This window comes from Pinus tabuliformis, chromosome J (assembly GCF_031772625.1).
Source record: "Pinus tabuliformis cultivar Carrire ecotype Pingquan chromosome J, CPIR1, whole genome shotgun sequence".
NCBI classification, from domain to species: domain Eukaryota; kingdom Viridiplantae; phylum Streptophyta; class Pinopsida; order Pinales; family Pinaceae; genus Pinus; species Pinus tabuliformis.
In genome coordinates, this window is record NC_142295.1 from 1,235,659,345 (window position 1) to 1,235,731,433 (window position 72,089).

The 72,089-nt window shown below is 39.1% G+C and overlaps 1 protein-coding gene across 1 annotated transcript; it reads right to left on the reverse strand.

Moving 5' to 3' along the window:
* Window positions 1-23,262: 23,262 nt before the first annotated feature.
* Window positions 23,263-37,759, reverse strand: LOC149231633 (putative L-type lectin-domain containing receptor kinase S.5). The gene is made up of 4 exons (XM_089381702.1): window positions 35,760-37,759; window positions 29,238-29,355; window positions 23,809-24,045; window positions 23,263-23,715 (listed from the first exon to the last, which is right to left on the reverse strand). Exons 1-4 carry the CDS (start codon window positions 37,757-37,759, stop codon window positions 23,263-23,265), a joined length of 2,808 nt encoding a protein of 935 aa, XP_089237828.1.
* Between the last annotated feature and the right edge of the window lie 34,330 nt (window positions 37,760-72,089).

The window sequence follows — 72,089 nt, forward strand, 5'->3', positions numbered from 1 at the left end:
ATTGTGATTAACAATCCCACCAATGAAACCTTACCCTTTTTCCTTGGTTTTACTACCACACTTACTAATAGGAAACCTTCCGTAGCCTACTATCCTCTTTTCTTTTGGGACTATGCTATCCCTCTATTAATTTATCAATTTTTCTATAAGTACCTTGGATATTCTGCAAAGGAGATGTACACCTAGTTTAGACATATGCAAGGTGTTGTGGTGCTCTCACTATGTAAACACATTTTAGAGACCCTTGTCATTCTCAGGTTTTCCCCTATGATTTTTCTACTCTCTAATGTGTTTGGAAACTGTTGTTACTACTATACCTTTGGTGCAGTCATTTCTCATAGGTAGTGCAATTTCACTGCCATATTTTTTGAGTAATCTTAGAAGTCTTAAAGATAAAGTAGGATAGGCTCAAGCCTTTCCTATAGGTATTCAAATCTAGAAGAGCAATGCAAGCTTCTAGGAATTTTCATAGTCCAAGTTAAGCTTGCAGTTGGGCCACATTCATTTCACTAACAACTATGTGAATGCAAAGATGATGTGATAAAAGTTAATAGAAAATATAATGGCAACTTCGTTCATCTTAACATGACAATATATTCAATCTTGGTTTGCATGACACTTAGCCATATCATTCTTGAGACCCTAGAAACCTTCATAAGCTCTCAAAACTAGATGTGAGCTCAAATAACTTAAATATTGTGATGTAGTTGGAGGGTGGAAGGATTTTTCCCTCTAGAGACCAAGATCTAGCCAAGCTATACATCAACAAGTCCCTCATCACTACTATGGAATCCATCTCAAGGGTGCCTGGGATGCAAGAGAGACCACCGTGTAGCCCAATTTATGGTTGGGTGGAGAGATAGTATCCGAAACTTAGTTGCCCATATCAAATAGAGATAAGAATTTATCATTTTTTCTTTGTATATTGAATTTCATGCACACCTTATTTGAGGTAAGGCGGTGTTGGTATCACACTAGATATATTATGAGTTGTGATTGTTTATAGGTATCTAGAAATATGGTTGTTAGAATTATGCTTCAGCTTTATCTATAGAATTTGTGTGCCATGAAAAGTGTAAACTAACTAGGATTCAAAAGATGGGCCTCAAGGCTAGATGCAATACTGTAAGAATGGTTCTGCCATAATTCACTAGATTTTCAACCAACATGTTGAGTTAAGTATAAGTTAATATACATTTTATATGTGAAAAAATGTATGGTCCTACACAAAGAAAGCACATGCCATAAATCTGAGATTAATTATAACCTCAAGCAATTGGAGTGTTGAACCCAACCATGCTATTGTTAAGTGAAATTGTATTCCATTCCCCTCCCAAGTATCAAGAATTCCTTGTATTTAATTTACATGTACATGTCATTCTCATATTTTGTGGGTTGGAAAGACCAAGAAATATGGAAGTTGTTATGGGTGACCATAACATTCATTTTCATTAAAATAATTTAGAGTTCAAAGTCGGTGTTAATCCCCCATTGTCAATCTCTACATATATTTTTTCTTTTTGGCATTGGATTTTGGTATTAATCCACCAAAGACAATTCTACTCATATGATTTTTTTCTTTTGTGGAAACCTAGAAGGAAATAAACCCTCGATGACGTCAAGTTTGGCATGTATTCATTGAGAAGGTCTCCATCTACTATGGATTGGATTAGAACATGGGCACATCATATTTATTTTCAACGAGAGGAAATGGGTTTGGTTGATAATCCCTAGTGTCCTAAATTTTTGTTTTCGTTTGTGTGAATGTAAATACAAATTAAGTTGACATATTCCATTGGAAATCCCATGTTAGGGCTTTGAGCCTACATGGGTACCAGTGGATATCAATCAGAAGGGAGGTTTGATAGTGTTGGATAAGTGGTTTATATTTCTATTCAAAGGATCTCATGTGTGTGATATAAGCAAATTCAAAGTCGTGACTTTATCCATGACTTTATGAATGGTTTTTTTTTAAAGATTGTTGCTTCTTATCACTCAATTCACATCCAATAAGGACTTGAAGATATTGTTGCAATGATCTGTCTGGGCGGGACAGCCATTGTTTCGTTCCTCGTTCAAAGCATTACAATGGCATCAAAGGATGGTAATTATCATTATCTCGATGCAATTTTGAGGGAGAAGGATGGTGGAATGTCAAGAACATAATTAAATGACAAATTCCTTACACTTGTAACACTTGGCATATTCTTAGCATCATCTATCTGTGGTCAGCATAAGGTTCTGATAGTTATGATAGATTTCTCCTACACATAATTCCATATTTATGTAGGGACTTACACATGCTAAGTAGGGTGCATACCTTGAGGGGTTCATTATTAAATGTGGTAAATGTTTTTTTTGGTATGAGCCTCAGTATTGCAACAAGAATTCTGCAACTCTCAAGGCTACCAACTTTAATTATCAACCCGGGGTTTGTACAAACTTAAGAGGTGTCGGCACCATATGTGCAACATACAATGTGTCCTTCCTTTGATGTTATAATGTGATGGAGTGTATGTAATGAATTCAAATCCTAAACTAATTGAAGAAAATGAAATGTTAGAAATGGAACCTTAACCTATTGCAAGAAAGAAAGTACAAAGAAAGAGAATAAAATCAAATGCCAAAACACTACATTTTCTAACTAACTCCTAGGAGGCTTTGCTTCAAAACAATGCTAAGTTAACATGTATACAATCCTACTATCCTAAGCATGTAGATTCAAACCATAAAACCTTCTACTGTTGTGCATGTAAATCAATAAAATAAATTTGTTTCTCTTTTTGTCTTTTTCATGTGAGAGTGTGAAATCTAATCTCTTTTGGTGATACAACAGGTGGCTTGGATATGATGGTGAATGGTTAGAAGGCTTGGGAGACAAGTAGGTACCCTTTGCTAGCTTCCTAGAATATTTTTCCTCAATTCGGCCTCAAAACAAGCTTTCCTACAAGATCCTACAGTGATTTCCTATAGGATGCCCTGATTTCCTACATGATGTATATATTTACAATAATTTATGGAATGACCAAGAAAATCAACTCCAAATTGGATGGGTCAAATTTTTGTATTAACTAGGATGTCTTAGGTCTCAATTCCAAGTAGAATAACTCAAAAAGACATCTATTAACCCATTCAAAAAAGTAAAAAATAAAAAAATAAAAAAATAAAAAAATTACTAGTCAAAAATCTAGAAATTCAAGAACTAGTGAGCTAGTAAATCTGAAAAATGCCTAACCAAATCAATTGTAAATGCAATGGGGTAAATTTTGTTATGAAATAGAATGTTTTTTTAATCTAATTAAAGTGGAATCAATTTTATTGAATCTCGTTAGCATGCTCTAAAAAATATCATAAATTTACTGTTCTTTGCTAAAAAGGAGGTCCAGCAATCTAGATTTGGGAATGAGAAGAATAATCCAAGAAACTCAATGATTATTATGAACATCCAAAGATTTTCCAAGGATGAAATAATGATTTTGATCCTACAAAAGAACTTACATCAACCATTTAACTCAATCCTACAACAAGAAATCATTAATACTAAATGCAGAAATAGAAAGAAATGAAAACTAGTGATGCATGTAAATAAGCAATGAAAAGAAGGAAAGAAAATGATGCAAAAGGGAACTGAAGTTCCTGGGATGGCCAAGCCCAAGGAAACTCAGAGACCTATGGATGAAAACAGGATTTAGAAGCTTAACATGACACCAATTTTCATTATTTTCATCAATAAAATTACATCGTTGCAAGAAAATACAATGGAGCTGCAAAAATACAAGCTCTCTCCACAATAACACTAATGAAAAACTCACCCTAGAGGAAAATTCGACTTGGTACTTATACAAAATGACTAGGAATCATTCCCCATAAATGGAGGAAGCTTTCCCCACCAAAATCTGTTGATTAGTGGATCTAGTCCGTAATACTAAGAATTTGCATTAAATGGCAAGGAACACATTCCTAGATTTTCTCAATCATTCCCTAGAGGAAAATTTGACTTGCTACTTATATAAAATGATTAAGAAGCATTCCACGTGGATGGAGAAAGCTTTCCCCACCGAAATCCCTTGATTAGTGGATCTTCTCCCTTGATTAGTGTAACACAGTCCTAGATTTTCTCAATCATTGGAGTCCCACAATTTGTGCCATAATTCCATAATATATTGTTGAATTAGTATTTATTATTGATCCTTTAGTAGTAGGGAACAAGTCCCTAAATTATCTCCTCCTCCAACTCTTCATAATCTGCCCAATATTCTCATAATATTCCACAAAAATAAATAATATTAAGCACAAATGTTCAATTATTCATAAACCTTCATAATGAATATATTAAAGTTAAAAGTAAATTATCTAATGCAAAAGGGGAGATTTAATGTGCTACAGGATGGTCATAGGCCTTAATTTATGTTTTAAAGTAGAAGCATGGGCCTTGATTTATGTCTAATTTAGAGGCCCATCATACCCCCCTACTAAAAGTGTTGCTCATCCTTTGAGAAAATTAGTGACCTCATTGTGACTCATCCATGGCCCTCATGGCCTCTCTCTTGTGCATTAAGAATCTTGGTTGTAAGCTCTACAAGGACAAGCCAAAAAAACATATTTGTGCAAAGAAAAATCCTTGCTTCTTGAGACCATTAGTTTACCTTCTTCCCCTTGTTTAAGATATCTCTTGATTATTTTTTTAGTTTGGCAAGGTCTTCCACACCCTTATCAACATTCTGCTACCTTGTTGTACAATTTATTTGCCTTGGGACTGCCTCATGTAGGATTTATGGGTCACTGTAATTGCTACAGGATGATCCTGTAGAAAACATAGTCCCTTTGTAAACTGAAGTGAAGGAGTGGAAAAAATGACATAAATGGTGGAGCAATGAATGGTAATGAGTGGTAAAATAAAAATGTGAGTGACAGGGATCTCTTTGTGGTCCTCCTTTTCTCTTTGACTGTCCTTCTTGCTGACCTGCAAATGGAAATTTCATGAAAATGGAGAAGATGCTCTCTTTGTTTTTTTTTCAAGAATGAAATGGGATGGATGAATGATGAATAGATAGTGAATATGAAGTGGATGGAGGGCTTGGAGTGCTGTAGTGACCTTGGCCTTTGCAAAAATTTCTTCTTTTAACCGTTGTCCTCATTCCTTGAAATCGTCACTCTTCATAATTTGATTTTCCAACATTGCATGAGTGAAGGAGTGAGTTGCAATTAACTAGCTGAAGGTGGCTGAGACTGCTGACCAATTCTTAGCTTATAAAACCTCATCTCTCATTCATTGAAAACAAATTTCTAAGTATAATATGCTCAAGAGAATAGGTCAAGAATATTGCGTACCTATACCTACTTGATGGTTGTTGGAGAGACATGCATGCTGCTATTGAGTTGATATTGATGTGTAGGTGTTGAATGGTGATGCTTATGATCTTGACACTACTGCTAAGCTCTGGAGGAGCTTCTTTGACCTTTGGATTGCCTTTAAAACTGGTCACTGTCAATCCTGTAGGTGTTGTTCTTTATCTTGTAGATTTACATGAGAACGACTTGTTTTGTCCATATCTCCCAAACAGTAGACTAGATTGAACCGAAATTTTTTTATCATGTTTCCATCATCATTATGCACCTCCCCAGAGAAAAAATTTGGTCAATGGATGCACAAATCTTGACAAAAACTAAAAATGGCTTAAGGTGATGGAGGTCAATTTCTTGGAAACCGTACACTAGAATATTCTAAAATTGCTTGGGCATGTTACCACCATCCATATGCATATGCCCATAAAAGAACTTTTAAATGGATGCACAGATATCGAGAAAATGCAAAAATCGTTGAAGGTGATTGAGACCAAATTCATGGAAACCGTGCACTACAATTTGCTAAAATGGCTTGAGTATGTTACCATCATCCATATTAATCTCCCCCTGAAACAAATTGGCAAATGGATGCATGGTTTTCAAGTTATGGGAAAAAACAAATTTCTACTCTATGTATTTTTGCATTCTGTAGGAAAACATAGTATCCTGTAGTTTTTTAGGACAACAAGGAAAATGGGTGGTAGAAGCTTGGAAATGATGAATGGATGGTGGAAATAGATGAGGATGATGGATAGGCATAGCCTTGGCCTTATTGAGCATGTGAGCGAAGGAGAAGAAAGTCAAAATTTTACTTCTTTTGACTAGGCTTGACCAAATTTTTGTTTTTATTTTTTTTACCAACTTGTTATTATTGCTAGAAGATGTTGGAGAGTACATGCATGAATGGAGCAAGGATTCTTTTTTTTTTCTTTTTTCTTTTTTCTTCTAGGCCTACTAGCCGCCTCAATGAGGTTTTCAACTAGTAGGTCTACCTAGGCACCTCAAAGGAAGTTTTCACCTAGGATCTTCTTCTTCTTTTTTCTCTTTTTTTTTCAACCCATTGACCGGCACATGGAGGTTTTCTATCAAGGAGCCAATCTGAGGCGCCTCTAAGGAGGTTTTCACCTTAGGTTTTTTTTTTTCTCTTATTTTTCATTTTTATTTTTTCTACCCTACCCTACTTGAAAAACAAAATCACTTTCAAGTATAATAATACTTCCAATGGAGCCATGTGCACATCAAGATGACAGGAAAACTGATGTGTAGGCTTGAGATGTATGCCTTGACATGTACCTGAATTTGAGAGATCAAATGATTTGACCTTGATGATATCAAGCATAATTGAAGAAGAGGGTATGACTGCAACTTAATTAATTTCTAGAACCATATTTCAATATAGTTGTGATGCCCCTAGTCCACTTGTTGATTTGGATCATCTTGGATGTTTTCTTCTTCCATGACCTTCAAATCTTCCTTTTTTTGCCGATCATTCTCTTGAATACATGAAGGATTTGATGGTAACCATGAGGGAGCTCTCTCGATCTCTGAATTTGATCTCTACTCTTCATCAAGTGCAGCCCGTGATTCTTTGATCTTCTCTTTCGAATCTTCTTCTAGATGTAGTCCTTCAATGATATTAAGAGAATCTCTTTTTTGTAACACACTTCCTGAGCTGTGGTGAATACCATTGAGCTCAAGAGGAGTTTTTTGGAAGTTTTGTACCTCAGCATTGTAAGTGGGCTGAGCTACTTCAATGTGTGGATTTGGAAATGGTGGTACAAGTAGTTGAGTGGGAGTGTATATTTGAGATGGATGTGGATGGGGTTGCGGTTGTGGTGGAGGTGAATGGTAAGGATAACATGGAGTTTGGTATGAAATATATTGAGGAAAATATTGAGGATATTGTGGATGACTCCCATAAGTTCCTTGCCAATTGATCTGATATTCAACCTATGAGTGACATCAGTTAATGATTTATTAAACAAAGGTATTACAGACTTATGTGTTGGTGTGTGTTCTATGTTATTGAAGCAACGGATCGATTAGATTGCCAATACAAAAACAATAAAATGGAAAGACAATAGAGAAATATAGTAAGCAACATAAAGACACAAGAATTTTAATAAGGAGTTCACCCTATTCTCCAGGGCTACATCTCCGGTCCAGCTTTCAATGGTGGCCTTGTTTTATTGTGTCTTTAAGCATAGAATTACAATGCAGAGAGTCAATGTGAGTTCTCGTGAAGCAGGTTTGCTTGGAAGGGTTGTTCTTGGATTCCCCAAGCCACTTGAGTACATAGACTCTTCTTCTTCCTACCAGCTCTGTGACCTTCTGGTCTACAGTGGCAAGTGCCCAATGTGGTGCTTAGCCCGAATAGATTCCGCTATGGGATGGCTTGAATCTCTCAAGCTCTCTGGTGCTCAATGTTGCCGCTGGTCAGCTCGTCCCTCTATCCCTTTCCGATTTTGCTTCATTATCTTATTTCTCCATGTGTTTCGTCCTCCTCTTGGGATTTTGGTCTTTCCTCATCTCTCAGACTGTTCTCTGACTTGACTTTAGACTGTGTATTTTTTATCCGTTGTTCATGGCTTCGAAGCCATTCAAACTCATGCCTGTTCAACTCCTCTTCCACCTTTGTTGATTCACCTTCTGTAGTTGCGCTTGGAGTTCCCTGTTCGGCATCAGCATGAATGCTTAGGGAGTGGCCACTTGTCCTCCTCTACATGGCGCCAACCTGCTTCATCGATTCGTTTCTTCAGTTACATCGTGGATGAAGTCTTTCCTCCACCGTGGCAGTCAAATGGATTCCAAATCTTTACAAATCGTGACGTATTCTTTTGTCGATTCAGCTTCCTCCATCAGGCTTGATCTCAGCCGTCCGATCTAGGACCTCCAGATTCGACACCATACGCACGTCCTGCATGATTGACTTGCTCAACCGATAACGCGTGATCAACGGTAGTTTTCTCTCACCTCCACTTGCCACATGTCGATCATTGAATGGGATCACTCTGCTCTCGTCCAAAACTGTTTACTATTTGAGGGCACCCCGATCAATACCGCTGGTTTCCAGAGTGTGGGTCCCGCCTTTGTCCTTTTAGCGCTTTGCCTTTTCTGGCCGTGGTTCTCCAGTTTGCCATGCGTCTGTGTGCTCGGGCTTCCCCCACTTTGGCCCTGTTTGCCCAGCGATGCGCGATTAGCACAAGCACCAATCACACATCAAAATCCACCTCCTTTTCCCAATTCGGGGCTCCCAAGGGCTATTTTGACCTCCCGCGTAGTCTCCATGGGCCTCGTTCAACGCACTTCGACCGAGGTCCTCGTTGTTCCACGTTGGCTGCCATTGCCACTAGTTCAAGGGTGTTTTTGATCGCTGTTTTGGAATTTTTAGAGATTTGTCCCGACCTGATACAGTCATGGTTTTTTGACAGTATTTTATGGATCCAATTCAGATCACGGCCTTCCCACTGAAAAATATTTTGGACCACCAAAAGTTGGTTTTCTTTCAAGCATCGACTAAATGAGGATACTGTTGTCTCACTTGTCCAATCTCAATCCACTTTGCAATGCTCATCTTTGAACCTTTGAGTCCAATTTTGAGGTACTCAACATCTCCTCTGCGCGTTGTCCTCACCTTCCTGTCAAAGACTATTTCTTCTTGCAATTCATTAAGATATTCAGGTAGCAGGTCATCAATAGAAGGAAATTGACTTTGCTCTTCAGGATCCTCAATCATTGAAGGTTCAAACAATCTCAAGCAATCTACATTTATGACTAAGTATATGTGCATGTAAGCTAATAGATCAAGGTGAAAAGCATTTTCACCAATCTTCTCAAGTATCCTAAAAGGTCCATAACTGATAGGCTTTAGCTTTTTACCTTCACCTTGCATCCTGTCCTTGCTGATATACAGCCAGACCTAGTCTCCAACTTGAAAACTATGCTCCATCTGAAGCTTGTCATGCCTAGTCTTGTGTTTGGCTTGGCTCTTTTCTAGCTATTCCTGTACTACCTAGTGGATCTCCTGGATTTGTTCAATGAACCTAGTTGCCTTGTCCACATCACTATGTCCATCAACCATGGTATCTTTACCAAAGACAAAATCTAAATGATACCTTGGTATGAAACCAAAACAGGTCTCAAAAGGAGATCTCTGTGTAGAAGAGTGTTTTGCTCTGTTGTAAGCATGCTGCACATAACACAAATGTTCATCCCAAAGCTTAGGATGTTTGCTGCAATATCCCCTGAGTAACTGGATCACTGTCCTGTTAACTACTTCTGTCTAGCCATCGGTTTGTGGATGAAAAGCTATGCTTTTCTTCAGTTGGGTGTCCATCAGTTCCCACAGACTTGACCAAAACTTCCCCACAAATCGGGTGTCTCAATCAGATACAATAGAAGTGGGTAATCCAAAATGAACCCATACATGTTCAAAGAATAATTTTGCAGTTTGTTCAGCTATAATCTGTTTATTACAAGGTATCAAAATACACATTTTGTTGAACCTATCCACAACCACATATAAATAATCATGACCTTTCCTAGATTTAGGCAGTCCTGCAACAAAATCCATGGAAACACTTTCCCAAGGGTGAGAAGGAACTGGTGGAGGAGTGTACAAGCCTAGTTTTCTATTGCTAGGCTTGCTTTTAGCACACATAGTACACCCTCTTACATATCTAGAAACTGTCTCATTCATTTTCGGCCAATAGAAAAATCTTTACAGCTGTGCAATTGTTTTACTTACCCCAAAGTGACCTAATATCAAAGAAGTGTGCGCCTCTATAATTATCTTTACTCTATCTATTTGTGGAATGCAGAGTTTCCCACAATGGTATAAGAGTCGGTTCTTCACATGATAGTCCAATTCTTCTACCTTTTTTCCTTGACTCAAAGTTGCATATACATTTTTAAAGTCCATATCCTGAGCATATTGTTCTATGTAGCTTTCATGTAGTACAGAATTACGCTTAAGTATAGTAGATGCATTTATAATGGGTCTAGATAACATGTCTGCAACTTTGTTGTGTATGCCCTTTTTATATCTGATGACTAGATGAAATTGTTGTATAAAACCCATCCATCTGTAATGTCTTGATTGCTGCAACTTAGTTTGGGAGTGTAGATATTGAAGTGGTTGATGATCAGTATGTATTACTGGCTCTTTGCCCATTAAGTAATGTTTCCACTTTTTCACACTCTGAACTAATGCATACAATTATTTATCATATGTAGGATAGTTAACTACTACAGGATTAAAAGTCTCAAAATGATAACATATGGTTTTACCATGCTGTGTCAACACTGCTCCCATGGAATAGTCACTAGCATCAGTTTGGAATTCAAACAGTCTTCATAGATCAGGCAGTGCTAATACAGGTGCTGTACTAATATTTTCTTTCAAGGTGTTGAAGGCTTTCTGATGTTTTCCCCCCCACTGAAACACCTTGTTCAATCCTATCAAAGCATGTAAGGGAGCTGCAATTGAGGAAAAATTAGAAATGAAATTCCTCCAATATTGTGCTGCTCCTAAGAAGCTTCTCACTTCTGTAGTAGACTTGGGTTTAGGCCAGTTTACAATGACTGCCACTTTAGAGGGATCTATTTTCAAGTCACCACCCCCTACTATATGACCCAAATAATTTAGAGATGTTTTCCAAATTCACATTTTGAGAGTTTAACATAAAGTTTTTCTCTTTTCAAAACATCTAATGTCTTCTTAACATGCTTTAAGTGTTCTTCCCATGTTTTACTAAAAATCAACATGTCATCCAGATACCCAATAACAAAGTCATCAAGAAAAGGTCTGAGTACTTCATTCATTAATCTCATGAAAGTAGCATGAGCATTGTTCAAGCCAGAAGGAATCACCAACCACTCATACAATCCCTGCTTTGTTTTGAAAGCATTCTTCCATGCATCTTGCTCTGCAACTCTGACCTAATGGTATCCACTGTGCAAATCCAGCTTGGTGAAATAAACAACTTCCTTCAACTGATCTAAAAGTTCATCTATGCGAGGAAGGGGATAACGATTTTTTATTGTTATCTTATTCAACACTCGGTAGTCAATGCACATTCTCCACGAGCCATCTTTTTTTCTCACCAAAACGATTGGTGACCCACATGGTGATGTGCTAGGCCTGATGAACCCTTTCTCGAGCAACTCCTGCACCCGCTTCTTGATTTCATCATTCTCTAAAGCAGACAACCTATACATCCCAATGTTAGGCAATGGAACATCTTGCTACAAAATAATATCATGTACTATTTCCTTTCTGGGTGGCAGACCTTTAGGTTCCTGAAACGGGACATCATACTTTGAAACAATGTTTTCTATATCAGCTTGTTGTTGAGCATTACAACCCTCAAATACATTGGTTTTATCAGGTTTCTTTTCTTTTACAACCATTAGTAAGAATTGTTTGCATGAATTTATCATTCTTTTCATCTGCCCATAATTTATGAGGGTATAATTATTCTTGAGCTTGTGAGCTCTTACAAAGTATTCGATTCAATCTTTAACAAGTAGATACTTGTTCTCAGCTCTATAGAAAATAGCCTTTCTATCATACAAGCAAGGAATTCCTAAAACAATTCCACATATATCCAAAGGAATTGTGTCTAACTCAACCTCATCTACAAATGCTAACCCAAAAGAAAACTTGAGTTTGCACTGTCTAGTTACTTGTAGTTGTGCTTTATCATTCAACCATCATAATGGGTATGGTTTCTTGTGAGGTGTAGTTGCTAATCCCAATTTCTTTACAATTGCTTCAGAAATCAAATTTACTTGTGAGTCACTATCAAACAAAGTATCAATCTTTTGATGTTTGGAAATAACTCGAATATGGAAAAGCTCATGTCTTTTTCTCTCATGTTCTTCATCAATAATAGTTTGAGCAGAATTACTAGTACATGCTTCAAAATTCTTACCTTTTATACATGTGGCTACAATGATTGTTTCATCTGCCGAGTCTGACCCCAAATCTTTCTAGATAGCTGCAGCAGTCTTCTTCTTCTTGCCCTTGGACTTCTTAGGTCTCAGCTTTGGATGCAGAATCCAACAGTGCTCATCATCATGCCCCTCCTTTTTATAGTGAGTGCATGAAGCTTTGCCTTTCTGTGCAGTGTTAGCCTTCCTTGCTTTCCACTTCTACTTTCTTTTCTCCTTGCTCTTGCTTACAGTGGGCTAGGATGGTTCCCCAACTTCTGGATTTCCATTCTTTCCTCTAGCTTCTAGATGAGTAGCTTGTACAGATACCTCATCTATACTAGTGGGATTAAACATGAGGATGGTATGCCTCATGTAGCTGTGTAGACCACTAATGTACTTCAAAAGAGTCTCTGGTGAGTCTAATGAGATACCCAACATCAACGCTCTCTTTCTAAACTCTTGAGTATACCCTTGGACACTTTGCCCTTTCAACTGCCGAAGAGTTTTCCAACTCATCATGGCTTGTTGCATGTAGGCCAATGGATAGAACTACTTCTTGATCGCAGAAACAAATTCACTCCAGATAGAGATGGTCTTACCACGTTTTTTTCATGTCAACTTGGGTTCTGCCTTCCCACCAAACCAAAGCAGTGCCTCCTAGGCATAGGCTTGCCAGTTGAATTTTACTCTTGTCTAAGTTGATGCTCTGCACTCTGCACTACACATCAATTTGTCTAATCTAATTGTCCAACTTTTCAGCATTTAGCTCTCCATCATATACAGGCATATCAAATTTAACATCTAGCTTAATCAAAGATGATTTCGTATTATGCACAGGGCTACTAGGAGGTGTGAGAAAGCTTTCCTCTTTCCCCTTTCCTTTTGAGTGGTCATGGGAATGAGACTTATCTTCTTCTTTATCTTGTTTAGAACCTGATGAATCTTCATCATTATGCTTTCTAATGTCCCTATACATTTCTTCTACCATAGACTTTATAGCTATGGAACTCTCTATGAATTGAGGGTCTGGCCCCATAAAACCTTCCTCTCACATTGTCTTCCAAGGATAGACTCTCCCTATTTCAGGATTAATTTCGACCAACTCTCCTTCTCCTAATTTGAGCTTTGATCTAGTGATAATTCAACAGCTAAACCAACACAAGCTGGTCTAACCTTACAGCCTAGAGCTTTGATACCACTTGATCTGATATTCACCCTATGAGTGACATCAGTTAATGATTTATTAAACAAAGGTATTACAGACTTATGTGCTGGTGTGTGTTCTATGTTATTGAAGTAATGGATCGATTAGATTGCCAATACACAAACAATAAAATGGAAAGACAGTAGAGAAATATAGTAAGCAACACAAAGACACAAGAATTTTAATAAGGAGTTCACCCTATTCTCCAGGGCTACGTCTCTGGTCCAGTTTCCAGTGGTGGCCTTGTTTTATTGTGTCTTTAAGAAGAGAATTACAATGCAAGGACTCAATGTGAGTTCTCCTGAAGCAGGTTTGCTTGGCAGGGTGGTTCTTGGATTCCCCAAGCCACTTGAGTACACAAACTCCTCTTCTTCCTACCAGCTCTGTGACCTTCTAGTCTACAGTGGCAAGAGCCCAATGTGGTGCTCAGCTCGGATATATTCCTCTATGGGATGGCTTGAATCTCTCAAGCTCTCTGGTGCTCGATGCTGCCGCTGGTCAGCTCGGCCCTCTGTCCCTTTCTGCTTTTGCTTCACTGTCTTCTTTCTCTGTGTGTTCTGTCCTCCTCTCGGGATTCTAGTCTTTCCTCATCTCTCAGACTGTTCTCCGACTTGACTTTCGACTGTGTATTTTTTTCTACTATTCATGGCTTTGAAGCCATTCAAACTCATGCCTGTTCGGCTCCTCTTCCACCTCTATTGATTCACCTTCTGCAACTACGCTTGGAGTTCCCTTTTCGGCGCCAGCATGAACGCTCATGGAGTGGCCACTTGTCCTCCTCTACACGGCACTAGCCTGCTTCATCGGTCCATTTCTTCAGTTACGTCATGGATGAAGTCTTTCTTCCACCGTGGCGGTCAAACAGATTCTAAATCTTTACAAATCGCGGTGTATTCTTTCGTCAATTCCACTTCCTCCATCAGGCTTGATATCAACTGTCCGATCTGGGACCTCCAGATCTGACGCCATACACACGTCCCGCGCGGTTGACTTGCTCGACCTATAATGCACGATCAATGGTGGTTTTCTCTCACCTCCGCTTGCAACATGTCGATCATTGAGTGGGATCACCAACCTTGTTGCCAAGATTGGTTTTGGGGTTGAGATGGCCAATGTTGCCAAGGAAAAGGTGTGTTCCAATTACTTTGAGGCAGATATGCATAACCTTGAAATTGTGAATTAGGCTCTTGCATCATATTCAGCTGAATAGGCTGCCATGGTTCTCTTGGAGCTACATAACATTGATGCATTGGCAGTTGACTTGCTCCATTGTCCTCTTGGTGAACTTTCTTCAACCTTGGTAATGATGGCTAATGTTTAACACAACTATTAGAATTTTCTTTTCTTTCATCTTGCATTCTTAACATTTCTACTTGTTTTGTTAGATTGCTAAGAATTTATGTTTTAAAATCATCAAACAAATTTCCAATTTTAGCTTGACTTACCGATCTTGATGTTGATTTACTTACTCTTGCCTTTCCTCTTGATATGTGTTCACATGTTTCACAAATTTCTTCAAATTATAATTGGTGTACATCACCTCTACTCGTGAGATCAAGGAGATCAATCCGCTCATCCCTAATTGTTCTAAGTAAGAGGGTTTTTAGTGTGTCAGATCCTAAATGATGTAGTTTTTCCTTCTTAACATTGTACATGAACCTCTCTATTAGATCCTCTATATTTTCATCTTCTCTTTGATTCATTCCAAATATTTCTTCTTTAAGATCATGATCTTTATATTTTTCTAGGAATATCTTTTTCGTATCATTCCATGATCTTATTGAATTAGTCCCTAAACTCATGAACCATTTAGGAGCTCTATCCTTCAATGTTGCTGGAAACAATCTCAATTTTTGAGTTTTTAATAAGTAACCATAAGATCTACAAACAATCTCAAATTCAAAGAGAAAGGTTTCCAGATCCTCTAACCTTAGACCATGAAATTTTGGAAGAAAAGATGGAGGGATATTCTTCATTTGCACACTTCCATCAATATCTTGAATGGGAAATCCAATAGGATCTTCGTCATTGTCATCATCCCCATCAATTTCTTCTACGTTCTTCGCATCTTCTTCTTCTACCTGCAAAAGTGAATGGTGATATGGCTCTTGCTACACCATGTGATCAAATAGGGGGGTGGGTTGGTGTTGGATAATTTTGTTTTTATTTTTATGATTGAATGAAAACTATAATGCAATGCAATTTTCTTCTTTTGAAATTAAATATGCGTAATGAAAATATTTTTTTTTGTTTTTGCAAAATTTAAAAAGAAATGAATCAACTAGGGAAGAAAACAATGCATACTTTGACACCTCCCAACAATGACACCAAAAAGTGATGAGCCTCGGTATTGCAACAAGAATGCTACAACTCTCAAGGCTACTAACTTTAATTATCAACCCGGGTTTCATACAAACTTAAGAGGTATCGACACTATATGTGCAGCATACAATGCGTCCTTCATTTGCTGTCATAATGTAATGGAGTGTACATACTGAATTCAAATCCTAAACTAATTGAAGAAAATGAAATGTTCGAAATGGAACCTTAACCTATTGCAAAAAGAAAGTACAAGGAAAGAGAATGAAATCAAATGCTAAAACACACCATTTTCTAATTAACTCCTAAGAGGCTTTGCTTCAAAATAATGCTAAGTTAACATGTATGCAATCCTACTATCTTAAGCATGCAGATTCAAACCATCAAACCTTCTACTACTGTGCATGTAGATGAATAAAATAAATTTGTTTTTCTTTTTGTCTTTTTCATGTGAGAGTGTGAAAGCTAATCTCTTTTGGTGATGCGGCAGGTGGCTTGGAGATGATGGTAAATGGTAAGAAGGTTTGTGAGACAAGTAGGGACCCTTTTCTAGATTCCTAGAGGATTTTTCCTCAATTCAGCCTCAAAACAGGCTTTCCTATAGGATGCTACAGTGATTTCCTACATGATCCCCTGATTTCCTATAGGATGTACAAATTTACAATAATTCATCGAATGACCAAGAAAATCAAATCCAAATTGGATGGGACAAATTTTGGTATTAACTAGGATGTCTTAGGTACCCATTCCAAGTGGAATCACTCAAAAATACCTCTGTTAACCCATGCAAAAAAAATAAAAACATTACTAGTCAAAAATCTAGAAATTCGAGAACTAGTGAGCTAGTAAATCTGAAAAATGCCTAACCAAATAAAGTGTAAATGCAATGGGGTAATTTTTTTTATGAACTAGAATTTTTTTTTGATCTAATGCAAGTAGAATCAATTCGATTGAAGCTCATTAGCATGCTCTAAAAAATAGCAGAAATTTATTGTTCTGTGCTAAAAAGGAGGTCCAACAATCTAGATTCGGGAATGAGAAGACTAATCCAAGCAACTCAATGATTATTATGAGATTCCAGAGATTTTACAAGGATTAAATAATGCTTGTGATCCTGCAAAATAACTTACATCAACCATTTAACTCAATCCTACAACAAGAAATCATTAATAGTAAATGCAAAAATAGAAAGAAATAAAAACTAGAGATGCATGTGAATAAGCAATGAAAAGAAGGAAAGAAAATGATACAAAAGGGTTCTTAGGTTCCTGGGATGGCCAAGCCCATGGGAACACAGAGACCTACGGAGGAGAACAAGATTTAGAAGCTAAACATGACACCAATCTTCATTATTTTCATCAATGGAGCTGCAAAAATACAAGCTCTCTCCACAATAACACTAATGAAAAACTCACCCTAGGGGAAAATTTGACTTGGTACTTATACAGAATGATTAGGAATCATTCCCCATGAATAGAGGAAGCTTTCCCTACCAAAATCCCTTGATTAGTGGATCTAGTCCCTAATAATAGGAATTTGCATTAAATGGCAAGGAACACATTCCTAGATTTTCTCAATCATTCCCTAAAGGAAAATTCGACTTGGAACTTATATAAAATGATTAAGAATAATTCCCCATGGATGGAGGAAGCTTTCCCCACCAAAATCCCTTGATTAGTGGATTTGCTCCCTTGATTGGTGGATCTGCTCCCTTGATTAGTGGAACACATTCCTAGATTTTCTCAATCATTAGATCCACAATTTGTGCCATAATTCCATAATATCTTGTTGACTTATTATTTATTATTGATCCTCCAATAGTAGGGAACAAGTCCCTAAATTATCTTCTCCTCCAACTCTTCATAATCTGCCCAATATTCTCATAATATACCACAAAAGTAAATAATATTAGGCACAAATATTCAATTATTCATAAACCTTCCTAATGAATATATTGAAGTTAAAAATAAATTATCTGATGCGAAAAGAGAGGTTTAATGTGGTGAAGGATGGTTATAGGCCTTAATTTATGTTTTAAATTAGAAGCGTGAACCTTAATTTATGTCCAATTTAGAGGTCCATCAATAAGATTCTGATAGTTATGATAGATTTCTCCTACACATAATTCCATATTTATGTAGGGACTTACACATGCTAAGTAGGGTGCATATCTTGAGGGATTCCTTATTACATGTGGTAAATGTTTTTTTTATCAAGGATATTATTGCCCACTGTTTTTGTTGTAGCTCTTCCGTTTATTGTCAAAATGAGGGAATACCAATTAGGACTATATATTTTGAGCTTTAGTAGAATGATTCTACCAAGAGAGTGCCTAAGGCATGTGACAAGGCCATTGTAGTTGCTTAAGGTCAGTGATTATAAATTTTATATGGTGTGACTGGGAAGGTAGTGGTTGATGTTGGAAACTTTTGTTTGTTTTCAACTATATTCATGTTGTTGTTTTGTTAGATCTAGTATTTATCTATGTGCACTTTGCAAGGTTAATTTTGTTTTCTGATATGTGGTGTATACACTTTTGTGTTCACCATTCAGTGTTCTTGTTTATTCAAATTTGAAATTTTTATTGGTGTTTCCAACCTTTTTATTTTAGCTTTAGGTTAATTCGACCAGTGCAGATATGTATATCATGTAGATGTAAAATTAAAACGCGTGTAAGTTTTTAAAGTTTGTTATTGGTTTGTATTGAACAAAAATATTAACATGAATACATTCCATCGATAGAATAATTTGCAAACGTATCTATATCAAATCAAGTCTAAGTGACCAACCCAAAAATATAATCACTAATAGAATGTAGATCAATGTGGTAAATATCCCTTTAATAGTGTTATTTCTAGTTGAACCAATGATTTTTCTCCCTTGTGTTTATTTTTTCATATTTAGTTGTTCAATTACCCCTCTTATATGCACTAAATGGTGAGTACTGAAGGCAAGTTGACTATGAGCAAGTTCCATCTACATTTACTTAATTAAATTTGTCACTTGCCACTATTCCTACAAGAAAGGAAGAGTGCTTTATTGTACAGGCTCAAATCATTTTTCTTCTAATCTCTAGATTACGCAAGAACTTAATGTATGCCAAGGGAACAACCACCTACACATATATATGGGGATATTGGGTCTTGTGTGCTTAGAAAAAATTGGAAATCATAATATAATGATCAAATGCTAATAGGCAATGTTCACTAATGAAATCTATGTTTGAAGCATCCCAAATAGTGATTATATCACACAAATTTTCTCAAACTAAACTTCAACAATATTCAAAAAGTAACCTGTAAATCATTAGAGTAAAATCATCTAATTAAGTTAAATGGAACTTTTTAGTGGGTTATGAGAGAAAACATTTTGTTATCAATACTCAGAAAAATATTGAGAAAAGAATGCATCAAGTTAGACTTATTCAGATAATATTTTTCTACTAAATGAAGGACCAACACCACCATAGTTATGACAAAGTGTAGCATTCACATGCATACATGGAAGTGTTAATTTCAACCAACATTCATACATAAATGTGCACTTATGTCCCTGCAGAAGTATATTATTCAACAAATCTTCAAAATAAATGCGACATACAACTTTTTATGTATCAACGCAATCAAGAACATGTGTAAAATATGTGTAATGAGACATTGCCCATAATTTGTATATAGTCGCATAAAACAAGTGCCAAATAACTAAAAATCAATCAAGACAAACGTGTGCTCATGTTGACAATGTATTATACCATTCAAGTGTTTTAGAAAACTTCTGCAATAATTTAGTTCTAATACTTTTGAGACATAGTAAAATAAATGTGCTATTAGCACCTTAAGGATTTAGGACATCAATTATCGCATACATTGGTTAGTAGCCATAGTTATAGATCGTTAATGTAAATCATCGTATTATATTCTTATATACCAAAGCTAAACCATTCAAGTAAAGGCCTGTGGGAGCCTAGATGAGTGTCAAAGTGAGATATCAAAGTACGTTGCCTATTCAAGACAAATAAAGAGCTAAATCCAACTCTTAGGGGCCATCATATGAGAGTAGGCAAAAGAAAGTTTTCATGTCGAAAGAAGAAGAAGAAAAAAAACTCTGATATCGAAAAGGGAAATAAATAACCTCATTTTCGTAACTCCTCATCATAAATCTGGTTAGCAAAATAACCACCTCTAGTTATCGGTGAGGGTAAGGGGGTGTGTTACAGTGAACAAGATTATCCACAGTAACAACCTTACTTGAAGATAAAGGAAACATTATCGAGTATCACTTAGCTACTTTGATGAAAATCCTAATTCTTAACAGACTGTGTTTTTTAATCTAAGATAGGACTTGTTTTTAGTGGAGACTTCTTTATTGTACACGTATGTTTTCTATTATTATTTTTCTCCACTATCCAACCATCAAGAAATTTTTCTATGATATAATTTTCATGAGAATGTATTTCAATTTTTTTCTTTTGGAAATAAATATTATTTGTGTGACACTCTATCACTATTATGGTTTAGTCTTGGTGTTGCATTTGTGCAAGAAGTTCATGATATCTTATGTCAATGAGATTTTCACCCGTCTTTGTTCTTAATGTAACGTATGATATTTTATATGCAGATGGTAAGATGGGATGATATTCTGACACTCCTTGTGCAAGATCCATCCACTATAGAGTTCTCTTCATCCGACCTTACTTGGTTTAAGGTGGAGGGTTTGTCTCAAAATGTTGATCATGTTGCTCTAATTCCATTCTCTAGAGTTGAGGACATTGTGAAGGGAGAGTCTTCTAGTATTGAATATCCTATAAGGTTTCATGTTGAAGCAAGAGCGAAAAAGTCGAAGGTAGTTCATATAAGCCAAGAGTTGATGGTAGTCTTGAATTGGAAGTTTAGCTTTCGAATTTCTTTGCATCATTGTCAACATTTTTATGGTCATGATGAAAATGAATTTCATGCTCATGGTTTCGATCGACACATATATTTCTTTGTAAATTCATAGATATTGGTGCTATTATGGTCCTCGTGGCCACAGAAAGAGTGGAACCTCAAAAAGTGTATTAAATTGTCAAATAAAAAATTTGGTGGATGATCTAACACATTTCGTTAAAGGGTGCTACCTCAATAGAAGAGCACCTGCCGTGGATGGAGGATGTTGGTGGTTCGATTCCATATCGTCTTAACATGAATTAATCACTAAAGGAACACAAATATTCACATTCTATATTCGTTTTAAAGAGATTTTATTTTTATTTTGTTTCTAGAGAGACAATAATTGAGATTGAAGATAGATTGTCTCTATAGAGACAATATGTTTTTAACCATAGCTATAGTCTCTCAAGAGACAAAAATGAATTGTCTCCTAAGAGACAATAATATTTGTATTCTATATTGTCTTTATAGAAATAATTTTTTGAGACAATAATTTGAAACGCTTGCTTAAAAACAATTTACAAGTTTTTTTTTGTCTCAAGTTGAGACAATTTAGTCAAAAAATTGTCTTAAATATTGTCTGAAAAATATCTTAAAAATTATCTAAAACCCCCTTTATGTAATAGTGAGAAAAACCTATAATAATTCTTTGAGGTTGTCCAAACTACTGAACAAATGCTAATACTAAAAGTAAGATAACCAAAGCACTCACCATAATAATTACACCAAATACTAATACACCCACATTAACAATTTGTTGATGTGCAAGCCATCAATGTGCCATAATACCTTTACTCAGACTCAAACATAGAACAATGGAATCTACTCTTTACTAAGTATAAAATCTATATCCTCTATGTTGAGGTAAAGAGTACCAAAAGGGCAGCGATAGCAGCACAAATCAGCCAGCTATTCTCCATTCCACCACTCTATTCGGTGGAAATGGTTGGTTTATTCAATAATTTATTGAGTAAAATTGAATCCTTTTGAGTCTAGCGTTAGGTTTTTTCCTTCCAAAGTCCTAACGTGGATATCACGTTTGGCACGACAATGGTGTAGGTTTTTTCTTTCCAAAGTTCTAACCTTGATGTCACGTTTGGTATGGTATACTCATTTTTTATCAACCTTTGAAAATAATATATATATATATATATATATATATATATATATATATATATATATATATATATATATATATATATATATATTCCAAAGAAAAAAAATCGAACTTTTTATTAAAATAAAAAGTTACATAGCATATGCATTAAGCATTCAATTTGGTTGTGTGAAAGGAGATCATACAGCCTGCAATATACAACACTGCCTAAAAGTAGAAAAAGAAAGAGCTACTCCAATTTTCCGAAGTGCAGCCAAAAAGGAAGCCCAGCTGGCCTAAGTCTTCCTGCCCTTCTTCTTCTCCACTTTTCGCCAACCATCCATGTTGGGAAGGGAGTCAATTACGGCTAGCTGGTTTTCCATCGTACTCATTGGTTGCTCCTTATCTGAATCCGATCCTTCAGGACTGTGACTTCGTTTGTTACCACTTATTTCCAGCTGGAGCTCTTGTTCCTTTTCCTCATTAATCTCCTTGTCCTTATTGTCCTGATTTTTATCCTTTGCTATATTTTGTTCTTCTTTCTTTTCTGTAGTTGCCTTCTTAAAGACGACGTCTATATTCTGCCATCCTTTCGGCTTCCTTTGTTGTTGCTTGCTCTTGTTGAGGCTTGGACATGCATTGTACAGATGACCTGTTTGTTGACATCCCCGACATCTGAAAGTTGTATTCTCATAGTCCAAAGGTTGTTTCCACTGTGTATTATTGAAATTCAGGATGATGCTCTCAGGTAGTCCTCGGCTGAGATCTACCTCGACACATATTCTGGCAAAAGTAAATATTCCTTTTATGTGTCTCTCTCCGTCTATCTTTAACATTCTCCCCAGGGTATTTCCAATTGCTATTAGAACCTTTGAATGCCAAAAATGTAAAGGAAGATTATGCAACCTAACCCATACTGGCATCCTTGATACCACCATGGTGTTAGCATCAAAATCAGGAAACCAAGGGGTAATGAAAAGTCCAGCACTGCCCCAGAACCATGGCCCTTGGTTGAGAATTGTTTCCTTTTATTCCTCTGTATCAAAACATACTATAAAAAACCCTTTAGGGTATAAGTAGATTTGGCACTTTTTTGTCCAAACTGAGTGGATCCATTGATACAATGCATCAGTTCTAGGCCAAAAGCCATTAAATCTACAAATAACTGCATTTTTTTGTAGATCTGAATATATATTTTTTACCTCTGGTATTTTGGTGGAGATAGATGGGCTCTCCGGCATTTGATCGACAATGTACTACCCTGGAGATTCAGTGACAGCTGTGGGGTTTTTTCCTTTTCCCTTCACTACTTCCTTAAAAGACCCTTTACTTTGCGAGCTAGTTCCAGCGTCTTTGGCTCCTCCTCGTAATCTCATATTGAGAATGATTGTGGAGCCTGGCTTGATGTTGTATTCTTGCATGGTTCTGCATTCCTACAATGATCTGCCCTCATTTAACAGGTGTTGTTCCTTTGCCGCGTAGCCAATCTGATCAGTGATATTATTCTTCAAATCTGAAACCTTGTCGTTGTCATAAGTCCAGATCACGATTGTGGTTCCTTTTGGCGTATTAACAAAGATTTGAAAACCGGACCTGGCAATCTGGGTTGGCTCATTTCTTGTCATAACTGAGCCATCAAACTTCGTATCCGAGAGAGGTTCCAGATCTCTTGGATTTTGGCGTTTTCTTCGATTGTTGTCCAGATCGGGTAGATCCAGGCCAGATCTGGGAGTCAATGATCCACCCGCTCTGTCATGGGCAATTGTATCCATTGGGGAGATCCAGGTTTCTGGGCTCGTGGCCGCTATGGGTAGGGTCTCTATACCCAACTCCCATTCGATGGTGTAAACACTCGCCTGTTCAGCAGGGTACTGGGGCGTCACAGTCTGCATATACCATATACTCCTTCGTGCTGTCTAGATTGGCCTTCCCGCCTCGCTTTTGTCCTCTACTACTGGCTGATCTGACCCATTACCGACCTGCATGTTGCATTTGACGAGATCCAGAGGGGTTAGGCCAGTGTGGGTGAGACCGCAGCTAAGAATGCCTCCCATGGTGCAGGCCGCATAGAAGACTGGGGAAAACATGGCAATTTTCCCCGGCTCGCTGGGCGCCGGCACGAAAAATGTCTTGGGAGCATTGGCGTTGTCACTTACATTTTCGACAGAGGATTCCTGTTTCTGTTCATAAGAGTCTATGATACAAACGAGCCTCCTCTGAGATGGCTCACAGAAGAAGAAGCAGGGGAGTAAAGAAAGCTTGGAATCGAAGATCGGGTGGCTTGCTCTGAGATCGCCATGGCCATGGATTCCGAGCTTTTATATATATATATATATATATATATATATATATATATATATATATATATATATAAATTAAATTAACTATGATTTTAGGCGTCAAAATCATTTGGCTCGATGGTTCAAACCATTAAAAAACGATCCCATGAAAAGGGTTTCTAATTGATTTTTTTTAATTGAATTTTATTTATGTTTTTAATTGTATTTTTATTTATTCTTCTATATATTTAGTAAGAGTTTAAATTTATTAAAAAATAGTTTTTAAAATAATAAAATTAGATAATTTTAATTAGATTTGGAAACATTAAGCTTACCCAATCTATTTACAGGAAGAAATGTAATGAATAATATTAAATCTAATTTTGTATTAAAGATATCCTTCCAATTTTAAAAAATAATATCAATATAACAATAATATTTTTTAAAAATTTATTCGACATTAAGATTATTTTTAACATATAATTTCTTATTTCTTTTAATTGTGTAAGTGAATCATAATTAAATCAAGTCATTGTTATTAAGTCAGTCTATGGGTTGATCATAAATATTATAGTCAATTTATTTTTATTTTTAAAAGTTAAATATTTTCCATAAATTTTGATTATTTTACCTTGTTTTTTTCCTCATTTTTAACACAACACTTTTAATAAACTTAACAAGTAAAGACTATGTGTGGAACTAGAAACTTGATTATGAAAGTGTCCTCTTCAGATGTCAATCCTGCTTTGAGACAGGGCATCTAGCCAAAAATTGCCCAAAAGCCTCTGAGAAAATTTTGCTAAAAAAAACCACCACAGATCTACATGGTGGGAAGGAGCACAAAAAGAACACTACACTGCCATCAAAGAAGAATATTCTAGAGAAAACTCTGAGTCACAAGAAATCAGGGAAGAAAGAGACAGCTCTCAAGACAAGCAAGGAGAAAGCCCGCCCCAAAAAATCAACAATTATGAGGATTCGAATACCGCACAAAATAAAACTTCATTTAACAGCAAAGCAGATCTCCTAGACCAAACTTCTTCTCTGACTATCTTGAAAAGAACAAACACAATAGATTGCGAAGCTAAGACACCAATGTCCCAAGAACCAGAAGAGATGAAGGAGATGCAAGATAAAGGAAGTTGGAAGACCGTAGAGAAAAAAAAGAAAGCTACAACACCAATCTCGCCAAGAAAGACGAGGAGCCAGATAAGTAAAAATTAAGAAAATTGTAGGTCCGATAGACCAATTTGATCTTAATAGACGTTAACCACCATCATCATCATCATCAATATCTAAAAAATAAATATATTTAATAAAGATTGATTATGCTTAGTCCATCACTAATTCTGACTTTTAAAGTTTTAATATTTATAATAGATTTACCTATAATATCACCCGTTCTCCTTATTCGTCTAATTATTTAGACGGTTTAATTTGTTTCACACTGTACTTGAAAAATAAATTAGGTCCAAATTATTTTGGTTGCGTTAGTCAACCGTGTCAAGAAAAGAACTGTGCTTTGATTATTCTACCTTGTTATCTTTCCTCCGATTCTTGAGCATCGCTTTTCTAATTGATTGCATCTTTTATTCGTCTAATTATTCGCGCGGTTTAACGTGTCTAATTATTTACACTTTTACGTGGCTTGTTTCTGTGACTGCATATTCTTTCGTTAGTCAACGCTGTAGAAAAATAAATGTATCGAATTATATATAGCTTCAAGGGTTGGTTCACTTGGTTGAGTTCTTGTTGCTAAGTACCTTGTCAATATTACACGTTTTAAAGAAAATATAAAGGGTTAACCGTACGAGATTTAATATTCATTTATTTAACTATACTTACATATATATGCAGTAATATCAATAAAAAATTTGCTACATTTTGTTAAGCATGTTGTATACGGATCTCAGAAAACGCACATGCAGACCAAGATAAGATGGAGGTTTGTGTTGATTATTAGTTTAGATATATTTAATTCTCAATCTATTGAGAAGATCTTGGTGTAAATTTTTTTTTGGAGTTTGGAATTTGAGAAAAAATTCATATCTCGAGATCTATTATAGTTATTATGTATATGTTTGAGATAAATTTTATATTTTGAAATCTACAATATGTTTTTTTTGTTTGACACGACTATGTCATTCTTTTTCTTCATTTTGTTTTTGTTGCTTGTCTTGAATGATTTGTATCTCTGCACTTGGATGTTTTGAGTAGTTTGTGTGTTTATGGGTTTGGATTTGGATGGTAATGTTTCTGAATGTTACATTTGTTGTGTTATATTTTTATATGTGTATGTAATTGTATGTTCGTAATTAGTTGGTGATGAAAAAGGGAGACAATATTGTCAATAGTTTGCAAAAGGATTGATATTGCACATATATTTCATTTAATTTTAGATATTACAACTTTTGACAATTAATAATTCTTAATATATCTTGACTAGTAGTTTTAATAATTTGTTGCATCAAAATTACTCTTGAAATCATTTGTTTCATTGCTTATGTTTGAAATAATTTATTTCCTTCAAAATATTTTGATGATTTTTTTTTATAAATAGTTTGTTTTGCAAAAGTCAAGAAATAATGTAATTTTGATTTTCTTAAATGAGTGGTCATATTTACAAAATATTTACATTATTTGTTAGTTATTCCATATTTTCATATCGATTATATGAAAATGATTGTAAAACATTAAATTATTTAACTTCAACTATTGTAGTAAAAAATATACCGTGTCTCTCTTGTTCTCCAATATTAATAGGTTGAATTACTATAACACAAAAACCAATGCAAATTGTCAGGCATTTTTTTGTGCTTACACTAAAATCATACCTCTTTAAGTTAATGTACCATCATACATTAAGTTACATCAAATAAGAAATCATCATCTACACTGAAAATAATGCATTTAATGCATGCAATTAAAAAAGATTAAGAAACATCTAGGCTGAAATAAATGAATCTAACGCAAGCAATCAAATAATATTAGAAATCAACATCTACACTAAAATCAATGCATCTAGTGCAAGAAATCAAATAAGATTAGAAATCAACATCTACAATGAAATCAATGCATCTAGTGCAAACAATCAAACACTATTAGTAATCAACATCTACACTAAAATCAATGCATCTAATGCAAGCAATCAAATAGGATTAGAAATCACCACCTACATTGAAATCAATGCATTTAGTGCAAACAATTAAATAGGCTTAGAAATCACAATCTACACCGAAATCAATGCATCTAGTACAAGCAATCAAATAGAATTAGAAATCACCATCTACATTGAAATCAATGCATATAGTGCAATCAATCAAATAAAATTAGAAATTGACATCTACACTAAAATCAATGCATCTAGTGCAAGCAATCAAATAAGGTTAGAAATCAACATCTACGTTGAAATCAATAAATCTAGTGCAAGCAATCAAATATTATTAGAAATCAACATCTACATTGGAATTAATGCATCTAGTGCAAGCAATTAAATAGGATTAGAAATCACAATCTACTATGAATTCAATATATTTAATCCAAGAAATATTCTTTCTTCTCTTCCCCCTCCATATATATATTTATATCTCCCTCCATCTCTCCTTCTTTGTCTCTCTATCTCACCCCCAAACATACACTCTCTCTCCATCTCTTCCTTTTCACTCCCCCCCTCTCTCTTGCTCCATTTTCTCTGTATTTCTTTTTTCTTATCTCCCTCCCCCTCTCTCTCAAGTCACCTCTCTCCCTCTCTGCCCCCTCCATCTTTATGTCTCCCTCTCTCCTTCTCTCCCCCCCTACATCTTTGTGTCTCCCTCTCTCTCTCACCCTTCTCTCCCTCTCTTACTCATCTCCTTCACTCTCTCTTCATTCATTCTCTTCCATGTCCTTCAGTTTATCTCCTTTAATGTAAATAATCAAACAGGATTATAAATTACCATCTACAATGATATCAGTGCATCTAGTGCAAGAATTCTTCTTCCCTCTTTCCCCCTGCATCTATATCTATATCTCCTGCCATCTCTCCTTCTTTGTCTCTCTATCTCAGCCCCCTCCCCAAACACACAAACACACATGCTTTCTCCTTCCATATCTATCTATCTCTCTCTTCTTCCCTCTCTTCACCTTCCATCTATATATCTATCTTTCTCTCTCTTCCCACTTTTCTCTCTACCTTTGTATTTGTCTCTCTCTCTATGCCCTCCAACTCTGTCACTATCTCTCCTTCTCTCCCCCTCTTCTCTCTATCTCTCATTCTTTATCTCTCTATCTCACCCCAAACATATACACTCTCTCTCCATCTCTTATCACTCCCTCTCTCTCTTCCCACTTTTCTCTCCCTATGTGATTCGTCTCCCCTCCCTCTCTTTCCTTCCAACCCCATTTCTCCATCCCTCTCTCCTTGTCTCTCTCTCAATCAATCTGAAATGGAACCTCGCAAACGTTGAAGGGTTTGAAGATATGTCATAAGGCTTAATCAACCTGGAAAGGAAGTTTTTACGCATAGGGCCCGGACGGCGTGAATTTAAATTGGGAGACCTTAGTGCAAATTACCATGTTAAAATATAATCTCAATATTTGTAGTATACACAATCAAACTATAGAAAATAGAAATTCCACGATGCAAAGGAATTAAATGTATAAATTTCTCAGGAGCTTAATGGATCTGAAATGAAGTTTATGCAAAGCCAAATTGAAGGTTCATTGAACTGGAAATAATATTTCTGTACACTCGAAGTGAGACGAAATAGCTTTGAGGTTTAATGGATCTGGAAATGAATCTTCCATTTTTATTGGCTTTTACACTGTATATAAATACATAAGAAAAAAATTATAACTTCGATTTTCTTTTGGAGCCAAATACTTTACTCTTTGTCGTTAAATTTATTGACCTGCTCACTGTATGCTACCTATTTAGAACCATGGATAGCGCTGCACCAAACCTAGCCCAGATTAGAGCGTTCGTGTTCTTCTTACAGAAAAGAGAGAAAATAGCATAAAGCATATCTCTTCCCTATATGATGCCATAGGATAGATGCTGTCTGTGAAACTCACGTCATTATCATACATTTATTATGGGTTTCATATATATTTTACCATATTTTAAGGCGGAGTCAGTACGGAGTCTGTACTGACGCGATTCCATTACTGCTCTCAGACTTGGCGTGGCCGACATCATTTGAACGGGATGTAGCAGACGGAGAATGGAAGGAGGCTATGGGTGGCAAAACAACATAAATAGCCAATGGCCTCGAAGAAGGTGTTGAAATATAATTTCAACGCAGCCGTACGCTCCCCAAAACCGCCAGCAAAAACCACAAACCGGTTTAAAGATTTCTCGGACCGCCTACCTGCAGAGAATGGTTTTCGTACACAAGGGCCCGAGAAAATGTGGAGCTGACACGTGGTTCAGCCCTGACGTAACGCAACGTCATTTTCTCAGAGGATAAAGTTCAACACTTGTTGGTCCTCCGATATTGTTCTCCACCGTTGGATTTGCTCCCGTGTTCTCCGCCGTTGATCACCTGGAGCTGCATACGAACCCACATCAATTCAATGTTTTGCGTGGAGTAAATTAAAAGCATGGTTGACCATACCTTTCATTAATGCTTGTCATAAACTTAGGTGAATAGTTAAGTTTTTTACATAGGGCACGTAATACATTTAGTTTTATATATACGGCATATATTTATTTAAGTGTTGACCATATGTAATGTAAAAAAAAAAAGGGGCCACGGTAATATAGAGTTTTTACGCATTATGTTTTATATAGCGAGCAAAACATATATGCTTGAGTTTTTGCTCATTGTATTTTTGAAAAAGGGAAAACACACAGCAGTGTGTAGAAAAACAAGAACAGGGGTGTGAGTTTTTTTTTGGCGATGTAATTTTTTTTTTGTTGGCCATAGCGAAAAACCATGTGTGGTTTTGCACAGCAGTGCATAAGGAAAATGGTGGAGCGAATTTTGTAAGCCTGTGTAAGTTTTGCTTTTACAGCAGTATGTAAAATTGTTTTACACCAGTAAATGTGAATGGAGGTTTTACAGCAGTAAATGTTAATGGGAATTTTTCCAGCAGTGTAAATTCTCATATGGAGACACAGTGAATGTTTTTTTGTTTTAATGAATAGAAATATTTTATGGTGAAATCCTCTGTTCCTCAGTGAATTTTTTTTAAGTCTTCTGTGTGCACAAAAGATCCTGGAGTCAAAGAACAGAGCATTGTCTCTGTGTTTAAATTGAATCTTGGTTTTTGGTATTTTCCCCATTAAAAATACCCAACAGTGGTATCAGAGCAGGCTTAGGCTCTTTAAAAAAAAGTTAAAGAAGCTGAAGGGAGAAGGTTGTTGCTGCAGCAAAACTTCTCAGGCAGACAGAAGACTCAGACAACAAAGGATTCAGGTATTCTTCATAGCTATCTTGTTTGTTATTGAAGAGACAGTCAGTGTTTTAAATACACAGTCAAGGAATGGCCAGCACAAGCACTGGTATGGGTTTGTTTAACACCCAGCTCCCACAGTTTAATGGGAAGAACTATGACTACTGGTCAATAACTATGACAGCTCTGCTTGCTTCCCAAGATTTATGGGAAATAGTTGAAGAAGGCTTTGAAGAACCAGCAGATGAAACTGAGTTCAATGCATTAACTCAAGGAGAGAAGGATCTGCTGAAGAACAATAGGAAGAAAGATTCAAAAGCCCGTGTGTTGTTATATCTAGCAGTAGACCAGAGTATGTTTCCAAGGTTAGCAGCAGCTAAGACAGCCAATGAAGCATGGCAAACCCTCAAGACAGCCTATCAAGGCATGGAGAGAGTGAAGACAGCAAAGCTACAATTGCTGAGAAAGGATTTTGAGAACTTGAACATGAAGGAGTCAGATAACATTGACTCATTCTTCACTCATGTGATTGGTGTAATCACACAAATGAGAACTCATGGAGAAACCATTGAAGACAGAAGAATTGTGGAGAAAATATTGAGGGTCTTACCCTCAAGGTTTGATGCCATAGTCACCACCATTGAAGAGACAAAGGATCTCTCAAGCTATTCAGTTGATGAGCTGCATGCATCACTGATAACACATGAGCAGAGGTTGAGTAGGAATGAAAACTCATCTCTTGAGCAAGCCTTCAAGACCCAGATGTCCTTTGGAAGAGGCAGAGGTCAAGGCAGAGGAAACAAAAGAGGAAGAGGCAGAAGCCAGAATAGAGGTGGAAGGAACAACTCATCAAATGCACAAGGAAGAGGCAGCAATCCAAATCAGAACCAAGGTCAAGGCAGCAGCCAACAAAGAGAACAGTTTCATGCTCAAGGACAAAGGTATGATAAATCTAATGTTCAATGCTATTATTGCAAAAGGTATGGACATTATGCTAGTGATTGTAGAAAGAAACAGCATGATAAGAACAGCAGACAAAATGCAAATGTTACAAGAGAAAACAGCAGTCAAGACAATGTCCTGCTAGCTTGTAACATGGCTGAAACACATAGTGAGGACATATGGTTTTTAGACTCAGGTTGCAGCAACCATATGACAGGGAATATAGCCCTCTTTTCAGCCTTAAATCAGAATTTGAAATCAGAGGTCACACTAGGAACTGATAGTAAAGTGTCTGTTATGGGAAAAGGAGAAATAAAAATACTTTCAAAGCAAGGAGAAAGGAAAACCATAGCAGATGTATACTATGTCCCCGGAATGAGATGTAATCTCTTGAGTGTTGGACAGCTTGTCCATAAGGGGTACAATGTTTTCTTTAAAAATGATGTATGCACCATCATGGATATACCACCCAGCAAAAGATGCATTGCTGAAGTGAAGATGACAAGGAACAGGATGTTCCCTTTGAGGATCAGGGCAGATTTGAAAAACAAAAATGAAATTGCAGCAGTTACCCAAGAGGCCTTCCAAAGCGTGCCAAAGGATGAAAATTGGTTGTGGCACTTGAGATTTGGGCATCTCAATTTTGGAGGTCTAAATTTGTTGAGTAGGAAAGGAATGGTAAAGGGATTACCATTGATAGAGAAACCGGACAGCCTATGTGAAGGCTGCATTTTGGGAAAACAACATAGAGAAAGTTTTCCATCAGGGAAAAGCATAAGGGCAAAGACACCCTTAGAGATTATCCACTCAGATTTGTGTGGACCAATGCAAGCTCCATCATTAGCTGGCAGCCTATATTTCTTGACATTCATTGATGATTTTACAAGAAAGACTTGGATATATTTCCTCAAGAACAAAAGTGAAGTCTTTGAGAAATTCCAAAACTTCAAAGCATTTGTTGAAAACCAAAGCGGGCTGCACATTAAAGTTTTGAGAACTGATAGAGGAGGTGAATATATCTCCAAGGAATTCCTAAGATTTTGTAGAGAAAATGGAATACATAAACAGTTTACAGCAAGGTACACTCCACAGCAAAATGGAGTTGCTGAAAGGAAGAACAGAACCATCATGGAGATGGCAAGGAGCATGTTGAAGGCAAAGCATTTGCCAAATGAGTATTGGGCTGAAGCTGTACATTGTGCAGTTTATATATTGAACAGGTGTCCTACAAAAGCAGTCATGAACAAAGTGCCAGAAGAGGCATGGAGTGGGAGAAAGCAAGGAGTCACCCACATGAGAGTTTTTGGATGTGTGGCCTATGCACACATTCCAGATCAGCTAAGGAGGAAGTTGGACAGCAAAGGGGAGAAATGCATCTTCATTGGATACAGTGATGAATCCAAAGCCTACAGGCTGTACATTCCATCTACCAAGAAGTTCTTTGTCAGCAGGGATGTTCAATTCATAGAAGAGGAAGCTTGGGATGGAAGCATAGAGAAGACAGTTAATGTTAAACACTGTTTGTCTCATGATGAAGATGAAGAGGAAGTGGCTGAAATGAATCCCCAAACAGCAGCGCCAACACAAGGACAGCAAGGTACACCATTGAGGATCAATGAGAGTGCTTCTCCAAGCACACCACAAGGAGGAAATTCAAGTGCATCTTCAAGCACTTGCACACCAAGTGAACGAGGTAAGAAGTTTAGAAATCTAAGTGAAATTTATGAAGAAGGAATGAATTCCTTATTTGCCTTGTATTGTCATGTTGATGATCCTATTCATTTTGAAGAAGCTATTAAAGATAAGAAATGGATAGAAGCTATGGATGAGGAGATGAATGCCATAGAGAGAAACAAAACATGGGATTTGGTTGAGTTACCAAAAGGCAAAGAAGTCATTGGTGTGAAATGGGTCTACAAGACCAAGAGCAATGCTGAAGGCAAGATTGAAAGGCACAAGGCAAGGTTGGTTGTCAAAGGCTACAAGCAGCAGTATGGGAGAGATTATGAGGAGACTTTCGCCCCGGTTGCAAGAATGGAAACCGTGAGAGCAGTGCTGTCCATAGCAGCTCAAAACAAATGGAAAGTCTACCAAATGGACGTGAAGTCAGCATTCCTAAATGGAGTGTTAATGGAAGAGGTCTATGTGGAACAGCCTCTTGGATATAAGAAGAAAGGTGAAGAGCACAAAGTGTGCAAATTGAAGAAAGCTCTTTATGGGCTGAAGCAAGCGCCAAGAGCATGGTACAGCAGGATAGATTCATATCTATTGGATAATGAATTTGACAAGTGTGAAGGAGAACCCACAGTCTACATCGAGGAAAAGGATGGTAAGATTTTAATTGTTGTTTTGTATGTTGATGATGTGATTTTCACAGGTAATGATGATCAGCTCATTAAAAAATTTAAATCAGTCATGAAGGATGAATTTGAAATGACTGACATGGGTTTCTTGAGATACTTCTTAGGCATAGAAGTAGATCAAAATGAAAAAGGAATTTTTATATCTCAAGCAAGATATGTAAATCAAGTTTTGGACAGATTTAACATGCAAGAATGCAAGGCAGCCATCACTCCCACAGTAATGGGATTAAAACTCAGCAGAGAGGACAGCAGCAAGGATTTTGATCCTAGCTTGTATAAAAGTATTGTGGGCAGCCTTATGTATTTAACAGCAACTAGGCCTGATTTAATGTATGCAGTTAGTTTAATTTCCAGGTTCATGGAGAGGCCGAAGGAGGCACATTGGCAGGCAGCAAAGAGAATTTTGAGGTATGTCAAAGGTACCAAAATGTTTGGAATTTTATATCATGCCTCAGAACATTCAGATTTGGTTGGATACACAGACAGCGATTGGGCTGGAAGTGTAGATGATCGGAAGAGCACTTCCGGTTATGTTTTTAATATGGGTTCAGGAGCCATTTCATGGGCTTCTAAGAAGCAGTCCATTGTAGCATTGTCTACAGCAGAGGCTGAATATGTGGCAGCGACAGCAGCAGCTTGTCAGGCAGTGTGGATGAGAAGAATGTTGAGAAGCTTAGGCCAAGAGCAGGCAAAAGCGACAGTGATTTTTTGTGACAATAGCTCAGCTATTGCTTTGTCAAAGAATTCAGCGTTTCATAAGAGAACGAAACACATTGATACAAGGTTTCACTACATCAGAGAATTAGTGAACAATGGAGAAATTGTCCTAGAACATTGCAGGACTCAAGAACAGGTAGCAGACATCTTGACAAAGCCACTTGATCAGAAGAGCTTTGAATTTTTGAGAAAGTGTCTCGGTATGACCGAATGCCCAGCTGTTGAAATTAAAGGGGAGTGTTGAAATATAATTTCAACGCAGCCGTACGCTCCCCAAAACCGCCAGCAAAAACTACAAACCGGTTTAAATATTTCTCGGACCGCCTACCTGCAGAGAATGGTTTTCGTACACAAGGGCCCGAGAAAATGTGGAGCTGACACGTGGTTCAGCCCTGACGTAACGCAACGTCATTTTCTCGGAGGATAAAGTTCAACACTTGTTGGTCCTCCGATATTGTTCTCCACCGTTGGATTTGCTCCCGTGTTCTCCGCCGTTGATCACCTGGAGCTGCATACGAACCCACATCAATTCAATGTTTTGTGTGGAGTAAATTAAAAGCATGGTTGACCATACCTTTCATTAATGCTTGTCATAAACTTAGGTGAATAGTTAAGTTTTTTACATAGGGCACGTAATACATTTAGTTTTATATATACGGCATATATTTATTTAAGTGTTGACCATATGTAATGTAAAAAAAAAAAGGGGCCACGGTAATATAGAGTTTTTACGCATTATGTTTTATATAGCGAGCAAAACATATATGCTTGAGTTTTTGCTCATTGTATTTTTGAAAAAGGGAAAACACACAGCAGTGTGTAGAAAAACAAGAACAGGGGTGTGAGTTTTTTTTTGGCGATGTAATTTTTTTTGTGTTGGCCATAGCGAAAAACCATGTGTGGTTTTGCACAGCAGTGCATAAGGAAAATGGTGGAGCGAATTTTGTAAGCCTGTGTAAGTTTTGCTTTTACAGCAGTATGTAAAATTGTTTTACACCAGTAAATGTGAATGGAGGTTTTACAGCAGTAAATGTTAATGGGAATTTTTCCAGCAGTGTAAATTCTCATATGGAGACACAGTGAATGTTTTTTTGTTTTAATGAATAGAAATATTTTATGGTGAAATCCTCTGTTCCTCAGTGAATTTTTTTTAAGTCTTCTGTGTGCACAAAAGATCCTGGAGTCAAAGAACAGAGCATTGTCTCTGTGTTTAAATTGAATCTTGGTTTTTGGTATTTTCCCCATTAAAAATACCCAACAGAAGGAAGCATCATTAACTGTTCACTGGGATTTATGAGAACTTGCAACGCTTCTCTGATTGTAGGACGCAGCTGTGGATCCGGATGTGAGCAAGAAAGTCCCAAAATCAATGCTCGTTTCATCTGCTCTTCCTCAAAATCCCCACCCAATCTTGGATCCGCAGCCTCCATAACTCTTCCCTGCCCGTAAAGATCCCAGATCCAGTCCACCAAATTTCCCTCTGATAATGGTGGATTTCGCTCCACAACGGGCCTGCCGCTGGCCACCTCCAACACAACGACCCCGAAACTGTAAACATCGGATTCTGCAGTGGCCCTGCCTGTGTAACCGCACTCGGGCGCCCAGTAGCCAGGCGTCCCTGCCATCTTGGTTGTGACAGCAGGAGATGTCTCGTCGTGTTCAATGAGTCTCGCGAGTCCGAAGTCACCTAGACGGGCATTGAAGTCCCCATCCAGCATAACGTTGCTGGGTTTAACGTCCCGGTGAACGATCCTCTGCTCCCATTCTTCGTGAAGATACAACAAAGCTGAAGCCAGCCCACATAAGATTCGGTGCCTTCGAACCCATGTCAGGGGGGCCTGATTCGGATGTTTGTCCCCTGGATGGGTGAAGAGGAGCTTCTCGAGGCTACCGTTGGGCATATAGTCATAGACGAGCAACAGCTCGTCCCTGTCATGGCACCAGCCCTGGAGCTGCACCAGGTTCCTGTGGCGAAGTCGACCTATGGTACTGATCTCCGACATAAATTCCCTTTCTCCCTGTCTCGACACTGCGGAGATTCTCTTCACCGCGACAAGTGCCGCGGCTCCGTCCCGACCTTCAAGAGTTCCCTTGTAAACGCTCCCAAAGCCGCCGGTTCCGAGCAGTTCCGTCGCGCTAAAGTTCTTTGTCGCCCCACACAATCGTTCGTAGGAGAACCCATGAGGGCCATACGGTGAGCCTGCTGATTGACCCTCCATAATTGCCAGATTCCCGCTCAGCCCCTGGTGTGAGATCGGTCCGGTACCTCTTCTCCTATTCGTAGTTCTAGCAACGAACCATGCCGACAATCCTGCCAGCACAAGCCCGGCGGTAATAGAACCGACAAGGAGGCTGATCTGGAGTCCCCTACTTATCGAATTGTGCTTCGAAGTCTGTTCTGGGTGCATATGCAAAGACGACTCGGGCAGGCTAACGGAACTGAAATTCCAGTCCAAAATACGCTGAATCTCGAAAGAATTCCCCGTTGCAGCCGAGAATCCCAGGTACGCTGATCTCGGAACCGTTCTTGATAGCTCGATTGTGTGATTTAAGATGAACGAATAGGGAACTGGTCGATCTGCATAGGCGGCATATATTTGCAGGGTTTTGCTCCACCCATCGTAATGGATTTGAAACCTTATCGGCCGCCCCGATTTGAGGTCGATCCTGTTTTTACCGAGATCGGCGGTGGCGTTGGATGTTCTGCTGTTGGTGTCTATGCCGACATGGTTGTCGTTTGGATCTCGCTCGTTTTGGAAGGTGTCGAATTCGATGGCTAGCTGATTCCTTGTGTTTCCGTCGGTGGATGAATCGAACAAGCCCAGGTATCCTCCCCAACTGTCTGGGGGAAAGGGTCTCGTGTTGGGGACTATGATGAAGGCCAGACCGTCGCCATTGAAATTCTTCAACCCATCAGGGAGTGTGATGGTTTTAACCAACAGGGTGAAGGTGGTAGTAAATGTGGCCGGCCAGAGCGTGATGGGTTCACGGTAAAGAACCCTTCCGATGCACTTATACATGTCAGAATACTCATGGGAAGCACTGGATGTAGTATTCGGCGATGGAGTGAGATCGATGTAACCATGTGAAGAAGAAGCATTTCCTATGTATATCAACCGACTGCTGTTTTCGTTGCCGAATGATGGGAATGAGAAAACTGACATAGTATTTCCATGGTACTGTGCAAGGGACACCATAGCCAGAATTGGAAACAGAAGAGCCACAACACAGAGCTCCTCCTTTGCAACAACCATGATTACACCAAAGGATGAAACAAAAGTCGAGAAGAGCGACTAGTTGTTTGTTACCAATGACTACGGATGTTCATTGTAGTCAATTAAAGCAAAGAAAATGAAAGTGCCACAAACTGACAAAGAAAATGAACGTGCTAGAAGTTATTTGTTACCCATAACTACGAATGTTCATTGTAGTCAATTAAAGCAAAGAAAATGAAAGTGCCCCAAATTCCATAACTACGAATGTTCATTGTAGTCAATTAAAGCAAAGAAAATGAAAGTGCCACAAATTCAAACTGACAAAGTAAATGAAAGTGCTGGATTTATTTCTTTCATAGCGTGGGTACTGATATTAGCGAAAATATCTCCTATTAATTATTGAGTTAATTTATTTATTAGTTTCGCATTATTTTTAGAAAATTAAATTTAACAATGGCTAGTAAATTTGTTAAAAGAATCTAAACACAAAGTGAAACTGATATAAATTAGCAGCTCATAAGTGAGCAAGCTACACTTTGAGATTGCCCAAGCTACATTCAATTTAAGGAGATAAAAGCCATCTCTTAGAAAATAGGAACTAAGTCTAATATAGGACATATATAATTGTGAAACAAATTTTCTACATTTATTTTCAACTCTCACCCTTAATGGAGAAAGGATTCAATTGTGCACGTAACATCTCTCTAAACAATTCAAATTTAGTCTTCCCAAGAGGCTTGGTGAAGATATGAACTCCATTTTCACAAGTGTTACAATATTCAATAAAAAATTCCCCTTAATGGAGGAAGGATTCACTTGCACACCTAACATCTCCCTAAACAATTCAAATTTAGTCTTTCCAAGAGACTTGTGAAGCTATGAGCTGCATTTTCACCGGTGTTAGAATATTCAATAAAAATCTCTTTAGCCTAAAATTTTTCTCTAACAAAGTAAAATTGAGTATCTATATGTTTTATGCTTTTATGAAAAATAAGATTATTTGCGAGCTTGATTGAACTTTGGTTGTCGCATTTGATCACCGTAGTATCCTTTTGTTCTTTTTCTGCACCATGAAGAAGTCTCCTCAACCAAATTGCTTCACAAGTGGCTACACATACAACTTGATACTCTGCTTCTGTTCATGATAGAGATATCGTACTTTGATTTTTACTGCACCAAGAAATAACCTCGGACCCAATATTGAAAGCATACCCTGTTATAGATATTTTATCGTTCAGATCTCCAACCCACTCTGAATCTGAATAGCTTGTCAGTTTAACATCAAAAGAATCAGTATATTTAATGCCAAAATTTATAGTTCCTTGAAGATACCTTAAGACTTTTTTTAATGATCGTTTGCACGGTGCAATGGTCACCTCCAATCTAGAGTGCATATTTGTGTTGCTCCACTGCCATGGTCCCAGGAGGGGGGCCTAAGGCTGATCCTCCTATTCCTCCCAACCTGACGATGTTTAGGAAGCCAGTAGCTACATGCAACAAACGAAAACCAAGAGAAGTTTGTCAAAAGGTTGGAAACCATCCGCACGTTTGCCTTGCCAACTGAAGAACCTTATAGATCGGCTCTTAATCTAGAAGAAAAAAGGCTTATAGGGCAGTTCACCAGGCTTTGGCCCTTGCCCAACGCTGTTGATGTGTGGGTGCAAAGAAACTGGAGATCTCTGGTCAAAGAAGGAACCATAAGTCACTTAGTCAGTAAGGGCTTCGTTGTGTTCGTCTTTGATATGATAGAGGATATAAGTCTCATATTCAGAAATGGCCTGTATTTCAAGGGCCCTTAGGGTCAGCACTTGAATCAATGGACCCTGGATTTTGATCCGACTCAGGATGTTCCCTCGGTTTTCCCTGTTTGGGTACACCTGCCTCACTTACCTCTGCACTGCTGGAACCCCAAATCTCTAGAAACCATAGGCAATAAGCTTGGAAAATACATAGACCGTGCAGAAAGGAGGGACCAGTAATCCTGCGTGAGAATTTGTGTAGAAGTCGACCTAGAGGAAGGCCTCCCTGAAGCTATAAAGCTCACAATCGCTGATTGGTCTCACATTCAAGTGTTAGACTATGAGAAACTCCTGTTTAAATGCCAGCATTGTCATGGCTATGGGCGCTTTGCCAGGCATTGTAAAAAGAAAACAGAGGAAGAGGTCGAGAACTCGAAGGGAGAACAATGGACTCAGGTTTAGAAATCAGCACCAACCAAAAAGAATAGCAAAACCAAAGGGAAAGTAGTGCCCATGGGGAGTGGAGCACCTCCCATGGTACAAGGAGAGGGGAGCACAAGCCCTCCAAGAGCAGAGACATCCAACAATACCTTTGAAATACTCAGCACACCAGAAGAACCCCTAGCTCCAGCAGTCGAAGAGGCCGAACAATAGCCCATTACTATGGTAGAAGATAAAAGACCAAAGGAAATAGGCCCTATACAAGACAGACCTCCAAGAGGTACATTTAGCCCCCCATCCTATGTAGAGATGACAAGGAAGAAGTCTCTAGAGATCTCTAGATCCTCGAAAGATGAGACAATCGAGAGGCCTTTGAAAAGAGTTGGGACGAAATCTCACAGAGAGGCAAGGGAACAAGCGGTTGAGAGACAAGAAATGAAAGGCAGCCAACCCACAATTGAGATGTCCATAGGCAGAAATACTAGAACCAGCCCTCCCAAGGGAGGGTCTGCTCTCCCCTTTGCTAGTAAATAATGCGATTAGTCTCTTGTAATTGCAGAGGCTTAGGGAATCCCTTAAAAGTTGAAGTTGTGAAAAACATTTTGGAATCAGAATCCCCCGAGATCCTCATGCTCCAAGAGACTAAAATATAAGGGGATGCCCTTCTCGACCTCAACAAAGTAAAATGGAAAACAAAAGCCAGAAAAGTAGTAAGTGCCAGGTGTACATGTGGTGGGCTCACCACTCTTTGCGAGGAAGACAAATTTCGTCTTGAAAGCTCCTTCCAAACGCATCATTGGATCTATACCGAACTCTGGCACCTTGCAAGTAAGATCACCTTCGCCCTCTTTAATCTTTATGTCCTAGTCCTCTATACAGAAAAGAAAAACAGCTAGAAAACACTGTCCGACTTTCTAGATTCTTACTCCCCCAAGAATATAATTCTAGCAGGAGACAAAAATCTAATCTTTGAGCTAAAGGAAAAAAGAGGAGGAATCAATAGTAGGGGTCATTTCCTTCCCTTCGTGGAAGACATGATTCAACAATGGGACTTACTGGATTTTAATCCAAAAAAAGGTCTCTACACTTGGTCAAACAACAAAGATGGGGCAAAGCATATTTCAGCTCGTTTGGACAATTTTTTACTTCAGAGCACCTTCCTCTCCGAAAAGAAGATTATCTCCACTAAAATTATGCCAAAGTTGACATTAGATCATAAACCCATTCTTCTATTGTTCGAAGAAGAGGAAAAATTGGGGCCCATCCCCTTCCGATTCAGCCCCATATGGACAGACATGGAAGGGTTTATGGACATAGTCTTGAAGGCTTGGTCCATCTCTGTTCTTGGATCACCCAACTATGTGTGGGAAAAAAAACGAATGGCCACCAAAACATACTTGAAAGAATGGATAGAAAATCCTTCAGACTCCCCCACTAGGCTTAGAAAGCAGACCACCAAGCATCTATTCAATCAACAACTGGACATGGAGTTGCAAGACATTACCTCTTCAGAAATTCAGAATGAGCAAGAAGCCCAACTCATCACTCTTTGATAATTCAGAGTGGAGGAAGAATCCTTGAGGCTCAAATCTCGTAATCTCTAGCTCGTGTCTGGAGACAAAAAAACTACCTTCTTCCATAAGCAAATTCAATCTTGTCTTTCTAGAAATCACATTGCTTAAATTACCTCCCTTGATTGGACTATCCTCAAAGGTAGAACTCCGTTAAAAGAGGCTACAACCTCTCATTTCCATCAGTAGTCCAAAGAGGAAGATTTGGACGATGAGGAGGAATCATCAGACTTCCTCACTCAGGTTCAAAGAATGGTAAACGAGGAGGATAACTCAAGACTCTTGAAGCCCTTCCTTGAAGATGAAATCAACAATGTCATCTGAATGATGGAACCAGACAAAGCTCCAGGACCTGATGGGTTCTCCTTTCATTTCTATAGAATTTTTTGGGACATCATCAAAACTAATCTGTTACGAATAATCAAAGGCTTCCTCCAAAAATCCAAAGTGGGAGGAAGCACAAACTCCACTTTCCTAGCGCTAATCCCAAAAGAAGTGAACCAGGTGACTTTTGACCGTTTTAGGCCAATTTCGCTTTGCAATGTCTCTTACAAAATTCTCCCCAAACTTCTTGTGAACAGAATTAAGCCTCTGCTTGAAAAACTCATCTCTCCCAACCAAGGTGTGTTTGTTAAAGGCATGCATATCCTCGATAATGTGATCCCAGTGTAGGAAACCATTCATTCTAGCCACCAACGCCAAAAGCAAGGGATGCTCATTAAACTAGACATGATGAATGCCTTTGATCGACTAAGGCACTCTTTTCTCCTTCAAGTTATTTCCACTTTTAGCTTCAGCTCTGATTTCATAAAATTGATTAAAGCATGTATAGGAAAGTTGTGGATAGCCCCTTTAGTAAATGGCAGTCCGACCAACTATTTCAAAGCTTCGAGGGGCATAAGGAAATGATACCCACTGTCCCCCTTCATGTACATTTTGATGGAAGATTCTCTAAGTCGAAAGCTGACAACAGAGAAGTTAAATGGGGCACTTCCAGGCATCAAGGCGATGAGAAGAACAAACCAAATCAACCACGCCTTGTTTGCCAATGACTCTCTTCTCATGGCAGGGGCCTCCCTTAAAATTGCAAGGGATTTTAACGATGTTATTCAAAGCTCCTACAGAGTTTCCGGAGCTTTGGTCAATAGGAGGAAAAGTGCAGTGTATGGATGGGCGGTAGATCAACAAACCATTCTTCGGATTTTTCTATCCCTGGGCTTCGCCTCCTGGGATAAATTCAAGTACTTAGGCCTGCCTTTAACTTTGGGAACCAACAAGGCCCCTCATAGCTGGAAATTAACAGCAAGATTAAGGCAAAAATGATTGCTTGGGGTGTTCAGTGGCTTACCATAGCAAGGAAGCTTATCCTTCTAAAATTTGTTCTCTCCTCCCTCCAATCTATCAGGTTTCGTTTCTTTTGGCTCCAAAAATGATCACTGAGCATCTTTCTAAGTTGATTCGAAATTTCCTGTGGAAAGGAGGAAAGGGGAATCAAAAACAAATTCCCCTGGTAAGTTGGGACATTGTGAAAAGGCCATTATTAGAAGGTGGTCTTCAGGTAAGAGACCTCGGGTTGGCCAATCTGGCTTTGGGAGGAAAGATTCTTTGGAAAATCTTCTCAAATCATCGACATCCTGTAAGCCAATTACTCATTAAAAAGTATTTGCGCGGGCTCTCAATAAATAATATGGATGAAGGAGCCTCATATATAGGAACCACTCTATGGAAGCTATGTAGTCGAGGCTGGGAGTTTTTTAAAGATCACTTGTACATGATCCCTCGAAAAAGGAAAAGAATCAGGTTGTGGGAAGATAAGATCATGGGACTCTAACCGCTCAAATTCACCGATGAATTCGCAGATCTGCGTGACCGTCTCACTCAACATGACATCCAAAAGCTGGTAGATATTTCATCATGGGACTCTAGTGGGAATTGGATCACCTGGCATTTCCACCACTTCCCAAAAAGGATGCATCCTCAACATCGCCTCTTCTTTGCTGTGATCTCGGGAATGGCTCATGTGCACCTCCGCTCAAGGGACAGTTGGAGCTGGGAGAAGACCGATGCTTATGAAGCATCGTAGGGCTTTGCATCTCTCCAAGAACAACACCTGCAAATCCACTCTCCTTCACTATGGTAGCATGTCTGAGACCCCTTTGGTCTCCCAAAGGTAAACTTCTGCTGAGTTCTCATGCACAGAAGGGTCCTGACAAGAGACAACTTAGCAAAACGTGGAATTATCGGGCCCTATAGATGCCCTATTTGTTTCTTGGCTTAGGAAACACTTAATCATCTATTTATTGACTGCCCTTTCACTCAAGAAGTATGGATGCAAGATATGTACAAGCTCAATGCTCAAACCCCAACATAACTCATAGTAGTTAATTTATTCGCCTCCTGGAAAGGGAAATCCCCTCATGTGTTGAAGATAAAATCCATGTGGGCCAAAATCTGGTATGCAATACCAAAATTCATTAGCTGAGAAGTGTGGTTAGCAAGGAATGAAGCCACTTTCAAAAACAGTCTGTGCTCTCCCACTGTAGTGGCTATTGAAGCCAAAGCATTGTTGCAGGAAACTATCGAGAATCGGCCTCATAAGCCAGACAGTGTGCTCCTCCCAGAAGAGATTAACTGGCTCGGTGAGTCTCTGAGGTGTGCCAATAATAAAAATAACCTCTCTCGGCCTTGCTCCAACCCAGAGTGGTGGCTCTAAACCCCTGAACTGGATTGTCAAAAGTGTTGGAAGAAACAGGGAAAATTCACAATTTTCTTCGATGGAGCATCCAAAGGAAACCCAGGGATATCAGGAGTAGGCAGTGTAATATGCTCCTCGGATGAGCACAACAAAGACAGTTTTAGTTCGGGCCTAGGACAGAGCACTAAAAACCAGGCAGAAATATTATGACTTCTCAAAGCTTTCCATCTTGCTCAAGGGAACGGAGGAAAAAACATTCAAGTCTTCAGGGATTCAGAAATCTTGATAAAAATCTTAAACACAGGTGACTATCTCAAAAATCCAGTGCTCAACAAGACCCTCCAAAGTCTCAGGAAAGTGTTGAAGAATTTCACCAATAGATCCTTCTATCACATCCTCCAAAATCTAAATAAGGAAGTGAACATAAGGGAAAACATGGGCTGCCTCTTAGCCCAAGGAGAACTCTCAAATAATGATGAACCACCTATTTCGTACCCTATTCCATAAGAGAGAATTTTCCCATTTGTGCAAGAACAAGACAATGGCAGAAATGTTCTCCATGTTACACCCTCCAACCGGCAAAGTATTTGTCTCCATGTTTTTTTCAAAGAAACTTCGCAGGTTACATACAAACAATCTCATAACTTCTGAACTCTGATGACTACTCGGTCTATGTCATGGCTCTATTACAACATTACAGAGAGGACCTCATACCGTACTCATCCCACTCAACTTAGCCCTTACTCTTTCTCACTTAAGGCATTTTCTATGCATTCAACAAGCAAGAAATTTATAAAACAACGATTCAGTTAAATATATCCATGAAGGTAGATGAGAACAAAGCTGAATGTGTTGAAGGATTCGATTCTGGGCATCTTCAGGATTCAATTCTTCCTATCATTGAGAAATGGAAATGGATCATAACATTGTTCCTCTTTTTGATGCTCCTGTGCTGCATCTCCAAGGTATCCTATGTAACTACAACAACAACTAATGCGGAAGATGGGTTCTCATCACATGGCTAATGGATCGTCTTCGGATTTTGACAGTGTTGTGTTGAATGAAATAAATCCATTGAAGAGTATGTAATAGGGGTGGATTAGGCTCTGGCCCAACCTTTTATCACAAAATAAAATTTAATCATTCCTGTTAAAAAAAAGATATCTTAAGACACCTTTTGCTACCACCCAATTATTTTCAAGAGGTTTTGTCATGAAGTGACTCAACACACTGACTAAATATTCTAAGTTAGGTTTGGTTGTAGTCGAATAAATCAAACTTCCAACCAGTTGTCTGTACAATGTATGAAAATATATCAGAAACAAAGAAAATAAATTATTTTTTTTGGGAAAAAAAGAAGAAGAGATAAGAATTTATTTATTTATTTATTTTTTATGAAAAGTTTATTTTTTATAATCATATTTGGAAGGTGATTTTTACATTATAATTAGATATTTATCCTTATTTTGTCCAGCTTCTTTCTTTTTTTCATAAAGATTATGAGTTTTGGATCATCAAAATGATAACCTTATTATGAAGGAACGAGTTATGGGATATTGTATTGCATGGGTTTAAAGAAGCCCCAAATCAAGTAGCCTATGAAGCCACCATGACACAAGATCAAAGGGATCATTTTATAGCTAACATCATCATCAAGTTGAGCCACATGTCATTGCAATTGTCACTAAAAGTCCATTGTAATCAAAGAAATTGAAGATTTTCATATGGTATGTTGGAAGTAATGCTTCCATGTGTTTTAGGTTGTTGTGAGTTGTCATTGTGAGTCCCTAGGTGTCAATCTAGAAGTAGTCATTTTCTTATGTGTGAGTTGTATTAGCTATCTAGATCCACTATTATAGGATATAAAAGAGATGTATTCCCATATATATATATATATATATATATATATATATATATATATATATATATATATATATATATATATATATATATATATATAACCATTGTGTTTAATAAGATATAATGTGTGATTTGGGTTGTGCAAAATCTTGCTCTTTATTCTTCTCTCAATTTCTATCATGGTATCAAAATCAATATGGGTTTGACTCCCTTCAAGAGGGACCAAAATATGGAAGAGATCTAAAGTTTTAATATAAATAGGATAGTGTGTGAGTGTTTATGTTAGTCATTTGTGACATTAGTTTGCACGAGGGGCAAAATGTATTCACTGGTTAGTGATATATCCAAAGCAATTTTGGATAAAATTGGAGGTAGCAATGGACGTTTTTTTGTTTTAGCAATATTTGAGAATACCAAATCTAATCTAGAGTGTTGAACTTCAAGATCTAACCTAAAAGTACGATTTAGACCTAAATCGGCATAATTTTCCAAATCTATAGAAGCAATTATTTGTAACGCAATTTTAGATCTGTATCATGGCTAGAATGGTAAAACTATTGAAGGCAGCAGCAAATCCACATTCATCTATGGTTGTGCTTCCCCAAGACCTTCTTTCTAGTCATAATATACAACTTTAGACATAAGGTCTACAACTTGAGTGAGATATGCAACCTTGTTTTGATCTCAAATTTTGGAAAACATTATGTCAAGCCATCTGTAAGAAGAAACCTATCAAGGAAGTTTACAATTGTGTTTATGGTTCAAATTGCAGATAATCAATTATTTATCAGTCATTTTGATGGAATTATTAGTCAATGTATGACACCTATTTGCAGATCTAGTATCAAATGAAAAACATTCTCTTTAGCCTAATACCATTGATGCCAAGATTAAAATGTCTCCAACTTTGTAGGAATCACTAGTCTTAGTAGTAGTATGATCTTCTGGATCAGATTGTAATATCCCTAACCCAGAATATTCCTCAAACCCCAGCAAAAACTCCAACCAAATATGTGCAAATGATATAATAACCCATAAGTGATAAAATAACAATGGAACAACACATAATAATGTAAACCAGGAATATAAGCAGATATACAAGAAATGCAGCGAGAAATTCTAAGCCATTTTATTATACTGAGCAATAAATGAGTACAAGAGGTGATTAGACAGATGGCACCTTGACTTGCACAAGGCAAGTGAAGAAATACTCTCAGAATGACAAGAATGGCCTCTGTGCATGGATGTTGTTGTTGTGCTACTGTTGTTGCTAGAAAACAAATGATGATTTGGGGCTACTCCCCTCCTCAGAAAAAGTTGAAACTCTGGATTTGGGCTCTACTCAAGAAGCCCAGTAAAACCCAGAAAGCTTTCCTGGAATGGCCTCACACTAATCTGCGTCCCAGCTGCTGGAAATTGTCATGCTACTACTGCTGCTGGAAATCGAATGAGGATTTGGGGCTGCACCCCTCCTTAGAAAAGGCTGAAACTATGGAATCGGACTCTACTCAAGAAACCCAGAAGAACCCAGAAAGATTTTCTGAAATGGCCAACCCCTGAAAATCACCCCCTTGAGGTTCTGCGTAGTTCCTCAAAGACGCTGATGAAACTGCTACTGAAATGTTGATGAAACTACTATTGGAATGACAATGGAAATACCTTGCCTGAGCAGGCACTCGAAGTCCCTCGGGGCTAAGGGTGAGATCTCCGAACGGAGACACTCAATGCACTAAACAGTGTTGTAGACTAGTTAAACAGCCAGCGTGCTCTAAGTCGAAATGACTATCACAAATGCTCATAACCAGAATGATCCAAAATGAGGGGGCTCCTCTCTATTTTATGGCCTCTGCCTCTCACAATCCCTAGGCTCACCTCCTCCTGCGTGATTCCCCTCTTGCCATGTGTTCTTCCCTCCTGCGCAGTCCCTCCATGTGTCTGCGTGGGCCCCATTTCTGCGTCCCCCCTTGGCTCCTCCTTAAGTCACAACGTTGTGCTACTAGGAAGTGACTTTTTTTATTCTTAAAGTGAGTTATGTCCCCCGTCCTCACTTTTTTATTTATTGTTGGACACCTAATCCTAAGTGGGTTAGTGTTGAAGTCGAATGGACAAAAGGAGTCCAAGAGACCTTGGGATCTGAAACCCAAGAGTCATATGTTGTACTATAAATGTATATCTCATGGTAATAAAAAATGTACTGAATGTTTTATCTTTCATATCTTTTGTGCTGTCCATGTGTGTTTAACATGGTATCAGAGCCGCTTGTTTTTCTGTGGCCTGTTATGTGCATGTCAGTCCTGCACCTCTGCCCATAATTCTGTGTCTGAGCTGCTCATACCTGAGCGCTGCCTCTGTCATGCGTTTCATTCTCTGCCCTGACACTGCGCCCTCTGCCCTGCTGAATGTGCAATACACCTGAGCGTTGATGCGTTTTTTACCTGAGCGTTGATGAATGCATAGAAGCGTTGTTACTGGTGCGTTTTTTACTGCCTCTCTACGCATGAATACTGGTGCCTGACATGGTGACAGTGAATGGTATTAAACGCTGCCCTCTCTCACGCTGCTGACCTGATTCGAAACGCTCCTCTCTGCCATATGGTATTTTTAGTATGCTATCCCTATGCATGCGCTGCTCTGTCCTGTCAGATAACAGTTCACGCCTTTGAAACAGTCTCTAAACTCCCAGATTTGACATACATTGACAGAAGCGCGGTACCCCTGCGATAATATCTTCGTGAATCTTCCTGCCTGAGAGGCTACCACATGCATTAATAACAGAAATAAATACCAACTTGCCTGGCTGTATGCCTGCGCGTTGCATTTGATAATACAGCCTCAGCGCTTTATCGCAGAAGCCATTCTTTACATAATCTCTGATCGTGTATACCCATGACAAAGCATTGTGCTGTTGGTGTGTGTCGATTCGTTTGTATTGGCTGTAGTTGCCATATCCGTTAGCGCCTGCCGTAGAGTCTGTGTTTTCCTTCAGTTTATTCCTAACTGCTGCTGCAACAGCTGTTGGAGTGAAAGTCCGAGAAATCCCTTTGAATACAGAACGCACCTATGCTGGGAATGGCCTTTTAGAACTCCAGAAAGCATCTAGTTCCAGATTCATTCGTCCAGCAGAAGCTGCCTTGCAGATATCATACATCAGTCTAAGGTCAAAATCATACAAGAAGAGCTTCATTTCGGGCTTGAAAGGCTATGGTGCATTGAAGTTAGCGTTGATTTTGATGGTTGAGTGCATTCCATCGCATACATTCTCCACAAGGACATTGGCAGTGTTTATAGCCTTGGAATTGACATAAGGATCCAAGGTCGGGGGATTGTCATTAGGGATCAAAGGGCTACAAGGACAATTTACCTTAAATTCGTTGCTCTCAATGCTGGTTTTGCAGAATCCGGCATCACTTTTCTCTCGAATTCGTCCAAGACCACAAGGATGTCTTTCCGAAGCCTCTGCTCATATTGATCGGTAAATTTCACCTGCTTCCCTCTTGTAGGAACAAGAGATTCATGTGGTAAATAATAAAGTAATGAAAAGAACTAAAAAGAACTGTGTTGAAAATCAAAAGGCTGTTACAATCATTCCTCGAGATTTGAATAGAAATAGTCCTCTTCCCATGGTTGCCATATAATTGTTGAAGTTGGCTCTCGTTGGCTCGTTTAAGGGCTTGCACCACCAACGCCCATTGATTCTGGACCCAATACCCAGAAACTTGTTTCAAACTCATGAATTGAATGAAATCTTTTGGTAGCTAACCATGATTCGGATTATGTCTCCTGGTTTTCTTCTTTTATGGCTTCACTGGAATAGTATGGATATAACCATGATTCTGAATGCATGTTTGGGAGTTGGAAGGCGGCATAATGCGATGTAGATTTTCTACACGGTGATGGTTCACTCGAACAGTTTGAGTCTAAGGTATCGGTGATTCATTGAAGTTGGAAGTTTATTACAAAATTATCATTGGCATTTGATTTTTGGGCATTTAAACATTCTCGCCCTCATCACAACAGCCTGACTGTGGTCCGTTGTTCTTTTTCTTCGCATTGGTATTGAAGTATGAAATTTCTGCGCAAATTTATTAAGAAATAGCTTTTGTCAAGCTACCAATAAACCAGATCTTCAGGCAGGAGAATGAGTATATACTGTTGGCATCTGTGTTTCTGTATGACATATTGTTTTTATGTAAGAAAATGTAACTTGTGAGGTAGAGGACTTGATACGATTCTGTGTAAATTCTTGAGGATTGTAAATGAGCGAGCCAGTTGTGTAGATTCTGCAAAGTGTGGGAGGGAAGGTCAGTGAAAACTTTTGTTGTAACGCAAATATTTGTGATAGATGGATCCATAGACCCACTGTATTGGAAGTTGGGATTATGATGATGGCGTCTTTCTTTGGGAACCGTAGAAGAAAATATTCTTTGATGTAAATAATGGTTTATTTATGGTTAACTGCATTTGCGTTGTTTTGAAGTGATATATATATATATATACGGTGATATATATATATACGGTGATATCTCGTTCCCTTTCATTACCAGCTCTCCGAACTGTAGGGAACAGAGTTGAGGCATATTTTTGGAGTGCATGAGATAGAACAAATCTGCCAGGCGTTTTAGTAGATTATCGTTCTCATTCTTACTTCTGCCATTACCATAATATTGGAGTAACTTATTTCTGAAAGGAGCGCAGAACTAAAGAACCTGAACAACACTTTTGAGGTAGCATGGTTATACAATGATATGTGAAACGTTTTAAATACTGAATGTGCGTTGTTTTTTAAATATTGAAATGCGCGCTGTCCAGTGATATTTGAAACTATCATATGATCCTGCCATTAGTTTTTGCTTCTCGACTTTTGCACATTTGCCAAGCACTTGGGTGTGTATAAACTACATATCATTGTCAGCGTTGGTAGAGGAGGAAAAGTGATATTTACCCATGCCTTCCACAAGGATTCTGGAGAGACTACTTTACTTATAAATGAATAATATGCAGTGCGGCACACAGACTGGTTTTTGAGGACCCACAGAGTTTTTTGGATGCGTGGATCTATAATATCCTTGGAGGAGTATGCCAATTGTATTGTTTGATGCAAGGAGTGTTGTTGACTGTTTGCATTAAACAGAGATTAGATTTAGAGATTTGATATGACAATATTGACACATTATTCTTTGTAAATGCCTATGATAAAGCATCTATTGAGTTGGTACTGCTGACATTGTTGATCTATAGACATGTATTGATGAAGTGAAGTATGATTTCACATTCTAGGGTTTCAGAGAGCTTGATTGTAATATTTTATACTGCACACTGATCATTTGCTGACATTTATAAAGGATATTGCTGTGTACTGTGAGTAGATATTATTTTTCTGCATTAAGACAGATGGCCAGAATCAGTGAAGTATTAGAATTCATGAAAACTCTTATACAATCTACTGTTGATGACACATTACAAATCAGCAAAGGATCTCTCTCAGAAATTCAGACATGCTTATATAATGCACAGGAAAATATTGAGTTTTTGCAGCTTGAAACAAAGCTACAGCAAGAAGAATTACAGCAGTGGAGTCATCATTCTAAACCTGTTTCTGTTCAGAAGATTGAAACAGACTCCCATAAACAGCAAGACAATAATATTACAGTTCAATCAGATCCAGAATCCTATAAAGCAGCAGTTGTACATGCAGATGCAGAAACTCAGTCTGCATTTCCCAAGCCCATCATCAGACCTTGGGAACAGCTTGTCCACAACAAGCACAGAACTGGTCTTGGATATGACAAGGACTTGTCCTTTCATATTCCAGACTATGCCAAGCCCATTCAGTTTCAGAGTGCTGGATTCATTTATGACAGTTCACCTGCTCCTCATGACAGTTCAGCTTCAGCTGTTCCAGATTCTGCCCCTCTTCCACAGCAACAACAACAACAAAAACAACAGATCGTGAAATGCCAACACTGTGACCGAGTTGGCCATCTGAAAGATCACTGTTTTGATCTTCATCCATGTGAGCACTGTCATAAAACCAGCCATTCTTCACAAAGGTGCTTCAAAAACAAACGTCCTGCAAGAACAAAGATTCATCTTGGATGGATCGCTTCTTGGCAATGGGCATCAACAGCCAAGAAGATATTCCAAACACATGTCAGAACTTGTTCCAGAGTATTGAACAGTCTTGCAGTTGAGTTTTCTCCATCTTCTCACCTTGTATCTGACAGGGGGGGAAATGATGGTCATCTACAAGCTTCAAAGTCACATCAAGCGAGCCTGAGCCACAACCTGCCACACCAGTTTCAGAGTTGCAGCCAGAGACAAAGATGCCCATGAACAGATTGAGAACACTTCCTCTAGCAGAAGACACCAGCTTCTTGCCAGTTTTGGAAGAGTTCCAGGAATTGCATTAAGCATTCCAGAGTTGTTGGTCATCCTTAAACCATCACAGATTGAGAACACTTCCTCTAGCAGAAGAGACCAGCTTCTTGCCAGTTTTGGAAGAGTTCCAGGAATTGCATTAAGCATTCCAGAGTTGTTGGTCATCCTTAAACCATCACAGATTGAGAACACTTCCTTTAGCAGAAAACTTCAGTTTCTTGCCAGTTTTGGAAGAGTTCCAAGAACTGCACTAAGCGTTCCAGTGTTGGTGGTCATCCTTAAACCACCGCCCTTTTTTACCAACATTTCATAGAGCACATTCAGCCTAGTGCTGCCATGCATTTTTGCACATTTTGTATTACAGCTCTTTTCTTGGACTCATACATAACCCTTCGGATTAAGGGGGGGAATGTTGGACACCTAATCCTAAGTGGGTTAGTGTGGAAGTCGAATGGACAAAAGGAGTCCAAGAGACCTTGGGATCTGAAACCCAAGAGTCATATGTTGTACTATAAATGTATATCTCATGGTAATAAAAAATGTACTAAATGTTTTATCTTTCATATCTTTTGTGCTATCCATGTGTGTTTAACATTTATAAATAACTATAGAAGGCAAAAATTAGGCAAAATCGAATATTCCAATTAGCCATGGCTAATTAGGAATATTACAGTCTCCCCCGGCAAAATGTTGCTTGTCCTCAAGCAACTAAAGTGATGGATGTTGCAAGATCTTCTCACTCTCCCAAGTGGCATCCTCATCCAGCAAATTCTTCCACCTCACCAAGAATTCCCGGACTGTCCTGCTCCGTAACTGCCTCTCCCTGGTATCAATGATAGCCTCCAGCTGCAATACCAAATGCCCCTTGTCATCCATGGGTGGTAGCTCATCTATCACTGTCACCTGCTGCCCCAATGCCTTTTTCAGGCATGATACATGGAAAACGTTATGAATCTTGCTACCTTGGGGAAACTCCAACTCATATGCAATCTGTCCAACCCTGCGTATCACCCTGTACATCCCATAAAAGCGGGGCTTAAGCTTCTTAGCCCCCTTCTGCTTTAGTGACGACTGTCAGTATGGCTGTAATCGTAGGTAGACCATGTCCCCTACCTCGAACTATCTCTCCACCCGACCGCTGTCGGCGTACAGCTTCTGCTGGTTCTGTGTTGTAGCCATGTTATCCTTGAGAGCTTGGAGAATATCCTGATTCTCTTGGATCCATATCTTGGCTCTGGGAGCCTTGCTATCTCCAAACATCACGTCAGTAAAAGATAAAGGATGATACCCATATAAAGCATAGAATGGTGACATACCAATGGACATGTGATGTGAAGTATTGTAGCAGTACTCCCCTAGATGCAGCCACCTCAACCATGCTCGCTGCTGCCCACTGACATAGTTACGCAAGTAGCCCTCTAGCCACTTGTTAACTATCTATGTCTGCCCATCTGTCTGTGGGTGATAACTGGTACTCGGTGTCAACTCCGTCCCCACCAACCAGAAAAGCTCCTGCTAAAACCTGCCCATGAAACGGCTATCCCTATCACTGACGATGGTCTTAGGAAGACCATGTAGCCTGAAGATCTCTCTAAAGAACAGCTCGGCCACCTGTGCTGCTGTATAGTGTGCGGATATGGCAAAAAATTGTGCGTACTTTGTCAGTCGGTCAACGACGACAAAGATACAATCCTTACTCTGTACCATGGGCAACCCTGTGATGAAGTCCATCGAAATACTCTCCCATTTCCCCTATGGAATGGGAAGAGGCTGCAATAATCCCGCGAGATGGCTCATCTCTCCCTTGTTCCTCTGGCAAACATCGCACTCCCGGATGTGCTAGAGTATGTCCTCTTTGAGGCCCTTCCATGAGAACCTCTCCCTAATGGCACTGCAGGTTTTGGTAAACCCCTGATGTCCTGCCAATGGTGAATCATGTGATGCCTGGAGTATCTTCTTCTTGAGCTGAGACCCCTCAGTCAAGAAGATCCGGTCCCTATAATAGATGATCTCATCGACCACTCTGTACCTGTCATCTACCACTTGCCCATCCAGAACCTCACATGCAAACCTGTCCTTGGAGTACTCTACTAAGAGTCGAGCCCTCCAGTCTGTATCCAAGCTCATAAGAGACAACGTGGCTGGTCTACGTGGAAGGGCATCTGCTACCACGTTGTTCTTACCCTTGACATACTCAATGTCAAAGTCATATGCTTGGATCTTGCTGATCCACTTCTGCTGCCTCTCATGTAGCTGCTTCTGCTACTAAAAGAACTTGAGGCTGTTGTGATCAGTCCTCACCCTGAACCTGTTACCCACCAGATACTGCCCGTACTTAGCCAATGCATGCATGATGTCCAGCATCTCCTTGTCGTATATAGAATACAACCTCTGGTGCGGAAGGAGCTTCGGGCTCTCAAAGGCTATAGGGTGACCTCCCTGCATCAACACTGCGTCGATCCCCTCTCCCGACGCATCACACTCCAAAACAAAAGGCTGCGTAAAATCTGGCAACACAAGCACTGGGCAGCTGCTCATAACCTCCTTGAGCCTATCAAAGGCTTGCTGCGCTGTATCCGACCAACTGAAAGCCCCCTTCCTCGTCAAATCTGTCATGGGTGCAGCAAGCTGTTGGAAACCTTTGACGAACTTCCAGTAGTAAGTACAAATGCCAATGAATCCTCGAAGTTCCATCACGTTTCTTGGCACTGGCCATTCTTTTATGGCCCTGATCTTCTCCTTGTGGACCCTCACTCCATCCACCCCTATGATGTGTCCGAGATACAACATCTCCGTCAACCAAAACTCACACTTGGAGAGTTTGGAATAGAACTGCTACTCCTGTAAGATACGCAATATTGTCTCAATGTGCTGGAGATGCTCCTCCCAATTCCTGCTGTAAATGAGAATATCATCGAAGAATACCAACACAAACTTCCTCAAGTTACTATGGAAGATGTGATTCATGCAGGACTGAAATGTAGTGGGGGCATTGGTTAGCCCAAAAGGCATCACCAAGAACTCAAAGTGCCCATAGTGACACCTGAAGGCGGTCCTGGGAATGTCCTGCTCCCTCACGCGAATCTGATGGTACCCAGATCTCAAATCAATCTTTGAGAAGTAACGTGACCCTCTCAACTCGTCCATCAACTCATCGATCGTGGGTATGGGGTACCTGTTCTTCAAGGTCTTCTTATTCAGGGCCCTGTAGTCAATGCACATCCTCAATGTACTGTCCTTCTTCTTCACTAACACCACAGAAGAAGCAAAAGGACTCATGCTCATTTGGATATGCCTAAGAGCCAGCAACTCTTGGATAGCCCACTCAATCTCATCCCGATAGGCCTTGGGGTGCTTATAGGGGGTGGTAATCATGGCCTGCATGCCCTGCTCAAGCTCGATGGTGTGCTCAAATCCCCGATTCGGTGGCTGTCCTGGTGGAATCTCCCCAAACACTATGGCATACCTATCAAGGATAGACTGTATCTTTGGGTGTACCGTCTGCCCTATAGTCCCTGCCTCTGATGCACATAGCTCCACTGCCCACTCTATGTCTCCCTTTCGGAAGACTGCCTCCATCTGATGAGCCGAAACAGTCTGAGGCGGATATGTGTGCTGTCCCCGTATCTTCTCATGCCTCCCTGTCTTCTCATCATCCCACTCCATCTCCAGGGTCTTCCAATCTGTCGTGACCTTCCCTAGAGTGATAAGCCACTGAACACATAGTATCATGTTGGTGTCCGGAATATTGACCACGAAAAAGTGGTCAGTCAATGTGTAGGTGCCCATCGTCACTGAAAGCTCTGGAACATAACGAGCACACGTCATGGTCTGATCTCTTGGGACCAAGACTGAAAACCCATCGAAGCTCTCTGTCTGTATACGTCTCTGCACAACCATTTGGGCATCGACGAAGTTGTGGGTCGCCCCACTGTCAACCAAAACTGATACTCTCTGGCCACATACTGTCCCTCGTACGCGTAGCGTCAGATACTTGGGAACTCCTCGCAATGCTGCAAGGGCCCCTCTGGTGGGTGCAAAAGATGCACCACCTACTGCTGGCGGTGGTGGTGGCAAAGGACCCTATACGGCATGGCTATCTCCTACCTCCACATCATCCTTGTCATCCTCCTCTCCACTGCTCTCGGAGAAGACCTCAATAAAATGTGCTTTACCAGCAACACATCTATGTCCTGGTGCCCATGGGTCCTGACAAGTGAAGCACAACTGCTTCTTCTTCAACTTCCTCCTGGCATCATCGTCAAGTTGTACTCATCCTGAATTCCCCTTTGGGGGTGGAATCCTCACATCCTTCCCCTTAGACTAGAAAGTATGTCTCTAGGGGTAAGGTGTCCGGGTCCTGGGTAAGACATCCTGTAATTCTGAGTCCTGCTGATAGTGTCTTGGAGTGTGGCTGGTCTAGTGGATCAGACTAAACCCCGAAGTGGCTCTACTAACCCCTCAACATACATATAGACCCTCCGGGCCATGGATAGGTCTGGCACCATCATAGAGACCCTCAAGAAATCTGCAATGTAGGTCTCTGGGCTCCTTGTCTGTTTGAGCCTTGTCAGCTCAAAAAAATGTTGCTCTAGATCCCTCCAATCAAATCGCTCCATCAGTCTCCTGGTAAACTTGGCATATGTCGTCACTATGGAGTGCCCTAGTGTAACCATCCCATGAAACCACCAATCCTGGGCCTCACCATCCAAATGTAATGTTGCGACCTTGATGGCCTCTATCTCCGACATCTGGTTAAGCTGGAAATAAATGTCTAGCTTCTCCACCCAAGACTTTGCTAAACTGTTTGATGAACCATCAAACGTAGGCAAGTGGAATCTACTCGCTGCACGGTGGGTGTCACCATCATAGTAATGCTGGTACCCTCTGTGATGGTCGCGGGGTCTAATATCCTGCTGGAGCTAAACAAAATCTTTGAATGAGAGGGCTTCCTTGAACTCCTGCCCATAGGCTTGGTACTCTACAAAATAATCGCCCATATGTCCGGGCTCTGACTCCTGCTGGGCTACGGCCCCTGTGTCGGCTCCTAAGAAAGTGGGCATGGTAGAGTGTTTAGGGGCATGTGAGGCCACTTGTTGTGCAGTATCACGCTGCTCTTGCAAATGGTGGCATGCGCCCGATCCCTCACCAACTTGAAAAACCCGTGGGCTCTCACACTATCTGGCCTCTACTGCCGTGAATCTCTGCCCCATCACCTCAATCTGCCTCGACAGATCCTACACAGATTTGAGGAGCATATTTGCAAATCTCTTCCCGTCATCATTTGCCATCGGATCTTCCTGCTCTGTGTCCACCACAAGCTCCTCCTGTTCTGCGTCCACCACCGGAACATATTCTCCCTCTCCGTAAGTGTTCTCCAACCTATGCCCAATGTCTCTGTATCTCTGACCTCTGTCACAGATATAGGGTTTTTCCCCCGATGTCATAGATTTCTAGCTCCACAGGCTGAGCCAGATCTATGCTCTGATACCACTGTAATATCCCTAACCCAGAATATTCCTCAAACCCTAGCAAAAACTCCAACCAAATATGTGCAAATGATATAATAACCCAGAAGTGATAAAATAACAGTGGAACAACATATAATAATGTAAACTGGGAATATAAGCAGATACACAAGAAATGCAGCGAGAAATGCTAAGCCAGTTTATTATACTGAGCAATAAATGAGTACAAGAGGTGATTAGAGAGATGGCACCTCGACTTGCACAAGGCAAGTGAAGAAATACTCTCAGAATGACAAGAATGGCCTCTGTGCGTGGATGTTGTTGTTGTGCTGTTGTTGCTGCTAGAAAACAAATGATGATTTCGGGCTGCTCCCCTCCTCGAAAAAAGCTGAAACTCTAGATTTGGGCTCTACTCAAGAAACCCAGAAAAACCCAGAAAGCTTTCCTAGAATGGCCTCACACTATTCTGCGTCCCAGCTGTTGGAAAACTGCTGTGCTACTATTGTTGCTGGAAATCGAATGAGGATTTGGGGCTACTTCCCTCCTCAGAAAAGGCTGAAACTTTGGAATTGGACTCTACTCAAGAAACCCAGAAAGCTTTTCTGAAATGGCCGACCCTCGAAAATCACCCCCTTAGGGTTCTGCGCAGTTCCTCAAAGACGCTGATGAAACTGCTGTTGAAATGTTGATGAAACTGCTACTGAAATGCTGATGAAACTACTACTGGAATGACAATGGAAATACCTTGCCCGGGTAGGCACTCGAAGTCCCCCGGGGCTAAGGGTGAGATCTTCGAACGAAGACACTCAATGCACTAAACAGTGTAGCAGACTAGCTAAACAGCCAGCATGCTCTAAGTCGAAATGACTATCACAAATGCTCATAACCAGAATGATCCAAAATAAGGGGGCTCCTTTCTATTTTATAGCCTCTGCGTCTCACAATCCCTAGGCTCACCTCCTCCTGCGTGATTCCCCTCCTGCCATGTGTTCTTCCCTCCAGTGTAGTCCCTCCATGTGTCTGCGTGGGCCCCATTTCTGCGTCCCCCTTTGGCTCCCTTGGCTCCTCCTTAAGTCACAACGTTGTGCTACTAGGAAGTGACTTTTTTTAATTCTTAAAGTGAGTTATGTCCCCCATCCTCACTTTTTTATTTATAAATAACTATAGAAGGCAAAAATTGGGCAAAATCGAATATTCCAATTAGCCATGGCTAATTAGGAATATTACACAGATAATGCCATTCTTAGTTTTGTAATATGTTGAAGGATGAAAATTACCAGTATGTGTTTATCAACCAAGTTAAAGAAAGACTAAATGGCTCCTACACCAACCAAGAAGATATGGCAGGAAAGGCAATAATGTTGTGTTTTCCACACAAACTACTGTGGCATGACCAAATTGACATTTGATGGAGTAATAGCCACATGAATTATATTCTCTAAGCAATTGTGGACTGCTAGAGCCTCTTACTCCTAAGTCTATTGAGTCGGAGTATGCACTACGAGCTACATCGAAGATGCATAAAGCAAAATGGATATGAAAAATTGTTGGTGCTACATATCTACTAGAGACATTTCCTACTCTGATCCAAGATAAAATACTTAAGGAGATGTGGATCTTCCAGTCGCAGTTCAATGCCATGAATTGGAATCTAGTTAGGATGTTTTAATTTGTGATGTATGATGTTTTAATAGTGTAGTGGGTGCATTAGTGGGAACCTAGGCCCATTAGAGTCAAAAGACCTTGATATTGTTTGCTTTGTTTTACGCTTGGAGCTTAAAGTTTCTTAGTTTGTTTCTATGTTATATTGGTTTATATGAAAGACCAATTCATGAATAGAGGAATATAATTAAATTAATGGTTCTAAACGCTTTTTAGTGCCAAGAGAACATATCCCGAATTTGATTGTGTGAATTTGTTATATGTTGATAGATCTTGTTGTGTTTCAGGGTTCGAGAGCATCAAGTACAAGGTATTTTTGTGAGCATGTAAGTGTGTATGTAAAATAGGTTAGTTGTATGATGGTCTTGTAGTGGCTACAACCACCCTCCAAAATCTTGCCTTAGTTACATTTGGAACCTCCCTACCAACCTTTCACAGCAGCATGTCTTGCTTCGTCAAGTACACAAGCTTTAGTGTTTTTCTTAGAAAATGACATCTTGTCCATCAGAGCTTTTTGCATTCCCCTCACAGGTTGTTCTTCTAGACTTGGTCGAGTTGCAGGCTCAGTAACTCCCTCAAGAAATTGAACAATTTTGGAGGGAAACTAGCCTTCCCTCCAGAAATTGCACAGTTTTGTCTGGCAGCCTATCGGGCTCCAGAATTGTGCAAATCTTCCAGCCAAGATTCACCCAGAAAATTGCGCAATTCCTCCTAGCAGGGCTGCTCAGCCCAGAAACTGTGCAATTCTAGGCAGCAGTCAACTCCTCCCTCCCAAAAATGCACATTTTTCCTCCCAACTGAGCAGACTGTTGTATGTGTAGTTGAGTTCACCAGTTCCCTCCGGGATTGAGCAAAACTGATTTGCATGCATGGCCTACTCCTCCCAAGGCAGCATGCAAAGGCATCCCTTGTTTCACAATTCTATTTTTAGCAGCTGTAGGTTACATGAAAATCTCATTTAAGAAACCTCCCACCAAGTGTCACTTTCCCCAGATTTGTGGCATATGCATCGCAACCTCGATTTTATCAAAACTCATCAACCAGATGCTGTAGAGCTCATTCCTCATATCGATCTTGTAGCTCTGACATCCCACATTGCATCTAGGATTCGTCAGCATATTCATCTCAGTTATTTTGGGGTAAGCCTGCTTTTCATGTTTCGTGCTGTGTTTCTAGAGCTTCTTGTGTTTCTCTTTGTATGAATGTTGTCTGCATGATTTCAGTGAGCACTTGTTATGGCTTTGATACATACTAGCTTGTACTAGCACCGTTGCAGTTTTCGTTAACATCTCACTGTTGTTGCATGCATGAAACTATTATTGCACGGATGGTCGTCATTGCGACGACTCGCTTCACACACATGCATGCCTTCCCATTTCCTGAATACTACACTTGTTGTTTCAATCAATTATCATTCACTCTTGTTTGCTCTCATCTCACCATGCATTCAGACTTCTCATGTTTCTAGTCGCCCGTTGGCCGGACTAGGCTGCCATGGCCCAGACCGTGCCTTGCCCGATTAGCACTTCGCATTTTTGGGAGCGAAGGCTCTGCCTTCCCTCTAGAAATTGTGCAAGTATAGCCATGCACTGATGTATCAATGCCTATATTGCACCAGGTAGTGTCCTGTTGGCCTGAGAAACCATGCAATGCAGTTTGTTGGTTGCATCTCACTGCTGACTCAAATTGCGCATTGTGCAGTTTCAGTGCTTAGTAGGCCAAGATGGACTGTTTATTGTGCAATTCCAGTAGTTAGTTAGCCTCCCAACATCCCAAATTGTGTGTTGTGAAGTTTTGGCAGTTAGTCTCCCGATCTCCAGGCGGAAATTGTGCAATCTTCATGATCAGTCACACAGGTATGTTGCAAGTCAGTTCTCAAGTTTGTTTCGATTTTCAACTCACAGATTGCTTGCCATGAGTGTTTCTATGTGTAAAGGCATCGCAAGTGTTCGTTTGTCTCTCAGCAACACAATTACAATGGCCTTTAGGAGAGCAAAGTCAAAGGACATCGTTGAGAGCACAACATGGGTTGCAGCTGAGAAAGTGTCAATGAGCTTTCCTACCTATGAAGACTTCAAGTTTTTCATGGACAAGGACATCAAGATAAGGTGGTATCAACATCACAACAGGCAACACCATCAGGAGCAACAGAAGGTAGCACACCTGCATGCAACAAACGCAAGAGGAAAGATGTTGACAACACAGAGGTAGAACAAAGTTGCAAGCTCGAGCAGTACCACTTGTGATGAAAGCAACTTTGGAGACATAGGCTATGAGGTGATGACGCGACATGAAGACAAAGAATGAAACATAGGAGTTGCATGTGGTGAAGCAGCAACTCAAGGAAGAACAAGAGTTACATAGATGAGAGAATGAGTTGCACCAGGAACAGGTACAACAACGGGCGCAACATGCACTCACGGATGAAACTGCACCCATGCAAGTTATAGATCCATCCCAAAAACTAGCATGGAGTAGACATGGTGAGTAGTGTTGTTGATTTTATGCATGTGATTGTGCGCACGCATGCGATCTAACCCATTTGGCACACTCACTAAGGCGAAGACAAGAAGAAAGTCCAACTAGAGCTGAGCATGTAGTTGAAATTTGATGCGCATGACCACCAACACACACTAGAAGATCAACACAGACATTATTCATCAGTGTGTTGTTGGTTCTTTCGCACCTAAGAAGACCATGCACATGCTAGCAGATGAGTTGGATGCACGAGCCATACCATTGCACCCAGATGCAACAGAGGCAAGAGTTTTCTTAAACAAGATGTCACCATTACCATCATGGATGACCAAACTTGGCATCAACTCACCACCTTCACCATCACAAGCATGTCAAAGAGTTGGTCTCACCACAACGGACTGAGTGTCAGTGATGTCTTGCATGACTTGCTCAAGCCATATTGTCTCACATGGGCACATGTGCATTTTAATGTAACGTCTTGTCAAGTGGAAGTTCAAGTGTCGATAGTTGGATGTAATAGTCATAGAATAGATAAAGAGTCATGAGGGTAGACGAATTGTCACAAAGGGGAATGTCAAGGGTCACCCCACCCTTTTCTATAAATAGAACCTCATAACTCATTGTAAAGGCTTTTGGTCAACCAAGCTTTCGATAGGACTATCTTAGAGAGAGCTTGGACAATATTGTAACGAGCCTTTTCTTCTCCACTGTGCAGAGCTAGTATATCTCTTTGAATGAGCAGGCAGTTGTGGTTCTAATGTTCTGATGTCGGAACTAGTGGTTAGACATGGATGTAGTGTATGAATGGAACTTACACTTCTTAATATAACAGAGCCAACACGTTTCATACATATGTTGTATTGTATTTTATGCTATCTGGTTTACTCTAAATGATATATGTATTTTTTTTCTTACGCATTCATGTATGGAATATTTTGTATAAGTATGTATGAACCTTTCTGAAACGTGATGTTGCTTTAACCATCACTTTCGATTTCTAGCTAACATAGTTAACTTGCCTTCCATGTTGTGATGCATCTTTGCTCATGTGTTCCATTTTTAACTCCATGCTATCACACGTTTCCAAGGGGCACAATCATCTCAACCCCTGTGTGTTAGAACCTCTCATGCACCTTCCTTAGCTTGCTGCAGTTGTCACACCCTTGCTACCAATAGAGACATCTTACTTGCCTCTATGCGAAATCGCGATCGAGGCATTACCGTACGACCCACTGTTGGGACTCCTACACTAAATGGTCTAAGGTCTAATTGGGACTTCTTACTGGGGAGATCCCCTTACATGTTGGCAGGTCTAGCACCATCAACAGATTGACTGCTAGATAAGCTCAGTACATAGACAACTTTCATATATAACTAGAAGTATGTATTTTGGTGCATACTACTAGGATGGAAGCATGTCTATAGAGATATTCAGTATCTAGGCTATTCTTTGGGACCACAGTGAAGAAGCATCAATTGTACAAAGTTTATCAACAATGGTTAGAGACAGTTATGTTTTAAATGGAGGTCAAGTGATAGCTCGAAGATGTGGTGGTGAAGAAAGAGTGATGTTGGCGAGATTCCAAAGTGGATGTGAGTGTTGATGAAGACCAATCGACAATGATCATATTGTTGTTGTAATATGTTTTTTTCTATATTTTTTACATGTAAGCATTAAGGGAGGGTGTTGGAAGTAATGCTTCCATGTGTTTTAGGTTGTTGTGAGTTGTCATTGTGAGTCCCTATGTGTTAATCTAGGAGTAATTATTTTCCTATGTGTGAGTTGTATTAGCTATCTAGATCCACTATTCTAGGATCTAGAAGAGTTATGTATTCCTATATATATGTAACCATTAGGATCAATACGATATAATGTGTGGTTTTGGTTGTGCACAATCTTGCTCTTTGTTCTTCTCTCAATTTCTACCATGGTAGAAATAATTGGAGACCTTATGGATTTGCTTATTGAAGTAGAAGACTAAAAAAATAAATGGACAATAAAGTTGTCCTAATTAAATCTAATTGAAGTAATTGCAAAAGAAAATAGTGATTCTCTACAATGTGCAGTGCATGAACATGGTAAAAAAAGTGAATTTGAGGGTATAGATACACATCTTGACGATAAAATTGAAACCAAGTTTAAATTAGCAAGAAGAAGTGAGAATAACCTATTAGTGAATGTTGAGATTGATTATGAAGGGAAGTCAGTTTTTATTAAAAAGTTGATTGCAATGGCTAATTATAATGAAGTTGAAATTGATTATGGAAAAGCTATCATAACTACATTAGAATATGAAACATGAAATAAACTATTTCAATAGTGAAAGAGAAGGTGAAAGGAAACACAAATGATTTTTTTATGGGAATTTATAGAAAAGTTCAATCAATAGCAGATGAGGTACAAGCAGATGCGCAACCAAAATTGGACAAAAAATTCAAGGACATATTTAAGGAGACTATCAAAACAACACTAAATCTACAAAACAAGAAAAGATAGGTAGAGCATAGACCTTGGAGCACAAGGAAGAAAAAACAATCTCAAGTTTTGTAAACTTAGTTGAGACTTAGACCAACAAGCATTAGTGGTTGAGATTAAAGGGGAGTGTTAGAGAATAATCTCTCTTGTTAACTAAGTCATTTAGTTTAGTTATCTATTAGTTCAAGTTATTTTAGGAAGTTAAGTTTAGCAAGTTTCACTCAACTATGTGTGAGTTAGTATTAACACACTTATTCTTAGTGATTTTGAGTTTATAAACGTATAAGATTTAAGAAATTGAATGAAGAAATTTATAAGTGCAAACTCATATTTGAGTGTCTTAATTTGTATATAAATTGCGAGGTATGGAAGAAACTCCTTCGCGAGATATTATATTTGACATCTTTCTTAAGAGTCTCATAGTTTGATATATCAATAGTGTTTAAAGATTTTAATTTATGTATGCGGTGGAATGATAAGTGTCCTTTCAATTTGACAGGGAAGATAATTTTGGTTGGGTTTAATGGTTAAAAGTATATGTCCTTTTTAAAAGGTTATAAGTTTAAATATAACATAGTAAAAAGGTTAGATTCAAATCCACAAGTCAAATGTGATCTAACTCTCTTATCCCACGAAGCAAGAACAAAGTGTCAAATCAAATTAGTGTGAGACATATGTCTTTTGTAAGAGGTTACAAGTCTAAATATATCAAAATAAAGAGGTCAAATCAAATCCATACACGAGAAGTCAAATTTGATCTAACTCCCTTGTCCCGCACAAAGGAGGAACAAAGTGTCAAATCAAATTGCTATCAGATATAAATATCTTTTTTAAAAGGTTATTGCCAAAGACCCTCTGATCGGTGAAAGATCCCATTGACCCTAGAGACGTGAAGGGTGTCTACTTGATCCCTTGTTCTTGTGGGACCCCCTATATCAGGGAAACAGGGCGCTCCATCCATCAAAGGATCAACGAACATGCAGCCGACCTAAGACATGGGAGAACCAAGTCTTCAGCATTAGCAGAGCATGCAGAAAAGACCAAGCATCATGTTTGCATAGAGGAGACCAAGGTTATTGCCAAGGTTGCGCAGTTCCATCACCGTAAATTCAGGGATGCTATTGATATTGAAAGAAGGCCTAACAATCTCAATAGAGATGACGGCTGGACCATCAGTAGCTACTGGATCCCTGCCCTTTCTTCTTAGTCTTGCCTTCCTTCGTCCCCCCCTCCCCCCTTCCCCTCCCTTTTTGACCATTTCTAGCTTTCGAGGTTTCCCCAGAATTTCCCGGGTCCTTCTCTTTTGAGCCATGTCTTTTCCATCCTCCTAGGGTTTAGTTGTTCTACTAATGGTCCTGTTCTTGACCTTCTTGTTTTTAAAATTTGTCGCTCATTCTATTTATTTTTTCCTGGCTTGTTCTATTAGATGGCTTTACTTGTATATTTGTTATTAAGCTTTTACCTTTACCAAAAAAAATAAAATAAAATAAAAAATTTAACCAATATTCAATAATAATTTATTAATTCCATTAAATCAATATTATTAAAAAACCCCCTTTACTTATCCCTAGTGATTTAAATAATTAATTAAATAAGTTAATTTAATAACCAAAGAATAATATATAAATAAAATAAAATAGAATAACATTCTTGTCCCTAGTAATTTAAATGATTAAATAAATTAAAAAGGAATTAAATAAATTAATTTAATAACCAAAGAAAAATTTTCTAAACCCCCCTTTACTTATCCCTAGTGATTTAAATAAATAAATTAAAAAGGAATTAAATATATTAATAACCAAAGAATAATATATAAATAAAATAAAATGGAATTACATTCTAATATATAATATATTATAATATATAAAATTATTTATTAGGAAGAAAATTAGTTACTATAATTATAATATTATTTTTTATTACCTTTTGACTTTTTAACATTATAATATTATCTAGCCATTTTTTTATATAGTCATTGATGGTCAACCTAGTCAACCTAGCCATTGGGAAGATCAACTCTCCCTATTTAATATGCAGCCATGATCTGACTCCTCAACTTGTCCTCACGATGAACCACACTAGTTGGTTCGAAACACGTTGACAAAGGTTTTTTACATATGATTTACGCCGAAACTCTTCTTATAAGTGTAAATCTATCAAAATAAAAAAGTGAGATTCAAATCCATACATAAGAAAATAAATTTAATCTAACTCCCTTGTCCCACAAAACAAAAACAAAATGTTAAATCAAATTACTGATTCTTTAAAAAAAAAAAATTATGAACAAATTTAATATCTAAATTCTTCATGACCTTGACTTTACCTTATTACTATTTATTATTTATTAAACCTATCTACCATGACACTTTAATATTAAATTATTATTATTATTATTTATTAAACCAATTTACCATCCTAAACATTTAAATAAATAAATGATAATCTTATATACGCAATTCTACATCTTCATGACCGAACAATTCTTATATGTTAACCCTTAGCCCAATCACTTGCAGCCATCTGACATACGCAAACGATACAAGATAAGAGTAAACTGTTATACTTATGTATTGATGAAGAAGAGCTGAATTTTTAATGGTCACCGCATAACGATGTCCACTTTTTAAAACTGTTAGCGTGCTCTCTGTTGTAACCGCTAAAAAGTGGAGAATAACCCAAAAAGGTTGGTTTAATAGATAATTGTCAATATTTTTGTAGGTAAATAAGTTATTGTCAAGGTCGTTGTGCGTTTGATTTAGATTTCGATAAGTTATAAATTATGTTGTTATATTATTTATTTGTTTTATATTAATAAGAATATTTAAATTATTTTTAATAAAATATATTTATATTAATTAAAAATATTTGTTATTTTTAAAATCATAATTAAATTATAAATATTTAAAAAAAAACAAATGGATACAATAGGGTTGGGTTGGATGGAGCAAAATTAAGATTCTAAATCATTATGCTAATTTTGTTGGGTTTTTTAATTAAGGTTATATTTTGTTAGTTAAGTGTGTAACCAAGTTGTAGATGAAAAGCAAGTCCTTGTATGGGATCAACTTGCATGGAAATAAGAAATAAACAAAATTACATTTTCCATCTCATTATCTTTATGTTTTTATAGATTGGTTTAGACTTAAAGTTCTAAGGTTTAATAGTAAATATTATTAGATTGCTCACTTTTCAAAGTATGTTCCTTGAAGCTTCACCTTGGAAAGTAATGCAACAAAAGTGAAAAATGAGAGGAAAAGTTACTTAAAGTTACCTCTTTTTTAAAGTGGGTTCCTCGAAACTTCTTAATTTTTTATGGACCTTGGAAAGTAATGCAACAAAAGTAAAAATGAGAGGAAAAGTAAAGAATAAGATGGATTGATCAAGAATATTTTATGACTAAAATCTGGATTTTATGACTAATAATAATAATAGATAAATTTCTAACTTTATGTAAGCATATGAAAAAGGTAGAAAATATTATTACAAGATAAGATAACATAGTACAAAGTACCATCACAAATAATGGGAGATAGATGTTAGTTGAAAATGGTAGAAAATATTATTATACGATAAGATAACATAGTACAAAGTACCATCACAAATAATAAAACATAAATAAATTTTAGTTGTATGAGTAGTTATTAAGTTTTTTAAAAATACATTAATTTCTTAGTAGGGAAGGTGAATTTTAGGTAAAAAATTGAAAAGTAATTTGTAAAACATTTTATAAATATATCTTTTTTGAAATTTTAACACAAAGTATGGATATTAAGTTTTTGGAAGTGGAATTGACACCTAAATAATTACAAAAAAGATAGTAAAAAGTGGTTTGTAAATAATTATATAAGAGGAATTAATGTGGAACACAACTAAAACATAAGCACATGCCACCATTCAATAGAAGGTGACCACAAAATCATAGAAGAAGTAGTGAAAGGTACCTTGAAATCATTATAAAAGAATATAATATACATAGGATACTCCATTTAGGGAATTCAAACAAAGTTCATGACCCCAATTGTGGAAATACATTCTTAGTTCTTGCTAGGGAAAGAAACAGCAAGATTTCCCTCAAATTAGTATAGTGATATGTTTGAATATGTTTGAAATTTCAAAATCAATACCATGCTTACTACTATATTTGTTGTTGGACATCACGACTATTGAATTCAAGAACATTATTTGTATAGACATCCAGTAGATTTCATGGTCATGTTGTTGATTAGTCGATGACATGATGTTTTTTTCTCGATAAATCTATTCTATTCTATTATGTACAGAAAAAACATTACAGGCATATATTCAGATTGCCCAAGGCCGACTGTGGCTCTTTGGAGCATGATTTCTCAGCACTAGACCCGCCCTCGCAGGGGCAGCGCGACCAGACAAAACTATCTTCACAGGACATCATAATATGATAGTGAATCCATACCATACAAAAAACATCCCGCGCAGTGGCACCGGAGCAGAGAAGTACATCCCTCGCAGGGGCATCAAAAGAGTTATAGACATAGCCAGAGCAGACATAGACATAAACGAAAACTAGAGAGACATAGCCATAGCAGACATAGACAGAAACATAAACCAGAGAGACATAGACATAGACATAAAACCGGAACAGGACCTGCACAATTGTGGAAGACGATAGGTTGAACCAGTGGAGGTTAGTCCTCCGGCTTCTCCTCGACAATTCTGCACCATCCATACCTCTCTCGTTCTTCTGCAGTGGGGAAGGAGTCCCAGTCTTCAGCAGTGTTCTCCTTGGAGGTCGATGCCTGCTGAGCCTGAGGGCGATTGGGAGCTTGCACGGGAGCCCCCGCTGGTCTCTCCTCGCCGCCTTCCATGCTTTCATCTGGGAGCTCCTCCTTACTGCGCGAACCACCTTCACCATCCTGAGTTTCCTCGATGAATAAGACCGAAATGTGAGCATTAATGCGGGGTTTATTCTTCGAGCTGCCAGAAGTGAAGATGGCGGAGCCAAACGCAGGAAGAGGGTCCGGTTCAGAGCTTGGACTGCTCGCGTCCATGAACTGGCTCGCCTAGAGGGGATTGGCCTCTGCCCTTCTGTTGCAATTACAGCGACAACAGTGGAGATGGGGCTCTGTAGCTGGAGGACGAGAAGACCCTCCCCGAGCAGAACCTCGTCGACTGAGCAGTCTTTGCCGGGGTCTAACCATTTTTGCAGGAGTACTGGCGGCTTCAAGCAGTATAGCAATTGAAGACCTTCCCAGCTTGAGACAGCCCCCAATTGAATTAGAGCCGCTCCCAGCAGACCTGGGACAACACTCAACAGAACAGAGGTGGCAACCAGCAGAGTTTCCGGGCTGGAGACAACCCTCACCACCTTGAAAACTGGCCTTAACAGCAAGAGCTGTGGCCTGTAGAACAAAACAACAAGCAGGAGCCTGAACCTCGTAACCACAGCGCTGAGCGTGAACCTGCTCCATACCATCACCCACCTTAATATCCTCAACATTCCCTCGAGACCTGTTCTCCATAACTGCAAATTGCAGTCGCACCAATTAACCGGACGCTGCATTGAATTCCCTTCACCCACACCTGAGCTTTTAATCCTCGGCGGCGAGAGACGCAATAACATTTAAGATTGAACTCGGGGCACCACATGGCTGGCATGTGGCTCCTCCCTGCCACCCGTACTATCACCCGCATCCGGGTCAGCAGCATCACATTGGACCAGGTTATCGCATTCCTGAGCCTGGACAGTATTTGGAATTATGGTGGTATTTCCAGTGAGAAGGGTGTTCTCGCTTTCCACTCCTATATTGGCGAGAAGGTCAGCAACCTTGTTGCCTTCCCTTTTTATATGAGTAAAAGAGATGGCTCTGTTGCTGCGAAGCAATTGTTCAATAGCCTCCAGCCTTGCTTCGAGCCTCCAGCTAGTGGCGATTTTCCTTGCTTGGGATCCATTCTGGATGCGCTTGGCCATGTTAATGAGAATCTGGGAGTCTCCTTCCACGACCAATGGTTGGAGGTTGAGATTCCAAGCTAGAATGAGCCCTTGCCAAAGTCCTTCTAGCTCAGCTGAGTTATTAGTGTCCCATCCTATATTGCCAAAGTATATCTGCATGGGAGAGCCTTCGTGATTTCTTAGAATACCTCCGAAACCAGCCATACCAGGGTTGCCTTTGGAAGCACCATCGAAGTTGAGCTTGTAGGAATGCTTTGGAGGGGGGGTCCATTTGCCTTTGTTGCTATTGCTACTTTTGGCAGAGCCTTTCTTATGAAGTTCCTTAGGAAGATGCAGTTGCCAGTTGTCTAGGATACTTTTCTCATTGTTTAGAGAGGGTAGATCCTCCTGTGCCCATGATCTTAGCAGTAGCGTTTCTTTGAGATTTCCACAAAACCTCCTCCATATGTCCTCGATCGGAGAACATTGGTTTTTGAATATTCGTTTGTTTCTTTCCTTCCATATGCTCCAGAGGATTAGACCAGGGATTATGTTCCATAGACAGTTGAGGAGCTCGCTTTTGTAAGGTTTCTGAGGCCATTGTCTTAAAGAGTTGGTAATGTCGTTCTCCATTCTGCATCTTCTTTGACATCTGAAGCTTGCCTTTTCCCATAGCTAATTGGCTAAGGGGCAGGAGTCCAGGAGGTGTTGGAGAGTTTCCTCATTACAATTGCAGTTGTAGCAAATGGACGGACCATGAAAGTTTCTTCTTCTTAATTTATCCCAGGTGAGTATCCTTTTATGTCCTACTAACCATAGAAAGTGAGAGACTTTGGGCCAGGAGTCGAGCTCCCAGATTTTGCGCCATATTGGGTCAGACGGGATGTTAATATTACTTACTATTTTGTACGCCTCTGAAGGGGTGTAGGTGCCTTTTGGTTGATATCCCCAACGAAGGATGTCATTTCCTTCGTTCTGTCTGATATTTCTTTTCCGCAGCTCCTGCTCCAGCTGCTCAGCGTCTTGAAGGTTTGTGTTATAGATTAACTGATTACCCTGTTTCCATTTCCTGAAGCCGTTCCCCGTGTCCTGCAACCAGAACTGTTGGATCTTTTCTTGCTGCTGCTCCTGCCTGTTGAATTCTGGAGCTGGGTGCAGAATACTGTTGAGCTTTGGCATCTGGTTCCATGCATCCGTCCAGAATCTTGTCGTTCTGCCATTCCTCACTTCCCAGAAGCTGTGCGTTTGAATTAAGTGGAAGTGTTGTTTGGCTGCATTCCATATTAGCGAGCCTTTGACATTGGGAGTGAACCTGATGAGTTCCTCCGGAGGTCTGTTGTTGGCGTATTTGGCTGTCCATAGCTTGACCCAGGGCTTATCTGGATTAGTGACCCATTGCCACCAGATCTTGGCGCTCATGATGGAGTTGCTATGCTCTGGGTCTCTCAGTCCAATGCCCCCTTTGTCTTTGGGAGTACAAACGGTGGTCCATTTTACTAGAGCCCATTTACGGTTAGTTGCCGAACCTCCCCATAGGAAGCCACGCTGAAGATTCCTTATTCGTTTTAACACCCACTTTGGCGCTGCTAGGATTGAGAACAGGTAGAGAGGCATTGCCTGAAGGACCGACTTGATGAGCACCACCCGACTGGCTAGATTTAGAGTTCTATAAGTCCAGAGGTTAAGGCGAGAG

Coding starts and splice junctions, on each gene's coding strand:
- LOC149231633 (XM_089381702.1), bottom strand. CDS start 37,759: ATGGTTGTTGCAAAGGAGGAGCTCTGTGTTGTGGCTCTTCTGTTTCCA. Junction 24,046..29,237: donor GCAGTAATGGAATCGCGTCA/GTACAGACTCCG, acceptor GAGCCATCTCAG/AGGAGGCTCGTTTGTATCAT. Junction 23,716..23,808: donor TCGTCAAATGCAACATGCAG/GTCGGTAATGGG, acceptor TGGTATATGCAG/ACTGTGACGCCCCAGTACCC.